Source organism: Amphibalanus amphitrite, unplaced genomic scaffold, assembly GCF_019059575.1.
Source record: "Amphibalanus amphitrite isolate SeventyFive unplaced genomic scaffold, NRLGWU_Aamphi_draft 000641F_arrow, whole genome shotgun sequence".
Classification (NCBI taxonomy): domain Eukaryota; kingdom Metazoa; phylum Arthropoda; class Thecostraca; order Balanomorpha; family Balanidae; genus Amphibalanus; species Amphibalanus amphitrite.
In genome coordinates, this window is record NW_024882135.1 from 42,388 (window position 1) to 113,305 (window position 70,918).

General features: G+C 52.1%; 3 protein-coding genes across 3 annotated transcripts; all 3 read right to left on the minus strand.

Moving 5' to 3' along the window:
• Nucleotides 1–8,322: 8,322 nt before the first annotated feature.
• LOC122363841 lies at nt 8,323–20,586 on the minus strand. The gene is made up of 3 exons (XM_043333581.1): nt 20,453–20,586; nt 19,800–19,980; nt 8,323–8,817 (listed from the first exon to the last, which is right to left on the minus strand). The coding sequence occupies exons 1-3, from the start codon at nt 20,495–20,497 to the stop codon at nt 8,663–8,665; spliced, it is 381 nt and encodes a 126-aa protein (XP_043189516.1). The 5' UTR covers nt 20,498–20,586; the 3' UTR covers nt 8,323–8,662.
• A 615-nt stretch (nt 20,587–21,201) lies between these two features.
• On the minus strand, nt 21,202–28,766 carry LOC122363840. Its single transcript, XM_043333580.1, has 2 exons — nt 28,577–28,766; nt 21,202–21,827 (listed from the first exon to the last, which is right to left on the minus strand). The coding sequence occupies exons 1-2, from the start codon at nt 28,611–28,613 to the stop codon at nt 21,448–21,450; spliced, it is 417 nt and encodes a 138-aa protein (XP_043189515.1). The 5' UTR covers nt 28,614–28,766; the 3' UTR covers nt 21,202–21,447.
• A 503-nt stretch (nt 28,767–29,269) lies between these two features.
• On the minus strand, nt 29,270–47,530 carry LOC122363837 (serine/threonine-protein kinase Sgk1-like). Its single transcript, XM_043333564.1, has 9 exons — nt 47,183–47,530; nt 40,921–40,992; nt 36,958–37,155; nt 35,733–35,887; nt 35,143–35,253; nt 34,609–34,704; nt 32,492–32,583; nt 31,139–31,514; nt 29,270–30,863 (listed from the first exon to the last, which is right to left on the minus strand). The coding sequence occupies exons 1-9, from the start codon at nt 47,400–47,402 to the stop codon at nt 30,261–30,263; spliced, it is 1,923 nt and encodes a 640-aa protein (XP_043189499.1). The 5' UTR covers nt 47,403–47,530; the 3' UTR covers nt 29,270–30,260.
• Between the last annotated feature and the right edge of the window lie 23,388 nt (nt 47,531–70,918).

The following is a 70,918-nucleotide window of genomic DNA, read 5'->3' on the forward strand; positions in this document are numbered from 1 at the left end:
CAATGCGGCGCTGACCGGCAGCGGTCGGCCGTTCCCCGTATTACCACGGAAGGTATCATCATCGCGGGCGGCGAGAGACGAGCGAGGGACTGGCTAGAGAGAGAGAGAGGAGATGGGAAAGACGAATGAATGGACTGGGACGAGAGAGATGTAAGGCTTGGGGCGAGAGAGACGGAACTTCCAGAAGCTTTTTTTCTCTCTCTTTCTTCTCTCTCTCTCTCTCTCTCTCTCTCTCTCTCTCTCTCTCTCTCTCTCTCTCTCTCTCTCTCTCTCTCTCTCTCTCTCTCTCTCTCTCTCTCTTTATTTCTCTCTCTTTCTCTCTCTGTCTCTCTCTCTCTCTCTCTCTCTCTCTCTCTCTCTCTCTCTCTCTCTCTCTCTCTCTCTCTCTCTCTCTCTCTCTCTCTCTCTCTCTCTCTCTCTCTCTCTCTCTCTCTCTCTCTCTCTCACCTCAGAAGGGGCTAGGATGAGAGGAGCCGAGGGACTGCATGGCTAGAGGGTAGGGATAGAGTACAGGCAGAGAGGGACTGGCTGAAGCTAGCTGAGGCGGGAGGAACAAAAAGATGGGCTGGGAGGAAGAGGCGGAGGGGCGAGCATGGACAAGACAAGACAGGATGGGATGAGCTGCCACCTTAGCACCATCATCATCTCTGTCCAGGGCGTACCGGTATTTAATTTGTCAGTGAGGTCTTTGCGTGTGCTTAGTCTGGTGATGCATATTCTGTGTGGCTGCTCGAGCTACCCAGGTCCCCTAATGAGGGACTTCACCTGCACGGCACGGGACGCACTGATAATTGTTTCCAAACGGACGGTGTCCTATGCGAGATGTGGCGTTCATTCAAGGCTCTGTGGTTTTCCTCCTCTCACATGGGACGTTCCGATTACACATAGGGGAGAGCGGGGCAATGGCGGACGGTGGGTAATGCCGGCCACCCATCTCTAGTGAGTACTTTGTCCATCACTAATCAGCTGATGTTGTTTACATTTCAGTTGAGCGCCATTCTAGCACGTGGTGCAAGTTTGTCACGGTAGCTCCATTACTTTCATTTTTATAGCGTTAAATGTGTTTTTCGTATCTGATTTTTAATTTTTGTTGCATCTATTTGCTGACTGTAAAATGTGTTAACGCATTTTCAGAAGTGCTGCTTTGCAATGACCTTCAATTAAGCCTTACTTAGGCGACTGCTGGATGTGAGGCGTTTGCGACGCAATGCCTTTGACTGCTGCCTGCTTTCTTAAAATAAAGCTGACCTCGGGGTTATACCGGACACGTGTCCGGAATGACTCCACGCGGTTTTGTTTGCGACTTCTGTCGTTAAAGCTCAACGTTTCGGGTTGCTGTGTTTACGGCTGTGTTAGTTTGCTTGCTGTTTACGGTTGTGTTAGTTTGCTGCTCTGTTGGCGCCGCGCTGTTGTGTTGCAGCGAGTGCAGTGTTGTGTTGCAGTGCAGTGCACTGTTAACTGCTGAATACAGTTGTCGTTTCTTAATTCTCACTTAAATTTCCATCGAAAGAACGGTTTAAGGATGAATACCAGTGACGATATTTCGACTTTTTGTGCTATTGCACTTAGTGGCCGGCATTACCCCTCGCTTTTTTGCACCTCCATTTTTCACCACATTTTCGCGTAGGCTGTGAATCTGTCATCAGTGATCTGAGATACTAAAACTGGGTGTTATCTGAAAGCCTATTCCTTTGGCTATAACCACAGTCAAAATCACCATAAAATAGCTTCAAATAGCTAAGCTATGGAGCAAAATGCTTATGGTGTCGCCATTGCCCCACTCTCCCCTATACGACGCGAGCACGTAGGTTCACTTACACATATTCAACTGCGCAGAAACTCGATGCAAACAAGCTCCAAGCTTTATTTATTCGGTTGCAAAACGCTGGCTCGCTCGTGTTGGTGCATCCTAGCAAAAGCCTTGCATTCAAAGCTCGTGATAGCCCAGCGGTTACGTCACAGCGAGGACACCAAGCTGACAGATTAGCTGCACAGTTGGCACCTCCGTGCAGCCCCGTGTTTGTCCGCGGTGGCACTCGCTGGTCGATCACGTCATGCTGCAGCCAACTCTAGGAACCGGCTGACCTGAATTGGAAATGCGGATGGTGTCTATGACTGAGCTGCACAGTGTGCAGGTGTATGGTTTCCAATAACGTCACAGGGTTAACCATGCGGTAATCGATTGTAATGGCATTCAACAGCGGATGTGGTGGACAGTTTTAGAAACGTCTTATAGAAAAGATGCTAAGACGGACCTTCAAGTGGTTTTATGATTAAGCTGTATCTTTTTAATTGAAGTTTTAAATTGTTTATACGGTGGAGTGATATGAGAAAGCGCTATTTGGAGGCTAGGGATGCTTAGCATATTACTGAAAAACCTTATCCGTTTGATGTTTGTATCGTACTTTAAAATATATCTGTTATTAATCAGAGGCATTGCTTTCCTTTCATCATTATGCTAATTGCAAGTAAATGGCGAGTAGTATGGTTTCCAATAACGTCACAGGGTTAACCATGCGGTAATCGATTGTAATGGCATTCAACAGCGGATGTGGTGGACAGTTTTAGAAACGTCTTATAGAAAAGATGCTAAGACGGACCTTCAAGTGGTTTTATGATTAAGCTGTATCTTTTTAATTGAAGTTTTAAATTGTTTATACGGTGGAGTGATATGAGAAAGCGCTATTTGGAGGCTAGGGATGCTTAGCATATTACTGAAAAACCTTATCCGTTTGATGTTTGTATCGTACTTTAAAATATATCTGTTATTAATCAGAGGCATTGCTTTCCTTTCATCATTATGCTAATTGCAAGTAAATGGCGAGTACTAATTGCTACTAATTGCTTCCACGCGGCAACGACATCACCCGCCATCGAAAACGTATGTATCATACCAATGCTTGCTCGTGACATAATGCAGAATTTTAATGGAATAGCCGTGCATTTGAATTTGCATTTCTCGACAACAAGCTGAGCTCTCTAATGGAACATTTTGTTCGTTTAGGTCGTTTCGGTCTAAATGGTGTGACCAATCAGGATTCAGGACCATGCGATAGAGGTCCGAAATAAGACTTTCTGCTGAATCAACCATCCGATCGGTGCGCCGCAGTGTCTAACGCTGAACCCAAGGGTGGTTGGGACAGGTCACCATATACTCAAACGGCTCCTAGATGCACCTGTGGAATATGGCTTCGGACATTTGGGTGGCGTTATCGTCAGGCTTGAGTAGGAACTAGGAAGAATGGTCAAGGGCGAGGTTGTGTAAGTTTCTGATAGAGGAAAAGTCAGGAGGTTGCCTTACAGCTAATTTTTGGCATGTGCTTGTCCATGACCTGGAATCTGAGCAGTTTGACTTCCGATAGAGCTCAAAGGTATCTCACGTTTCTATGAAAATAGACATATGAAATTTCCTTATACGATTCACAGCTCAAACTCTAGGGAGCACGATGCTATCTTGATCGGAAGTGCATAGCTATTACGCCCGAGCACGTAATTCAGAGCCTCTGAATCACGTGTTATTCACACTCCAAGAACTCCGTCAGCGCGTGAAGATGAGCCATGGGCGAACCCTGCCTGGCCACGTGGCTCGCTCTCCCGTTGTCCCGTGTCGGATCATCAGCAGAGTCGCCCTAGGGAGGGTCACCGACCTCACAACCGGCGCAACTGTCTGACCGGACGCGGACATGCTGCGTGATGACCGGACGCTGTTCAGAGCGCATTAGCATCGTGTGCAGCGGCGGGGCGGTGCAGGTAGTGCGGGGAGCAGAGCGGGGCGGGGCGGGTAGTGAGCGCACTGCGCAGCAGAGCGGGGCGGGCCGGCGCAGGTGCTCGCCGGGACTTGCCGCCGCCACCGGGACATCCCGCCGCCGCCGCCGCCGCCTCCCGAACCCGACCGGCTCGGCGCTGACCGCTATATAGGCGGCCGATGACGCGGCCAGCCGCAGTCGAACCAGAGAGGCGCGCGCAGGCAGACCAGTTGGGAGTCGACAGACTCAGCTACTGAGGACTCACAGGAGTGGAAGAGCTAGCAGCTGGAGTAGCCTGACTGAACGAACTCGCAGTCAATCGGAGTGCTCTTGGCATATTTTTGCAACCGGCTAAAAACGAGAAAAAAAAAACAGGAATGGCCGAGCTTCAGTAATCAGTTGCCGGGCGCTGAGGCTGCATCGACCGTCTGTGCTGTGACTTGTTTGAGAGACCAGAAGCCGTCATCAGCTCTACGATGGCCCATCAGAGCTCATGCTGCTTCGGCCGTGTCAGCCTGCGAACAGGATCGATCATCATCGGCGTGGCGCTGGTGACCGCCTCCGCGGCCGGCGCGGTCGGCTTCCTCTGCGCGCTGCTGTACCTGCTGCTGGAGACGCCGCAGGAGGCGCCGCTGACCCTGGAAGCGGTCGGTGCTCTGCTGGTGCTCAGTGTGCTCCACCTGGTGTTCTCCTCACTGCTGGTGCACGGTGTGCGCCGCGCTCGCCGCTCTCTGCTGCTCACGTGGCTCATATTCTGTGCCATCCTGGTAATTCTGCAGACCATGGCCATCGTGGTGGCCGCCTCTCTGGCCGGCATGAAGGGCACCACGGGCGCGCACTGCTCCGTGCTGGCCATCGGTGGCACGTGGACCGCCCTGCTCGCCTACTGCTTCATGATCGTGCTGTACCACTCGCTGGAGCTGAATGCGCTGGCCACCAAGCAGCTCAACAGCGGCGCGGCCAAGGCCAAGGCTAAAGTAGCGGCAGCGGGCGCCGGCCGCACCGGCAAGGAGGTGTCAGTGCAGGTGGTGTGATCTCATCGGGGGCGAGAGAATCGAGACTGGAGAGCTTCGCTCTGGATAGAGCGAGGAGCTCGACATGTGGATAGGCGGAGGGTATAGGAGTGTTCTCAGGTTACGCCGATCTCACGGCTGTCTCGCTTCTTTTGGATTCAGTGTCGCGGTCTGACGTTTTGTTATGTTTTATGCTACATGCTATGCTATGTGGAAGAGGCTACTTTGTGTTGTGTGAGGGACTTCTAGGCATTTCACTTTCAATGTCGTTGCATCGACCATGAGTTATGATGTCAATGCTCAAAATTTTGTATGAAATGCAGTGATAATTTCCGCCAGTCATAGTGATAAATGTTTATTGTAGGTAAATATACGCTGTACTCATTCTTCCTCGTTTTGGCACTGGCTTTGCAAGAAGATCAAACAGGCGGGCATGTGCAATATCATTCCCCACGATCATTGCAAATAATACCTACAGCGTTCTTTCTTTGAGCTCAAGAGATGTGAGTTCTTATGCAAAGGTTTTTATCGGCTTTATATAAAAATTCAAGCTTGTGTATTCAGTCAGGGAATATCAAATTAAAGCATGCATTATGAGCCACAAACAGACATCGCAAACTAAAATGCTACACTAGCTACAACTGCAGAAACCCTGCGATGTTCTTACTGTCTTTCCACTGAATACATAATACCTGTAAAACAATGAAATGCATTCACATCAGCAACCATCATCTCAAAGATTGCATATTGTTTGGGTGCACCGCTGTGGTTTCCAGCAAATGACTCATGTTGTTATACATTTTGGCTTTCCCGTGATGATATGCAAATGATTTTGCTTGTCGCCGTAAAGAAGCTCAGAAAGTTGCCTGGTAAGTACGAATACTAATCTGAAGACAAGCTAGGTTCATTTTTTTTACATCATTCGCTTACATCCCGTCGTTTGGCAAAGGTTTCTCCACAGTCTCGTTTTACAAAAGCAATGCTATCTTTCTAAGTACATACAAGCTTGTTATGGATCATCAGCTCGATCTCTTATCAACTGATGCCAAGAGCATTAACCCGCGCCCGGCTGGGGGTCCTGGATTTCCACGCCCTGCTGGGGGGGGGGGGGGGGTGTCTGAACATCCCCCCTTCTAACTCGGCTCCTGGGCCACGTAGTGATACGCGGAAGGCGGCGTTCGAAAGAGCGCCATGACGAAATCACTTCAGTCAATTTTTGGTCAGGTCAAAGGTCAGGTCACCAGAGGTCATTGAAGGCAAAATTTCGCCGATTTCCAGGTGGAATGTCGACAATTTCCAAGAAGCCAACGCATAACTCGGGAACCAATAGAGCTACAGCGCCGCGGAAAAACGCGTTCGATAGCCCTATTAACGCCCTTTCTGGGTAATTCTCTCAGATTTGACTTAACGTCAACGGTTTTGCCTGCAGGGGGCAAAAACTGCAAAAATAGCCGATTTTTTTCGAAAACGTTTTTTTTTTTCTGCAATAACTTTTGACCCAAGCCTTGTACGAGCTTACTTTCACCGGCATCGTGTTCCTCTCGTCAAGACGCATCGAATGAACTATAACCTGACCTTGAAAGGTCAACTTGAAAATTTGACCTCTGGTCAAGGTCATGACCTGATCGGAAAGGGTCATGCTGCATATCAGTCGATCCGTATCGTCAATCTGAACACATCTAAGGCGTTTTCATCGCTCTAGCATGCCTCTATCAAAAGTTATTTGCGAAAAACTGTTAGATACCATCTGTGACCTAAGATGACCTCAGGGCATAAACAGGGGTCACAGACACCATTTTCATGTTCAGTAAGTCTTAACCACTTGTAATTCAGTGTTTGGGAGTGTTTATAATGTCATTTGTCCAAAAGAGGCGCATTTCAATTTTCTCCCATTGACTTATAATGGGGAGGTCGCAAAATTGACCTGACCTTAGGTCATCGATATCAAAATTCTGAGATATACATTTTGTACATGCTATTGCTCTTAGCAATCGCTTAAAGTTTCAAAGCGATCGGTCACTCGGTGTAGCTATGGCAGACATTGAAACTTTTTATGAGGTGAGGTCACTTCAAGTGAGCTGGTGACCTGACCTTGAATGACCTTGGTCTGAAATTTTCACAACATGTGTCGAATTGATGTATGATAAGGTGTACCAAAAACGACGGCGCTCCGCGCCGCCGTTTTTGAGATATTCGCGAAAAACCACAAGGGGGGTGTTCATACACCCCCCCTTCCCCAGCAGGGCGCGGGTTAAAAGCTTAACCCTCGCCCATGTAGTGGGGGGGGGGGGGGTTGGTGCAACCCCCCCCCCCCTGAGGCTTTTCGGAAAAAGTGCAAAAACGGCGGCGCGCAGCGCCGCCAAATTTTGGGTACCTTATGGGGCAAACCTTGCGCATCTTTTGATAAAAAAAAAATTGACCGGGTCATGTCAGGTCACGGAGTTATGACGTCACAAAGGGAACAGCCTCCGGCCGGATTTTCACAAACTGAATGCTAACGCCCGAGGGTTCCTGCCGGTGGTACGGACATCGGTTGATGGATCGTGATGAAACGTCCCATGCATGTTGGGGCAAGTATTGGCTATCATATGGTATAAGAAACTTGACCGGGTCAGGTCAGGTCACGGAGCTATGACGTCACAAGAGGAACAGCGTCCGGTACTATTTTTGAAAGCGCCCGAACCACTATTTTGCTAATTCTTGTCACCTCAATGGGAATATGCAGCAATATTAGCTTCTATAGGGAGCAAATGGACCTCCCAAATCCAAAAATACAATCAGATTTCAAAAATTTAAATTTTGATTTTTCGAATTTCTGCCGCCGACTGTGACCTTGCCGACTTCCGGCGCTCCCAACGCGCCATTTTTAGAGCTAGGGAAACGAAATACATACCAAACGATAGAAAATTGATCAAGGAACACGATAGTGAAGGTTTCAAGTCGATATCTCCCTTTGCCGCAATCGCCGAGGAAAGTTGAAAAAAGTCTATTTTTCCGAAAATTTGACCTTTGACCGGTCAAAAGTAGGTCAAATGTTGACCTAGGACCAAAAAATATACCACCAATCGCGAGATCTCGGCGAGAGCAATCTGTTGGTCTTTTCTGCTAAGCTCTACGACGCTCCGTTTTCAAACGCCAAGGGGGGGGGGTCGCACCAACATCCCCCCCTGCATGGGCGAAGGTGGCAGATCGCCGTTTACGGGCGAGGGTTAAATGCACACAAAGCTCATTCACTGAAGGACACTGGGTGGAGAGCTCATCACGGCTCACAACTATGGCATTTTCCGGTTGTAGGCAATGTCTGGTGTTACGCTGCATTCACTGATGCAGTCTCCACGGTGTTTCGTAGAGGGATGCTGCTGTGTGAGTTTATAGGCAGTCTGCTGTATCGGGTAGAATCGGATGCTGCTGTATGGGATAGTTGGTGGGTAGCAGCCTCCGTCTCCGGATACTGTTCTATGCTGCGTTGCAGTTTCCAGGCGACGGTGAGGCCTTTCTGTGAACAATTGCAGTCTCTGAATGCGTTGTGACGTAGACCACTATATAGAGATTACAGAGGTCCGTGATTGTGATACATAATTTTTATTGAACTGATAGCAATATCTTATTATGACACTCGACCCGTGTTTTCTGTAGTGTAGCACATACACGCATTCATTTGCAATTCTGAACGATGAATAGGATAACGCACAATTCATTTGTGGATCAAAACCAAAATTAGTTAACAGCACTAAACACACAATACGCATATTACGCAATCAATAAATGAGTCAGTTTCTTATTATGCGTAGCGTCACTTTACCTCAATCATACAAATCCTACCGAAACTCCGCTAGACTCCGTGACACTGATCACAATCAACTAAGACTTGTAACAGTTGGAACGTCACGCCACCTGCGCTCATCACGTGCCACCCTTCTCTTCCTCCACGGGATACGCTCCGCCGTGCTGCTTCTCGTCGAGGTAGGTATGTTCGTCGCCCATCTCCGTCTCCCGGCGCTCCAGGAGATAGGTGCCCACGTGGCAGCTGCCCGCTATCCCGACCACCAACAGCACCACTGGTGAAAGAAACGTCAGAGATCTGTATCAGCACCACTGGTGGAGGGAGTAACGTCAGAGATCTGTATCAGCACCACTGGTGAAGGGAGTAACGTCAGAGATCTGTATCAGTACCACTGGTTAAAGAAGCGATACCAGACATTTGTCAGTACCTACCTACTGCACTGGACTGACATGACACATATCATTTGCAAATGATAGCACAGCTTTGTTGACATAAGATATGCAACCAGCATTTCTGCTTCTACATAGAAGGAGCGACGCTATACTGTAGTATGCTCGGTGTGATATTCAAAGCCTCACATAACTGTATATTTAAGCATGTTCTTGCTAAAGATTCCATGGCTCGTGCTCAGATATCAAGGTGCGCAAACATCAACTTTAGAAAGATCCCCTCTTTTATCAGACTAAGAAATTACGGAATGTGTACTGCATATACTAACTTGTAGCAATTCAAAGTCAAAATCTACACACAGTATCCACCGGCTATGGCAGCACCAACGGAGGCATATCATATCCGGCATCTCTGCTCTGCCTATCTGTGCATTCTTTCCTCAGGCGGGGCCGTGAGGAAGGGCGCGGCCATCCCACGCGGCGCGGCATGACTCGGCTCGGGGTTCCAGCAGCGGTCCAGCCCGACCATGAAGGTACTCTCTAAAGTACACGAATAATCCTATAGAGGTGCCATCACCATGGTGACCCACCCAGCTTGGATGAATGGACTCACTAGAATGCACAAATAATCCGAGGTGCTGATGGTGGTCCAGCCCGGATGATGAGACCTTTTAAACGTAGAGTACACTAATGATCAGGAGGTACGGCCTAGAAAACCAACAATGCCGGTCACCTCGGGACTTTACACTTCACACTGGTAAATCTGCAGGACTTCACGGACCGTGATACGACGCAATTCTCGGTGAGTTTGGGGCGTAGTTAGTACATGGGCTCGGCGTAGCTGCGGATGAATTGCATTTCGGAAGTTTGTGCTCATGGGTGTCTGCACGTGCGATGTAAACACAACAGCTGACAGGCCCTTTTCCAATCAAGGCGGCACACGTCATTGAAAAATACACATGCGCAATACCCAGTGGTAATAGCTGAAAGGGCAGAAGAATATGCGTAAAAAAATGCACAGATTCGTATCCACATGCCTAAATCGTCGTCCATGGTAGCAACAGTGAATTGGCTCATTCCATATTTGGCCACTATGTAGTGCGTATCAAGCTGATAGGCGTCTTTAGGATGCTGTTTTACTTAACCCGCGACCTGGTGGGGGGGGGGGGCTATTTTTTGCCCCCCCCCCTCCAGACTTTTCGATATATCTCCAGAACCACTGCGCCGATCGTCACCAAACTTTCAGTACCCTCCCGGACATCATTTTTACACATTGTGACCAAAAAATTTTCCAAAGGCTATGATAGGTTGGCCGGAAATGACGTCAGAGTGACGTCATGTTCTGCCGTTTTCGACCCAAAAAAGGGTTTCGCGGGAAGAGCTGTCAGGCCTATAACTTTGCAAATACAGAAAAATGATACAGACATAAAAGCTGTAGAATGGACAGGGCTACAAAACTGCTATCTCGGATTTTTGAAATTTTTGGATTTTGACCCCAAAAAATCAAAAAATAGATTTTTTGAATATAATAGCCAAAAAATCCAAAAAGTTTTTGGAATTTCGAAAAAAACCGGAATATATGTGATAGTCCTTACCGCCTTCTATCTACATACCAAATTTGAGATCGATACCTCTTTTTTTGGCCAAGTTATAGCGAAAAAAACTGTTCAAAATTGATGACGTCAAATTTTCAAACTCAATTTTCAGCAATTCTAGATCTCGTAGCGCAAAACAAAGACCACCATTAGACTCCCCGTGACGAGCTGCATCGAATCAATACCCATTTTATGCAAAAATATCAACTTTGAAATTTGACCTTTTTTGACCTGACCTTGACCTGACCTTCACCAGAAAGTGACCTAAACCGTACCTGATGGTCTTATAACCAACACCATTGAGTTGGAAATGAAAAACTGGCCATAAAACATGCATCGCATAACCTTAGTAAAGTTGGGTTCATGTGGTGACCCTTGGTGACCTTTGGTGACCTGACCTGTGACCTGACCTGGTATGACCAGTGACCTCTAACAGCAACATATCTACTAGGCAACTGACGCCCTATCGCAGATTCCCGACAAAATGCGTTTTCCTCGGTGTTATAGCGCATTCCCTAGAAGACCCGTGAACGGTGAAACATTTCATCTTTGACCTGACCTGTGACGTCATCGGTGACCCCGAGGTCAATAAAATTTGGTTTCCCTCGACAAATTTGACAGGCCTTTCGAATGCCGTTTGAATTTTTCGGATCCGTCCAGTAGTTTCGGAGATACGAGGGGGGGGGGCAAAAAATAGCCCCCCCCCCCACCAGGTCGCGTTATAAACAGACCCCACCAGGGCGCGGGTTAACATTCAAATAATCTTCTTCTCTTTTTAACACGACACTATAGAAATGGGCAATGATCTCATCTCATGAACTGACATGCTTTCATTGATGCTTCAAGCCGGGTCTCTGTCCGCCTCACGGCTAACCAATATTCAGCGTTTACCATAGAGGTCGAAGCGGAAAGAACCTCCATCTTTGGCACTTCAATCTCACCGGGAAGAGCTCGAAAGTCCGGCTCACGCAACAGTTACAGCCTGCACGAGTCCTGCTTTAGATGCCTCTCTCCGGTAAACCCACACATCGAAACATTCGTGACGTCATTTTATGTTCATGCAGCGTCGATGAAATCAGAGGGCATAACATCAGCATACACCCATTATGAATTCGGGCCACGCTTTCTACCGTATATGAACATCCCTGCAGGTATAATATCAGCGAGAGTCGCCATTACCATTAGCCAGTGCACGTGCTGGGCTTTGGCAGACTGCCAGCCGTGCCACGTGAGCTTTGCTGCTTGTTTCACGCTCGCCCACACATGGCTACATGCATTCAGAGCGCGTCCCTCCCGGCTTCATGTGTCCCTTAACCCGGCCGGGCCCGGGGGGTAATCCCAACCACCGCAGCCCGGGGGGGGGGGCGTTTTTCGCCCCCCCCCCCCTGTCTAACTCCGTAAATAAGGGAGCTACGGAAACACAAGCGATACCAAACGAAAGGTCCTTACGAGACGATTCTAATGCACCTAAAATTTTTGACCTCAGGTCAATTTTCAAGGTCAGAGGTCAAGGTCAAAGGCCAAAACCGGCACATGTGTAGTGATCTCAAAGTAAGCCTTCTAGAGGACGGCAGGCTGCATCAAACCGGCAAAATTGGGTGTCAAACGAAAGAAGAGAATCTGAGGATTCTGAAAATGTGCTCCAAATTAAAGGTCAAGGTCAAAGTCACGCTCAAAATTGACCTCAAACTTGGCACTTTTTCGCGCATCTTGCGTGCTAACTTCCAAGATGTTTTGAAATGTTTTGAGGCTTATCAGTTCCCTATTTGTGGTTCATCTTACGATACAAGGCTGCTCAAAGGTCAAGGTCACAGAAGAGTACTAGAGGCTATTTCACTGATTCAAGTTAGTAATAATAAATAAGACAATTTTGTCATCCGGAAGCTCTAAATGAAGGCTTAGAGGAAAATAGATGCCAGATTCGTGATCAGCGGGTACAAATCCATCATAAACGACCTTTCATGTGTCAAGGTCAACCAGAGGTCATTCGAGGTCACATGAGGTCAACATGAAACTTGACCTTTTCCGAACAAAATATATATCATTCGACGCGGCTTGACAAGGCGAATGCGATGGTACCACTGCCGAAGCTCTAGGACCATTTTTGTCGAAGTTATTTGCGAAAAACTAAAACCACATTTCGGGGTCGTTGACCTGACCTCTGACCTCAGGTCACCAAAACTATTTTTCTATTTTTATCTAGGTCAAACGCTACACAGCCGTGCTCGTAATTTGTCTTTATCTCTAAAACTCTATTTTTAGCAGCTATTTGAAGTTTGCGTCTGTGACGCCGATTTTTGCCGTACAGGGGTCTAGGAAAATGGACCTTGTGACGTCATCAAGGGGGCTAGGTCCAAATTTTTTACTTCAGAAGATGTCAAATTGATGGGAGAAAAGGTACTGAAAGTTTCGCCTTCCTATCCCTAAGCGTTCGGGAGTTATCGCAAATATTCGCCAGGGGGGGGCGAAAAACGCCCCCCCGGGCCCGCGAGGGATAACGGAGCTTCTCCCGGTCCGCCACTTTTCATAATGATGGCAATAGAGCATAGGGGCTGCACCAGCCGCTGAAGAGGGATGCATCGGTCGAAGGGGATCTATCTTTGTAACCGTAACCGACTATCTCCGTTTGTATGACTTGATTCTTACATATTTACGTAGTCTGTTTATATAGCTTTGGCCCTTGGGTTTGTCAGGGCTTCCCTAAAGTTTTTTTTTGTAACACACGCACCGACGGGGGGCGGATATCCGCCCCCCCCCCCTGAGGTTTTTCGCGAATAGCGGGAAAACCGCGGCGCGTGGCACCGCGAAATTTGGTACGACTATTCTCTCATCAATTTTACACATGGTGTGCAAGGTTGAACCTCCAAACTTTTAAGGTCAGGTCACCAGGTCACTTTAAATGACCCAACCTCAAGTCACTTTTTTGCAACTTTGTCACTGTGCCAGAGCTACAGTAGATGTCCGAGGCCTTTGAAAGTCGCAGGATGTTATTAAGTCATTAGTAGCTACAATTTGTATCACTCGGAATTTTGATATCGGTGACCTAAGGTCAGGTCAATTTCTCGACCTCCCCATTATAAGTCAATGGGGGAAAAACCAACTCCTTGTTTTTACCATTAAAACGGGTCGGAATGGCCCCATATACCATACATGACTTCATATACGATCAACTTTCACTAGGTCACAACCTTGAGGTCTGTTTTGCTGTTGGGCAGCTGTAAGGTCATGTGACGTCATCAAAGGTCACCAAAGGTTGTTTCCCAAAAACTCCGTACAGGAACAAGATACAGCCGCGCGGATGGTCTCATTGTGTTCAGCTCGTCAAGACGCATCGAATGATATACATGATGACCTCGAGGTCACGTGACCTGAGGTCAATCTTTGACCTTGACCTTTCGAGGTCAACATATATGTCATTCGATGCGGATTGACGAGAGGATCACGATGATGCCCTTAGTTTGTTCCTATCTTGACTAATTCGAAAGTTATTCGAGAAAAACTCTCCATATCTAGCGCCGCCATTTTTACTTTTTTACCCCTGTGACGTCATCTTTGACCTGACCTGAAAATGACTATAGTAGAAATTGTAGACCTTGTCCGTACGTATCCGATGCCGTTTAGGTACTGCTTGTCGCTATCTTGCTTCGTTCTCGAGATCTCAGGGGGGGGGCGGTCATCCGCCCCCCCCCCTCGTCGGTACTAAGTTGGCGCAGACCCCCGTCGGTGCGCGTGTTAACAGTGGGTGCATCTTCACGCGATGCCTCTGTAACTACCTGTGTGAAACACTTTATTTTACCAAAAACCTTAAACGTCAGTGTGGTATCGCATAAAAATACAATTCTATCGAAAAGTGTTTGTCTATTTCAAACAACCTGCGGTTATTTGTAGTGCTGGTGCACCATCTAGTTCTAAAACACACGTCACATCAGTAGGCATGCTCCCTGCGTACCTATACAAAAACTCTTATCTGTAGAGGCTATAGAGTATGTACATGCCGTGCTATCTGTCCACATATCGGTTGTGACTTTTATCGTATGAGTATACTTACTGATAACTGTGCATTCTGAAGGATTATTCATAAACATTATGAGGTACGCGGTCAAAGCGGATGCAATAGCAGCACAGTTCAATATGTGTGGACTAGTTTGTGTGGTTTGACCCGTTACGAACCAACAATTTTCCTTCCTCTCCTGAACGGACAAATGGAAGGTTTTAACTGAGGAAAACTACCCGGAGATCGGTGAATGCTTGTATAAGTGAAAATAATTCGATTTAAAGTTGACAAATACATTACGGACAAGGATCACGCAAGAATGGGCTCAATCTTCTATGCTTTTCGGCATCCTGAATTGTTAGGTGTCGTCTTGGGTGATCGGACTGTTGATAGTTGCTGGCAATATCCGAAGATGAATTTTTAGCTATATGTGACTACAATGTAGCAAGAATGAATAATAAGCTTTTGCTCATAACTAAAAGACGCCAAAAACAAATCCAAAGTTATGTTTCTTTACTTTCTTTAGTTATTAGCAAAATGCTATTATTCATTCTTAGTATAATTATGATCATGCTAAAAAAACGTTACAAACAATTCACAATTAAACATATGACATCAAAGTTTACAATTATTTTTAGTCTTTACTTCAATGATCAAGACGCTGCAGCAGTGGAAGAAACGAAACGCGCATTAGCCAAAGGAGTTGAATAGCGTGACAGTTCAAAGTATGTTACATAAGCACCTGTTTCGTACAGCCTACGATCTTATAGGAATTATGTAATAAGTGCCGTGCTGGGGCATTCATCTCAGGGTTTCCGAGGTCACGAATGGAGGATTATGGGATCATCAGCATTTACGTGGCTTGTCTTCAAAGCGTACGCAGCCTCTCATGATTGATGCAAGCACAGTTCGTGCCTTGCATATCCTCAGTCTGGTTCGAGACAACAATCATGGACGGTATCTTTGGAACGGTATATTCACACCCATAAATTTTCAGGTAGGGTCAGATTAGAGCGCGGATTAAGCGGTGTCGGTGGTTTAACCCTCGCCGGCCGAGGGGGGGGGGGGGGCGGGTGCCGCCTCCCCCATAGGGTTTTTTCGCGATAGCTCCGAACACGCTGGCGATAGAGAGCTGAAACTTGGCATATCTGACCTTTGATCCAGGCCGCATCTTTTGACACCAACCGCATTTTTGGGTCAGGTCAGGTCACTGACCTATGACGTCATAAGTGAAACTCTGCACGGTCTTCAGATGTCGCAACTTCGCAACGCCCTCACTGCCAGAGGAGATGTCACAGGGAAATGAAACTTGCAGGATCTAGTATCCATTATGAGTCTCACAACTGAGTGTATCTCTCGGATTTTTCCTAAAGGTCATATGAGGTCAGGTCACTTTCGTGACCTCACCATTATAAGTCAATGGGAAAAAATGAAAACTGCTATTCTGGCGCCGGGAACGATCTCCAACTATCTCAAGCACACAGAATCGTGATTTGATGCACTCCTTGCAAGGTTAGTTGCGTCACTTTTGCAATGTTGACCTTCCGTGACGTCATTTAAGTCGTCATCAAGGTCATATTAGTTTTTCGTCAATAACTCCCGATCAAATTGAGCTAGCGAGTCGAGTAAGCCACCAATGGACTCAGGAAGACCTGCCAAATCGAATGATATGCGACATGACCTCTTTCGACCAACTTCGTGACCTGGGGATGCTGACCTGACCTTGACCTGAGGTCAACACCCCAAGTTGACCTGACCCGTTAGGCGGCACGGGCGGACATCGATAGCAGCGACTCTATCGGTCACTAGGGAAAGCTGGGCTGTAGGCGACGATATACCGGCTGAGTTGTCACACGTTGAATAGGTTTATAGCCATCCGTCTTGTGAAAAAGTTGAACTTTTGCCTTTAATATTTCTACAGGCAATTTTAGAAGTGTCTTCACATGGATTACAAAACCGTTTAGGTTATTGTATTCACTTCAAGCCTTCCCTATTGTTCTTGATGATGCGGGAACTATTTCTAATTAGTGTTTCTAGCTTAGTAAAAGAACATACTGTGCAAACGATGAAAAAAGCATAAATGGAAGATTTTAAATGCAATTTTCTCTAACAATTAATGGTAAATTCTCTACATATCAAGGAAAAGGTGCATGCTAATTGATAATTTAAAGTTCTTGGGGCCAGTTGTTTTCTTCTTTTCTTACGTCGCCCCAATGGCCGCGAATACACTTGTGATAACGCCTATCGCCGAACAAAAAGTACATCATTCGACGCGCCTGAGTGAGGCGAACACGATGCTGCCAAAATCGCGGCTCTGCGGCCGTTTTTTTTTTGCGAAGTTATTCACCAAAAACTGAACCGTACCCTGGGGCACTTGACCTGACCTCAGAGGTCACCGGTTGACCTAGGACCTTAAAATCGGGTACTAATCTCTGCGTCTCGTAACGGCGCACACGCTCGTTTTTTCCGCGACGCGCTAGCTCCACCAGGGGCGAAACGGCGAGGGGGGGGGTCGTACCCGCCCCCCCCCTCGGCCGGCGCGTATGTAGAAAACCAATAGGTCCGGCGAGGGTTAAAGCTATATAGGCAAGGCGCCAGTCTTTTTAACCCTCGCCCTGGCAGGGCCTTTTTCATAACACGGCCTGGCAGGGGGGGGGGTCGATGCGACCCCCCCCCCCCTCGCGATTGGCTCCTATGGCACCTAGAAACACCAAATTTGGTAGGTAGGTGGGCCCCATAGAGTTCTCGCCCCTGTGCAAATTTGGTTGTTCTAGGTCAATATTTAGGGGGGTTTTGGGGGGTATAAATGTAAAAATTTCGCTAAAAACAGGTCAAAAGTTTTTCGCTTATAACTTTTGATCTAATTAAGATAGAGCAAAAAGAAAGGCACCAGTGAACTCAGCACGTCAAGGCGCGTCGAATGATATACTTTTTAGCTTGCTTCAGTGTGCTTAAAGTTTTTCTTAATTTTTAAGTAAACTTTAATTAACTAATTAAGTTAAAATTAACCAAATTGCATCATATCGCATATCATTCGATTCGGCTGATCACCAGGAACACAATGACACCATTTTTTAAGCTCTAGCGTCATTATGTGCCAAGTTATTGGAAAAAATGTGATTTGACCTCAGTTGACCTCATTTGACCTGACCCATGGATAAGTACACCAAACAAAGAAGCGCCAAGTGACCTGCTGTTAAGTACTGTGGTTTCAAAGCACAAAAGTGATAGAACGAAGCGGATATCTCCAGTATTTTCCGAATTTAGTATTTTCCCATAGGCTTAACATTACGACGCAATGACCTCTAACTGACCTCAGGTCAGTGACCTCAAAAAAACCCGAACTATATGTTATACAACTCGGTGAACTTAGCACATCCTGAAAGTTTGAAGGAAATCAGTCGAAAACTGTGAGTTGTACAGGTGCAAAAAGAAAGTTGAAATTTGACCATGACCTTGTACCGGTTTTTCTGACCTGGTGACCTGACCCAAGGTCACCCGGACCTGAAATTTTCAGGTCATATGTAAAAAGGTTGCCCCATAGGCTGTGCCAAATTTGGCGGCGCTGCGCGCCGCCGTTTTTACGCTATCTTCGAAAAACCTTAGGGGGGGGGGGTCGCATCGACCCCCCCCCTGCCAGGGCGAGGGTTAATATCCCTACATTTTTGTTTTCCCGTCTTAGTTTCAACTTCCATTTCCACTTATAAAAAATATTTTGCGTATCGGCTTCCATCATTCATCCGGCAGCCCGTTTTTGCACATTGTCATCCTTTACCGCGCAACTAGCATCTTGGACTTCTCAATTATGATCTTCTTTTCATTAACCCGCGCCGGGCCGGTGCTCTGAAATTCCGCGCCGGGCCGCGGGGGGTGTTTGAACACCCCCCCTTCTAACTCGGCTCCTGGGCCACGTAGCGACACGCGGTAAGCGGCAATCGAAAGAACGTCCAAAATAAGGAAGAAAACACTTCGGTCATTTTTTGGGTCAGGTCAAAGGTCAGGTCACCAGAGGTCACCAAAGGTCAAATGTTCACTATTTCAACATTTTGGAAACTGCCAACGACTATCTCGGGAACCGATAGAGCTACAGCGCCGCAGAAAAGCGCATTCGATAGCCCTTTTACAGACCTTTCTGAGTAATGCTCTCAGATTTGACCTCAGGTCAACGGTTTAGCCTCCAGAAGGCAAAAACTCCAAAAATAGCCGTTTTTACGAAAAACGTTTTTTCGGCAATAACTTTTGACTCAAAAGAGCTATGACATTACTTTTGCCAGCATCGTGTTCCTCTCGTCGAGACGCGTCGAATGAACTATAATTTGACCTTGAAAGGTCAACTTGAAAATTTGACCTCAGGTCAAGGTCATGACCTGACCGGAAAAGGTCATGTTGCATATCAGTCGATCCGCAACGTCGAGCCGAACACATCTAAGGCGTTTTCAGCGCTCTAGCACGCCTCTATCAGAAGTTATCATCGAAAAACTGTTAGATTCTGTTCGTGACCTGAGATGACCTCGGGGACATAACGAGGGGTCACAGTTGCCATTTTCTGGTTCAGTGTGTCTATTTTACCTACATCTCGATGTTTGAGAGTGTCTAGAATAGCGTTCGTGCAAAACAGGCGCTTTTCAATTTTCTCCCATTGACTTATAATGGAGAGGCCGCAAAATTGACCTGACCTTAGGTCACCGATATCAAAATTCCGAGATATACATTTTATAGATAGTGTTGCTCTAATCAATCGCTGAAAGTTTCAAGGCAATCGTTCAGTCGGTGTAGCTATGACGAGCATTCTTATTTTTTCTGAGGTGAGGTCACTTGGCGTGACCTGGTGACCTGACCTAAGGTGACCTGGGTCTGAAATTTTCACAACATGTGCGGAAAAGATGCACGAACAGGTGTGCCAAAAACGGCGGCGCTCCGCGCCGCCGTTTTTGAGATATCTGCGAAAAACCGCAAGGGGGGGTGTTCAAACACCCCCCCCCCCGGCCCGGCGCGGGTTAAGTCACCTATTTGCTTCTCTATATTCCTGTATTTAACTCTACAAACCCATGGTTTATATTCCGCTATTAATTTCTTTCCTAGCGCTTCTTCCATCACATCCTCAGATCTCCTCTCTCTCTCTCTCTCTCTCTCTCTCTCTCTCTCTCTCTCTCTCTCTCTCTCTCTCTCTCTCTCTCTCTCTCTCTCTCTCTCTCTCTCTCTCTCTCTCTCTCTCTCTCTCTCTCTCTCTCACTCTCCTCTCCTTTCCTCTCCCCTCTCTTCTCTCTCCTTCTCTCACCTGTCAGCCCCAGTATGACCGGTCCAGCGGTCTGCAGTGCAGTCAGGAGCTCAGGACTGGGCACAGAGCCCGGGTAGTGGTGGCTCAGGATAAATATCGATATACCGGTCACCAGCATTGGCAGGCAGATCCAAGGCAGGGCGCGCATGTATCGGCCACACAGACGCACACTTGTCGGCACCTGAGTGGGGGGGGGGGGGGGGAGACGGGGAATAATGAGAGATTGTCACGGTCAATGGATCGCTTTGTCCTTTTTTTCGTTCAACTTAAAACACCTAAGGCTAAAATAATCTATGGTTATTCGCGGATTGAATGCTGACGTTATGACATATTTTGAAGTGATGACCGACTAGCATGTACCAAACTGACTAAATAATTGCATGAAAAATAATTAAATACAAAATTTGTGGTAAAATCCATCTACCTAAACAATAGACAATCTACAAAGATAATTATCTTTGTATTTGCTTTGTATTTTGTATTATCTTTGTACGTATTTAAATACGTATGTTTGTTTGACATCGATTGAAAGGCAGGCTGTTGTCCAATAAAAACACAGCCATGCGTCACGTGCTAGCTAATCCATAATCAAAAACGATTTGCTTCCCACGCCGTTGTTGACTCGACGTTCACCCCGTTCGGCGTTGACCCACCTTGTTCATTGGAGGTAGCTGGTGGGTTTCCGGGAATGATTCCATGGCTACGTGCAGGCTGTTATCTTCGCCACACTTGATATAACTTTTCTATTTTTCTATACCTATTCGAAACGAATCTCCTGACATGTGTAAAGAGGAGGCAGTATTGGAAATTACTTATGTCCGTAAAATGTCTTGGAATTGGTGAGGCTACGTTCGACGGCCGACGCATCAAAATAACCTCCGGAACTTCTTCACACCATCACATAAGTCGGAAGGGTGAGCAAGAGTGTGAGTAATCAAAGCAAAATAATCCTCACATAGCTTCATTCAACCTCATCACTCTATACATTTAGGGCCAATCGTAAAATAACAAAGAAAAGAACGTGCAATTGTTAGAATATCATTTGCAATGATTTATCTACATACGTACTGGAAAGGCTCAAGAAATTTAGAAACTTTTTCTTTGGATTGCAGTGCAAGAATTCATGATTGCTATGCAATGCAATTTCGTGACGCAAGCAGATGAACGAGGCCTCAAAGATGACCGATCATTTTATTCTCTGGGATCCTGCGTATGTAATTGCAAGCATTTATTCGCAAGACCGGAGAGCCGTTCTCGCAGGCTGCTTTCAAGCAAGATGTTGAAGTTGCAGTTTGTGATCCACTTACTCTGATGTTTTCATGTGAATAGGCCTCTAAAGTAAATACTCCCAAGTAATGAAAACAATTTTTCGTTGTAATGAAAAGTACGAAATAACTCAATATAATGACGTGTCATTTCCGGTTTTGTTTCCGGACTTTATGTATTCAAAATCTCGATGGCTAGAACATCAACAAATTCAAATGCAAAAAATGCGGATTCTGTACCTAACTTCGCCAGACGTAGCTCGGCTGTCTCAAACAGTCAACTACCAGCCCTAAACAACTGTCCTGTGAACGTGCGACTGCCACACGGCTCAGGCAACAGTGACAAGATTAACGAAAAACTGAAAGGTCACACAATGACTCACTTATATAACAATATTTGTTCTAGCCATTCGTTTGTTAATGCCAATAACCATCGAATTGATTTTGCTTAGATTTCTTCTCTTCTGGTCCAAAGTCACTGTCGGTGCAACCCTCAGTTCAGCGCCCTCTGCAGGTGACAGCAGCGGCCTGCCGCCAGATGTCAGCAGGGGCGCTGGCTCCTCTCCCTCCAGGACCTCTCGCCGCCTCCGGAGCCCGATGTTGACGTCGAACTCGTTTCCGAGCAGGATGGGTATGGTTGCCAGCAGGGTGGCGGCGAACGCGAACACCAGCAGCTCGTTCTGCAGGTTTCCGTCAGAGTCCAGCAGGTTCCCGATGTCGGTCATACTCATCCGAGGCTGGACGGTGATCTCGCCGAGAACAGCTGCCGAGAAACGTCAGCAGGGTCAGGCTTGGGGAGAGTGTGTGACACGCGTTAGTTTGCTCTAGAAACAAGTGATTATCAATCTGTGGCTTATAATTTTATCTAGTGGCATAGTACATACCTAAATCATTTGATGCATTTCAATTTACCTATATGCCATACGTGCTGCGCACACTGCACTGAGAAACACTCAAGCCTATCCATGGTTCTCGGAGACCATGCAGGGGTCGTTCTGGTCTTGTATGAGAGCCTTAATTGGGGAGAACTTTGTTTACAGTTGTTGGTCTCCAGTTTGGTAAAGTTCTCAGGTTTTTCCCGTAACGTTCTCGAGTGAGAATGGTGTGCTATCTTGAACGAGAACTTTGCCCGGATAAGGTACTCTTATACTGCGGGATGATCTCCCATGAGAACCTTTACCAGGTCATGAGATCATAAACGAACACAATTCCCGCTCATAATATGATCCTGTATGGTCTCCGAGAACTTTACAACTTAAGAGCGCCGGCTTTCCTGGCACGGCATTCGCGCTCACGACCCATTCCCCCCCCCCCCTACCCTCCCTGTAGAGCGCCAGCTTTTCATGGCACAGCATCCACGTTGTCGATCCTTCCCATTCCCTCCATGCACAAACAAGGTAAAGAACAGGCATGTATATTTATTGTGTCAGATGTAAAAAAAACTCACTCTGGAACAGAACATGCGATGCAGTCATTCGATGCGAACATTTTGTTTCAAAAGCTGCCCAAACCCTTTCGCTTGCCGCCCCAGTCAGTACCGACCGGCGTGCTGAGTTTCAACTGAGTCGTTTAGCAAGAGACCATAATATCTCCCGGTGCACGACAGCTCAGTCCCTTTACTTTACTTTTAACACGGAATGCAGGTAAGTGCAAAAATGCATGTTAAGCGGCGCTCCCCACGGTCCACAGACTGTGCGAACGATGTACAATTCAAACACTGTTAAGTACAGGCACGTACAATAGTTACACAGGCACAGACATTAAAAAGTTAATACAGGTAAAATGTATGGGCTGGCATGTGAACACTACCGACGGGAGTCCATGCGAGACCGAAGTCTAGCCATAGGAGCGGCGGAGGCGACGACAGCCGGTTGGCCGCTCTAGACAGTTTGCGCAGCTGGACGCTGCATCTGGCTGGGGAGGAGCTACTCCAGCATGGCAGCCTGCTGACTGCTGAACCATGAGCGCCATCAGACGCTCCAGCTGCTCGTTGTCTCCCATCACTGCACCGGTACGAGCGATCCGACACGACGGTGTTAACTTATGTGCGTCTCTGAATCGGTGTCGCGCACAGGGTCAATCTCACTCGCGTACTGGCCACGCATATTATCGATTACACCACTATTTCACTATTTCACTGTGGCCGGACCGTCTCGGCGAACACGCCTCACGGCTCACCTCACCTCGCGGCACTCAGCTGTGTTGACACCAGCGCCGCTCGGACATATAGGGCCTTGCGGCAGCCGTCGCAGTGCTTTCGAGAAAGGAAGGACCGGAAGCACTGAGGCATTATAGAGATGCTCCTTAGGGATATCCATTTAAAGTGCTTTGAACTGTTAAAATCGATAAACATCGTGTCATATAGTAAGGCTCTTTTTCATTAAAAATTATTTCTTCTACTGAAAAATACGGGTGGGACTAAATGCTTACTTCGAAATCTAAGCTACGTTGCGGCATTGGCGGTTATGTGCGGCGTGTATGCCGCATGATTAGTAAGCGGCGACCACTAAATTAAAGACTCAAACGCTCCGACCGGTTCTCAATTAATAACACTGCATACCAAAAATGCCAACCGCTCTCGTCATAAGATATTCAGCTTTAAATAACTAGGTTATCTACATCATCATTTTGAACCAAATTAATACTTTCAACTTAACTCACTCATTCCTTCCTTTGTTGTCTCCAAACAGTCTTTCGAATGTCTGGAAATCGTATGCTAAATCCCGTACCTGTATGCGACTGGTGCATATAAAGGCCGATAAAAGAATTTGAATAGGCTCTGGCATGCGATTTCCTGGCTACCCAAAAAAGTCTGTTTCAGTCTTGCTATCAAAACATGACCTCGCCCGCACAGGGGGGGGGAGGGGTTGATGCAACCCCCCTAAGGTTTTTCGCGAATAACTCGAGACCATGTTTGGCCGGAACCGCGATTCAGCGTATGTCGGCTCGCATTAGCAGCGCGTTTGCAGTCTTTTCGTGGTTTCAAGCGTTCAAACATGTGATATGATGTTGCCCCCATGCATTAGGGTGGGTGTCAAGGTCACCTGAAGGTCAGGTCAGGTCATTGACCTTTGGTGACCTCGGTTCACTTTTTCGAGTTTGACATGTTTCTAGGTCAGTTTTTTTTTCGAGCTGAATTCGAATTAAGCAACCACATGAACGTTTACAAAGTAGTTTTGGTGCCTTCGTAACATGTTACGAGGCTGTCAGAGGCGGTTGACACCTACTACAAATACCTGGCAGGACCTCTACTGGTTGACCTGACCTGACCTAACTCGACCTGGCCTAAATGAATGAAGACATCATCTGTGATCAAAACTAGCATGATATTCGTGATCAGCGCCCCGAAAAACCCCATAGCAGCCACACTACGACGTTCTAACAGGTCCCAATTTTCCCGCCTTTTGGGTCATTGACCTGACCTGGAAGGTCAACCGATGACCTAGGACCTTAAAATTGGGTATCATCGGCTTTCTCTCGTCACGGGCAACACGCTCGTTTTTTCCGCGAAGCTCTAACTTGATCAGGAGCGAAACGGCAAGGGGTTATACCTTATACGTTCGCGGCTGAGTATTAACATGGATGATATAACACTGGATTGGTGTCTCGTGGAAATTAACATTGGGATCCGCGACATTGGGATCAGGCCTGCCATCTAGCGAGAGAATTATCGTAAGTTAGGAGCAAGCCGAGTGAACGCCATCTCTCAGCATTATGACACACGTGGGTGTGGTGTGTTAGTTGGCTCGAAGTGCATATTCCCACGAGTTGGAGGTAATTTTACTGGACCTGAGACGACAAAAAATGTCTTAAATGCTTGAAAGCCAAAAACGTCAAGCAGCCTTTAGGTAATAACGAAAATAAAGTGTGTAAGACGGTGTGTATTGAAACGCCCAGTCCCATCGGCTTGTACGAGCTTTTATATGGCCATTTACTCACAATGGTACAGCAGTTTGACAATATGTCATACATATTTGGTAGGCTTATTCCTTCTTCTCCGAATTTCGCCCGATTTTCTTCATCTTAGTTAATGTTACGGCACGTGTCACGTGCCAACTTAGGGGTGTCGGAATTGTTCCACATGAAGTAACTCAGCAATGGCTGGGCCCATTACAGTAAAACTTCGTCAATAGTTAACTTCGTCAAAACTTCGTCAATCCTATGACGAGAGCGATGGACATTTTTGGTATGCAGTGTTATCCATTGAAAACAGGTCAAAGCTATTGAGTTTTTAATTTAGTGGTCGCCGCTTACTAATCATGCGGCATACACGCCGCACACAACCGCCAATGCCGCAACGCAGCTTAGATTTCGAAGTAAGCATTTAGTCTCACCCAAAAATACATGTTTCATTTTTATCAATAATTGCTATTTTCCTAAGCGAAAATGGTATCGCAGCAATTCAAACTGCTCTACTCTTAACACAGCGCCACCTACGCCTTTAGTTTCCTTCTGTGCTGACATCTGTCGTCAAAACACGTCAGCTGCGAGAACTATAAGGAAAAAAGTGAGAAGTTTACCATCCTTTCTGACCGAATGACTGCTGGTTCGAATCTCACCGCAGACCGACTGTTTGCGTTACACGGGTAGCTAGACAACTTCCAGTACTAAACTATCTCGGTCAAGACCAAATCCACTCCTGAAACCGAAGTGGAGACCATGCACAGTTCTCGGGAAAGACCAATTCCTCAAAGCGGCAAAATGGAAACCATCGAAGGTACTCAGGTGAGTACTATCAGTATAAGTTCTAAAATGTGTTTCTCAGTGTGGTGCCTTTCGTTTTGCTTTACCTATCCTAACCTACCTAAAGGTCAGAAACCATTGACAGATTCTACATAGTAGACGAATAGCCCATAACCTCTAGAACCCTTGAAACATTGACCGAGGGTTATAGTTTTTGCGCAAGGGCGAACTTATTTCCGAACGGACCACCAACCATGCCCATGCAGTTTTGGTACTTCCGTCATAGGAACTGTTCGCCAAGGTATCAGCCCCCCCCCCCCCTTCCCCGACCGGTAGCAATATGAGAAAAGATCTGTCGATCTCGAATAGATGGCGAGCTCTAAAGCCGTACAAATGATACGCCATCTCTCGCCAGGATGCGCTAACGAAATTCCAAACCATACGAGGGGGTATCGAAAAGTTCTGATCATCACATAGAAGATATAGACCGATTTTGATGATTTTTTGGTTGGTATTATATTTGGTTCTTAAGAACAATGTTCCCGCAAAGAGAATCCTGAGAAGTGGTTTTATCTTATGTAGGAGAGACTTAGAAGTAAAAAAGATGAGAATTGGGCCCATTGAGGACCGAACCGTCATCCAACTAATGCATTTGAAACGGTATCACACTGAGAAAATACATCAAGAACGTGAAATTAGTTTATAGCTAGGAAAGCCCATCTAATGCACTTACCGAAAATGAAGAAATAATTTTCAACTTGGTTGCATGACCCTTGCAGGGGAGTCAAGAAGTGAGTGACTACCAGTGACTGACAAGGTGGTGACTGTGAAGGAAGTGGAGGACCTCATCCTTACAGATCGTCGTGTGACCTTTCAGATGATTGTGCAACAGAAAGGTCTCAATGCTGGCAGTGCCTGAAAATATTATCGGCGAAGAACGACAGACGATAAAGGAGTCAGCCCGCTTAGAAGTTCGTGTGTCTACTTTGTTCAAGAGAAAAATGCGTCTTGGCCTTTCGAAATGAAAACTAGGCTTTTTTTTAGGAAATTGAAGACATCGTCGATCATTTAATGACTTGTGACGAATGCTGGGTCTATGTGTATGATCCAGAGACAAAAAGATGATCAAGAAGTTTAAGCACGGCACATCTGTCCTTCATAAAAGGCGAAGATGCAGAAGCCGATATGGAAGGTCAATGCTATCAGTGTTCTGGATTTGGCGTAGGATAGTCATTACCGACTGTCTTGATGATGGTCGGATAATGATAAGCAAGCACTACTGCACACTTTTGAAGAAGTTGCCAGATGGCCTCAAGCAGAATCGCCGCAAAAAAGCCCAAGACAGATGTTTTATCCGCACCGACAGCGCCCACGCCCATTCGTCCTGAGCTGCGATTTAAAAATCAACATGATGTGGACATTAAATCCTACCGCATCTAAGAAATTCACCTGACCGGGTATTAACTGACTCTTGATTGTTACAGGAGATGAAGAATCCACAGTATGGCCGGTGATTAAAGGCCAGAAATGACGTCATTGATGAGGTGGAGCAGTGATTTACGGGACAAGGCGAAGGTCCTACAATGACCGCCTGAGGCATCTCAAGAAACGACGCAATAAGTTTGCGGTCGTATGTGGTGACTTGTAAAGGAGTAATGAACATCATGTAAAAAAATCAAATTTCTATCACATCTAATTCATGGTGATGATCAGAACTTTTCGATACCCCCTCGTAGATGGCAGCAGCGTCGAGCGCCTGTAGGTATGCTGTGCCGCCGGGCAGGAAACACCGAATCGGCCGCTCTGCGCAGCACCGCCGGAGTGTATGACCTTTTATAATAAGCCTGATCGAACATGATTGATGCGAGTTGATAAAGTGTTTCAATAGTGAACCGGGTATGACCTTCTACTTTCAGACGTATGCCTAGATATTTTGAAGTTGGCTTTGGAGTCAAATTTTAGTTCCATTGGACGTGTCTCGAGGAGGGTAATACGATGCTGGTAAAGTTGATGCCAAAAAATAAGCGTCAGAGCTATTGCTGTATAAACTTGCCTCAGAAAGTTATTTTTGTTTTGCCATCTAAAGGCAAATGAAAAATAAATGAATCTATCTCTATTATATGAACCGAAAGTCTGAGGACGCAATAAACGAAGAGCTAGTAGAAGATATTTCCTATAGGATTGCTAATAATTGTTTATTCATTGTTCTATCTTTAATATTTTACATAGTAAATGCAAAAATAACTTGAAAGAATGTCAAAGATGTAACAAATTAACCTTCAATGACCTCTGGCGACCTTATCTTTGACCTGGCCTTAGAATGACCGAAGTACGCATTTCTTCATAATTTTGCCCCCATCTGGCACCGTTTATCGTACGACGAGAAGGCACCCATTAGGTCATTACGGAAGGCGTAAAACGTCTCACCACCGTCTCGATATGTTACTATCGGACCACTGCGCGCCCCAGGCGTGGAGGTCGTCTGTCATTCCAGTTGCTATAGACTGCATGAAACGACTTTGAAAAACAGTTAGCAACAATAAAATGAAGCTCCAAGTAATTTCCCTAACTTCAACGCACATTTATCATGATTGGTTAGGCTAGTAATGAAATACGAGATGTTACTGGTTTAGCGTTTTGCAAAGCAGCTTCAATATCCAATTACTGCAAATTCGGATGAGTTTACTGTGGGCTTTAGTCATCAGGGAACTCAAATAGGTACACCGACATACACACGCGCTGACGGGGAATCAATGGGGATATCACGCGACCAGCGGGTTCTGTCCGGTGTGGACCGGATCGGTGCCGAGTTCGCATGCACAGTCTCACCTGGTCCACGGTCCGATGAGGTCACTTGGTTCCCCATCCTCTAACTGCTGATGCAACCACTACAACCGCTGCAAGAATTGCGTACTGCGTGCGGCCGACCTACGCAGCCTCGGCAGCGGACAGAGTTACATCAGCTAACTCCCGACACTCGCGGCATCAACACCTCAAACTCAGCTCTGTACGACCTCTGTGTGCCCTGTGTGTGTGTGTGTCTGTCACCTATCGTGAGCAGGGGTAACGGTGCTACCATGTGGAGATGTAAATTCGCACACCTGAAGCCCACCCACTTCACCACGCGTCACAGTACGCCACCCAGCGTGACGGGTTGCATGGGTTATGGTGTTCTGGAGATGCGCGTTACGCTCTAGTGGGTACACGTACCGCTAGTTGGGAGCTGAAACCGGGCTAGAGGAAGGTGCACCTAACGCCCGCATGATGAGTCTGGTCTGAGAGGTTCAGTGAGTAAAGCGGGCCGCCTGCTCCACTTTTGTGCTCCCCCGTCCGCATCATATTAGTGCAGCCAACACGCCGTCTGTCGTGTGTTTCGCCGTGACGCTAATGGAGTGATTCCTGAATGCAGTGTGTTATATTGCAATTGACTTGTCGCATTCGTGGTATCGGCTCGATTCGTATTTCTTTCGTTCGCAGGCGTAGTCATAACGATGCTATGCTTATCCCATTGACACAAGTGGATACTTTGTGGTATAATATATATTCTTTAAAAATATGTACAATCTAGCTAGGTCATCGGGCCGGGTCCCCGCTGGGCTGTAGTCACAGCCACCAGCCACGGCGCCTCACCGGAAAAATTGCACAAATCATGAGCCGACTGTCTGCGGGACCCGCCGGGTGGCCGCGGGGCCCGTCAGCCGGGCCCGCGCCCCGCACTCCGCCGGGCCCACGGAGCCCTGCCCGGACCCCGCCGGCACCCCGGTGTGGCCCGGTCGAGCCGAACGCACGCCCACACGCACGCACGCACGCATACACCGAACCGCGCGCCGTTTGCACACGCCCGGGACCATACCCATAAATAGCATATCTCTCTGCAAAACACGAACATGGACCAACACACGGAATCGACAAAACGGCTAGAGCATTGGTAATAAATATAGCTGTCCTCTGGCTGCGCCGGCGCTGCCGGTCTGGTCGGAGTCGGTTACAGGACAACACCGGACTCTGACCACTGGGCCGAATACCCGACCTTCCGACTGACTGACTCACTGACTCACTGACTGACTCACTGACTCGCTGACGACTGACTGAATAGACTTTGAGGCACAGTCTCACATAATTCGCTCGCGATTTGTGGCTTTGCGCGCACCCGCGTTAAAAATACATGTCATACGAAAGCTCGCGGTATTGTAATTTACCTAGAGGTCTGATTCCTCGGCCAGTCCACGGGGCGTACTGGCGAGGGCCGCGGCTAGCGCGGCTCGGCAATGATCCCCCAGGGTGCGCGCCATATATCGGTAACTACCAAACAGTTGCTGTGGTAGCACAGGAACGTGAACACTTCGTAAAGATCTCATAAAACTTGTCAACATTCACAACAGAACAGAAGGTTGGTTCGCCCGCGGCGCCGCCGCGACCCTCACCCGTAGCCCGCCAGCGCCAGCCGACTGTAGCGGCGGCTGACGGCACTGTTTGTACTGGATCTGGCCACCAGGGGCGCTGCGGTCGCTCGTCAATGGAGACCGGCCGGCCGGGGCCGCGGCGACTGCAGCGAGCTGAAGGGGGGCAGCGGGGGCAGCGGCGGCAGTGCGGTCTGCACCACCACGCGCCGCTCCACGGCCGCCTGCAGGAACCGGCGCTGCTTCTTGGGCGGCAGCGCGTCAGCCGGCCAGTCGGCGTCAGCCGCATCAAAGTCGAGCCGGCGCTGACAAGACAGGTGTCGTTTCTGGCCACGCGGCGCGGCGATCACCTCGATCACCTCGATGTCTGAGTCGGAGTCCTCTCGGACGGGGCTGGGGGAGCGAGGGTGGGGCGGCAGGAGGGCCGAGGACACCCACTCCTCTTCCACCTCCTCTTCCATCCCCTCCTCTTCGTCCTCAGTCTCCTCCTCTCGGGACTGGCCGGCGCCACAGGCGCTGTCCGGGCTGACGGGGCTGGCCGGCAGCGTCAGCAGACTGGCCACCTCGTCCAGCGGCGTGCCCGGCTCCGTCTCCCACTGGGCGTCATCGTCTTCCACGACGGCACCCTCGGGGACCAGGTGCCGGGTGTCGGCCGGAACGGCCAGCTCCAGGTCCGAGTCGTACCAGCCCAGCTCGCTGCTGCAGTACGGGTAGTTCTGTGGAGCGAGACAAACAGCCGGTCAGGCGGCGCCCAGCGGGATAAAACCGTAAAAGTCAGATAACATGGAGAGAGATCGGTAAAGCCGTCAGTGCCAGGAAGTGGCTTCCGAGTGTGAGGATAACTGCCAAACTGTCGAGCTACGGTAATCGTTCACAGTTAAGCCATGGCAATGTGACAGCAATCTAACCGCGCTTCCTGAAAACAGTCGCCCAACCCGTCGGGCCAACTTTCTACGGACGGTGTTGTCACGAGTCGCCAGCGTCCTCTCACCTTGTATTTGGCCGGGTTGTCGTAGCCTGTGCCAGCGCCCTTGTCTCTCCTCTCCTTTTTCTGCGAGGGCACCCCGGAGAAGGCGGAGGGCAGGCGGCGCGCCGAGTCGTCTGCCGGGAGCTCGCGCACCACGCGCCGGATGTCGAACGGTGGGTCGTCGTGCCGGCCAGAGGCAATGGCCGGCCAGTCGAGAGGCGCAAAGAAGGCGTGGTTGGGCAGCTCAGCAGCCGTGGGTCGGTCGGCCGGCCGGCGCTGCAGCAGCGTCTGTACCATGTTCAGCGCCGAGAGCACCAGCGGCCGCTCGTGCCACAGCAGCACGCCCAGCTTCTCCTCGACGTACGAGTGGGGCAGCTCCACAGGATCGTGCAGGATTGAGCTGAAAAAGAGAGAGACGGGCGGTCAGATCTCAGCCGGGGCGGGGTTCGCGGAAATTCCTGACAGGGTGACAGGCGGTGCCGGGGCGGGCCCAGGCGGGTAGAGCGGTGGAAAATGTGAAGGGCGGGAGCTGTGCGTGTCGATAGAGCTGCACGACCGGTCGCGCGACTTGGCTGGCACTTCCAGCTGCCACGCCGGAATCCTTTCACTTTCGGAGTTGGAAAGAGAGAGGGGGCGGCTCGGAACGAGGCCAGTGGGTCAGGCTTGCGACAGCGCGCGCTCCGACCGACGCGATTCGATTTCAGCTTGCAGGTCAGACGGCCTGCACCAATTGACTGGTCAGCAACAGACAACCGCAACAACTGTTGCAGTTTCTATCGCTTTTCCCGGCTAATGAGTTTCTCCTGGCCGAGTTTAGCTATTTCACGACAGCATGCATGGCGGTATGCTGACGCGCTAGTTGACATTTGCATGCCGCCTCGGGAACAATTTGAAATATGTTCTATCTTGAGCCACTCATGATTTACGGTGTCAAAAATAGGCCTCCAGCTCGACCGCTGTGAATATAACCTTTAGACAGATAGGTACTATGCAAACCGCGCTGTAGTTTGTTCACGCTATGGCCGGCACAGGGCAGCGGAAGTACACAGTACAGCGCTGGTGAGGTCGCTCGACCCGCAGCCGGCGGCGACGGTCGGCTCGATAGCTCGGCCGCCGTGCCAGCATCGATTGTCCGCCGCCGTCGCCGGCGACACAGCGTTCAGCGTAACTCCGACGGAAACTCGCCGACGGAAACCCTCCTAGCCTTAGGTCATGAAGAATCCCCGGGCACCCGGTGGAAACAACGAGTATTTAACGACAGCTGTAAGCTCCCATCTCGCCCACATGGACACCCTCTGAGCCAGCGCCGGAGCGTTTCTACGCAGAAGGCGTTTGAGGCGTCACTAGCGAACAGATGCGTAGATCAGTTGAACTTACTGTTCCAGATCGATGAGCTGACGTCCGCGGAAGGGCAGCTGGCCCACGATCAGCTCGTAGGCGATCACGCCCAGACCCCACATGTCGGCCTCCTGTGAACAGACGGGTCAAGGTCAGGTCACATCGCTGCGCACTACGGCACGTGTCGATTTATTTGGAGCACGCGCGGCGTGGTGGCTGCTCGATGGCGTGGCGGGAGAAGATAATTTAGTGGCCCACATCGAAACGCCCGGTGCAATTTGTTGTGATAATGGTGTATGTGATCGAAATAGCTACACGGCTGTACGATCATGAGCACCTAGTTGGAGCTGATTTTATGCTGGTTCAGCATCTCTACAGAGGTTTCTAGCTGCGGCTCGTTCGATCTATTCGTTTTATCTGCGGACCCGTGTCGGCGCTGTGAAAGTGTCCGCCGAGACGCGTCTTTGTGCCGCCGTGAGGCGGCGCATTTCTCCTGTTCTGGCGATGTCACGTGTGCGTTGTCCCCGTTCGGGGGGGGGGGGGGGCAGCGTTCGTCGGCTGGCGGCGGCCGTCAGGACGGGGTCAGGGCGGCGGCGGGGGCGGGGGCGGCGGGCAGAGGCACGTGGCCGGGACGACACGGCCTGGCAGCACCCATCGATCGGTCCCGCAGCGAGTGCGTGTGGCCGATCGGTGACCCGAGGCCGTCGAACGACCCGGCGACGACGCCGACTGCGTGGGCATACACCTCTCCCCACAGATTGGGGATAACCCGAACGAATGGGTAAGGCTAGACCCAACGGGACATCCCCTTTTGCCTCCCCTGGAGCACCGCTGATGTTTATCATCCCAAGGACCGCCAGATAGCGTTCAGCGCCTCGCTTCCCACCGGTCCGGCGGCGCCGTTTCGAGGCCGCCGCGGCGCCTCTTTGACCGGCTGCCGGGCAGGAGAGCCGGTCGCCGGTCATCAGATAGCCACCAGCTGGCAGCGCGCCCGGCCAGTCCTCGGACACACCAGGCCTCGAGCCGACCAAGCGGAAGGCCTCCCGTCCATACCACGGCTGCGCGCCGTGCCGCCGCCGGCCGGGCCAAGCTCGGCTGCTCGGGAGAGCCGGCCGGCAGCTCGTCGCCATTACCGAGCGGCGGCTTTCACTTTCCAGCGCGGCCGCCCCCGCCGCGGCGCCGGACCGACGCGCCGGGGGTCGGGTGGGAAGGGGGAGGGGTTGGAAGAGCTGTGGCGGGCAGATCGCAGCATATGGTGCAGGAGAGTCGCCGCCGAGCTCCGTGCCGCTCCGTCGCCAGCCCCGAGCGAGCTCCGCCGCAGGTATGGGGCAACCGGCTGCGACACAGTGACCCAATTCCTGGCCGGCGCTGCCGACGGCCACGCAGCCCCCCCCCCCCGCTCCACCCCCGCCGGCGCTGACCTCCGCCGCTGAGTTAGGGCCGACCCTGTGCCGCTCGCTATCAGCGCGACCACACCACAGCCCGAGTGACTGCTCCGTGAGACACGCAGATTTCACCACGCCCTGCGACCGATCAGGACTCCCGGAGTTACGGTCGACCCACGCGAGCCGCCGAGGGACCAACTACGACGCACCGGCTGTGTGCGCCGCCGCGTCGGCACCACGCAGCCAGTCGTGTGATTTGATACAGTCGACCGGGTGCTGCGATATATCTCCGCACAAGCGCTAAATTACTCTCCTCCCTGACCGGTGGCGGGTTACGCGGAATCTGGTCAATCATATGATCGTTATAAATGCCGAGAAGACGCGGCAGCGCAATGCCTAGGTCGAGGTGTGTGCCTGACGCGTGTTTTTCCGTTCGCTCACGTGTGGTAACGTCGCATGTGGTGCGGAGGTTTCTCGCAAACCATCCGCCGCAGCGCAGAGCCGCCTCCCACGACTGTGTTTGACGCCTGCCTTCGACGGAGCGCGAGCCTGTGTTGTGTAACTTGTCTGTGTGTCTGTGTGTTGTGTGTGTCTCCGCGCCCTCCGTGCCCTTGTCAGCTATTCTGTGGTCCGTCTCAGGCATCTGGTGTGCGCTCTGTCAGAGTCCAGACGCTGTCGCGGCCCTGACGGGTCCGCGACCGACCCTGGTCGACGCGCGGAGTGCGGAGTTGTCCCTGTGCCCTCCCGACACACCCCTCCGGGTACACTCACATAGCTGTACTGGGTCGCTGGTCCATGCGCTCCGTTTGAGCGGATCACCTCCGGCGCCATGTAGTCGGGCGTGCCCGTCTTGCCGGTGATGTGAGCCTGAGGACACAGAGAGCGACCGTGAGACGATGAACACGCCAAACTCGTGCACTTCGCACCGGGCCGTGCTGGTGGCGCCGCGGGCCGCAGCACAAACCTGGATGTGCGCGACATTTACCGAGACGAGAACTCAAGGCCAGACGCCAGTCACGACATGCTTGTTGTTGTGCTCGACGCTCGTAGCGAGCCACAAACTAGCGGACTGCTTTAAATGCACAAAGCGCTGCGCTCGACCACTAAATGTGAAGGCTGGTACAAAGTTCATTTCAAAGCTGGCCGAGGAAATAAGTGGCCACCAGCGGCGAAACAAAAAACATCTTGGCAAACAGGCTCTCGGCGTCCCTGACTAAACGCAATCCCACCCGGCGCCAATTGTGTCCATTTTTTGTGCGTCTGAGGCGCTGGGTGACGAAAACACGTCGCTCGCCGTTCACTTACCGACTCTCCGATCTCGAAGTGACGCGACAGGCCGAAATCGGCTAGCCGGATATGGCCGTCACCGGACACGAGGATGTTCTCCAGCTTCAGATCTCTGTACAGGATCCGGTTCTGTAAACCAGCGCAGAGAGGCTTCGTCAGTCGATAATTACACCGGACCGTCGATCGGGAGAGGGGTGGGGTAGAGTGAGAGAGGAGAGAGAGAGAGAGGAACCCAGGGCACCGGGTCACTCTCTGACGTCAAACGGCGCCGCAAGAAAGCTTGGCAGGCCGGTGTTGCAGCAGCCGAGTTTCGACGGCCTTGCATTCCAACCGGTGGACGGCGGCGAGGGCGACTGCTCTATCTCGGCACCTTGGCTCGCTCTCACCCTCTGCCTCTTCCCCTCTCCCTCTCTCCTCGGTACGTTCTAGCAGGTTCTCGGTTACATCAGCCCATGCAGTGGCCCTGTCCCGTCAGCCTAAATCGGGTCCCGTGCTTTTTAAATACCCCGCCTATGCTCTCTGCAATGGCTGGGTATACTGATGAGGGGCAGCGGAGGTTCTCACACCGTGTAGACTGGGTTCTCACCCCATGTATACTGTTTTCTCACCTCGTGCAGACAGCGGAGCGCCACGGTGAGCTCGGCCAAGATGAGTCGCACCCGCTCCACGTACTGGGGGTAGGCCAGCACAAACATTTTGCGCAGGTAGCCGGGCCGTTTGCCGGGTCCGGCCAGTGAGAAGAGGTCCCGTCCGATGGCATACGCTGTAACAGAAGAAAACCCATGTCAGCTGGGGTGTCGGGATGGTGTATAAACACACCAAACGGCGCAGGGTTATCGTCAGATGTCAGCCGGACCCACGTCCTGGTTGATCGACTCTGACCGGCCTCCACCCCTACTTCCCTGTTCCCTCCCCCTCCCCTCGGTCCCCTGGTCTGCAAGTGCCCGCCTGGCATTTAACCGCTCCCCGCCAAGGACGCGCGGCCGGCCGGCGGTCGGCCGGCCACCGATCACGACACCCTCGGCCGACCGGCGACCGTCAACCGTCGGTCAATCGTCCCCGCCGACGACAGAGACCATTGTCCAGCGTCGGCGCGACAAGGTCGGCCCGCACGCGCCCGGCCGGTGCCGGCTGCCGCGGCCGTCACCCGTCACCGGACGGTGCCCGGTGGGTGACGCCGGCCGATTTCCCCGGCTCGGAGAGAGGCACAGCTGCTGGCTGTCGGTCGGGCACGCTCCGGTGCGCCGCGCTCTGCCCTGCCGAGCGGCGCCAGCAGCCGGCCCGCCGGGGACGCCCGCTCGCCGACGCCAGGTACCCAGCCCGCTCGATGGCCGGGTCAAGGCCGGCCGCCGTGTTTTCCAGCTGTTTTTCGTCGGCGCCGATGCTCGGCAGAGTCGGCGCTCTTTGTGACGGCTCCACAAAGACGGAGTTCCAGGACGGCGCGCTCACCGAATAACGGCAGCGCATTCCCAGCACTGCTCCCCCTCCCTCCCTCCCTTCCCCGAGATCCCCTGTCGTAAGAAACGAATCGCTTAGTGCGCTGTTAATCCGCGCTCAGCGCGATGAATGCTGGTGAGCGCCGCGCTTTGGGATCTAACCAATTCAGCCGGCCCGTTTTGTCGAGCGACTCGCCAGCTGGCGCGGTGTGCCTGCTGCCGGGAACTCATGCCAGTCATACACACCAGACAAACGCTGCACTGAGCCACCGAGGAAAAACAAATAAACCGAGGGCGCGGCGCTCGGCGGCGCGGGCTACTCGTCAGTGGCAGGCACCAGCTGGGGAGTCCTGGGAGTACACCGAGTCGCAATACGAGTCACGAGTCATATACTCACGGAGGGCGAGGAAGGCGCGAGGCGGAGAGGCCGTGAAGAAGGCATAGGCCAGGTCGGTGGTGTACGGCAGACCGCGCAGTCGGGGCAGGATGTCGCGCTCGACCAGCGCGGCGCGACTCAGACTGCTGATCTTGAGCGCGTAGCGGGCACCCTGGTCACGGCCCCGCCGCTTTTCCACCAGCACCACGCTGCCGTAGCCTGAAAACGAGGGAGCCATCGGTTACATAAGTGTATCGGGGCGGGACGGAAAATCCAATCATAGGTAACAATTGACTAAAAATGTGCACAAAAAAACTTTGAGTTGGTGGAAATAATTGGTAGTTAAATACATTGGCATTAGAAGTGTTAACTTTTGTTTCAAAACATCACGAGTTGTAAAAAAAATAACTAGCGATTTATCTGCCATCGAGCATGAGTGGATAAAGCCTCTCTGAGCCTAATCCGCTGCCCGGACCACAAACAGTTTCCCCACAAACTATGCCATAAATCCCGTCTCGACTAGTTTCTCGCCGGCGGCGTCAAACGCTCCCAGTCGCCGGACCGCTATCCTTCGGCGCCGCAACTGGGCGCAGCTCGCCGCGCTGCCCATTGTTCCGGTGAAGGCCGGCCGGCAGCGCGGCGCGGCAGTCGCCGTGACAGCCGCCCGACCGGAGGCGGCCTTCAGTGTCCCGATAGCGGCACGCACCGCCCGAGCGACGGACCAAGCGGCGGAGCGGCGGCCCTGACCGAGCTGCGTACCGCCGCACCGCCGCGGAAGGGGTCACGACGGACCCGAGTGGGACTGGAGGTCACCTGAGCACTTCCTCGGGTTCCTCGAAACGGGATTTCGAGACTAGACCGGTCAGTTTCGTCCTCACAACTGAGGACACCTTATTGTCAGAACTGTCTCCTTGTTGGATGAAATTTGTGTATTTTATGCGACACACCCCATCGGTTTCGACGATCTACACAGAAGCAGGAGCTCAGCGCGTCGCAACACGCACGGCACGGCGTCCGTCGACGAAAGCGGAGCGCTGAGCGCGGCGAAAGCGCCTCGCTGGAAAGTCGGCCGCTCGCGCGCGGCGCGCCGATATGTGTTTCTGTGTCAGCGGTTGCGCCATCTAGCGACTGGCGGCGCGGCGACCCTGGTGGGAACTTGACCCACTTGGGTCGGCCGCCACCGGCCCGAGTGGGCGGCGCAGTAAAAGGCGGCGGCGGCTCCGCGCGCGTTTCCATCCGTGTGATGTAACCGCGCGCCGCCGAAGGCTGGTGCTGGGTGCCGCCCCGCCCGTCAGTTTACCCGTCCTGCAGGCCCCGGTCCGGCACCGACCACAGGAGCGCAGCTGAGTCGCGCGGGAACCCACTTTCTCGGCTCAGCGCCGTCCGCAATCCCGTCACAGAGAATGTTCCATTTTTACTGAAGCCGTCCTGTCGTGGGAACGTCCCGGCAATGCCCGTACTACATTGAATTCACTGTACGGTGGGGAGACCCAGGCGCGCACGGGCTGTCCTCTCGGCCTCTCGCCTGTCCCCGCGGAGCCCCCTGCTGCGCAGTGGCCGCTGTACCGCCGCCGACAGCTCTGAGCGAGGCGTCAGCACGTGCCGAGGCCCGGGCGGCAGATCGCCGCACCGGTTAGCGGGCCGGGCGGCCAGGAACGGCGCAGTGGAGACGAACAACGGTTTGGCTGAGCGAGGCCAGGTGTGGGACATGCAGGAGGGTCGGGACAGTGGAGAGCGGACACCCTGAGTTCGAGCGGCTGCCGGAGAAACCGGCGGTCAGAACCCAGAGGTCTGACAGACCGGTCAGACAGCTGTCCCACACCGGCCGACCCAGGCTCGCCCGACAGGTGTCTGCTGCAGGTGTCGCCATGCCCCACATGCCGCATTGCATAGCCGACCTGCACGGCGGCGCGCCGAGTCTGAGCCCGCTCCGACCCGTCTCAGTAATCCGATTCCTCTCTCTCTCCCGGCATGTCGCCGAGTGCCGCCCGGCCGACCTCCGGCGAATTCCCTTCACCCACACACGCGCCGTCGCCGTGCGGACAGAGACCGGTCACCGACGCCAATCGACCCGAGCGGTGGCGGCCTTGGTGGCCGGCTGCGAGACGCGTGTCCCCGCCCCGCCGCGCTGACGTCACTGTGACGCACACGCACAGCAGCGCGTGGCGCCGCGCCCGGCCGCCGTAGAGGTCAAGCACTGCGCCGACGGCGGCGGCGCTGTTGCCGTGCGAGACGCAGGGTAAATCCCGGAGGACTGGTGATCGCCGATTGCTGATCACCCGAGCACCGCCCCGGGGCAGGCGGTCACGGTCTCCGGGTGCCCCCGGCCGGGGAGTGGTCGATGTGATGCTACAGGACGCCGGACGGGGCGCCGGTGAACCGCTGTCGCCGCCGGCAGCGATACCGTTACACCGGAAAAGCCGCGCACGCCGCACGCCGGGCGTTCTGCACAACGCGCCTTGCACAATGGCCCGCCGTCCAGCGTGCCTTGCGGGATGGAAAGATTTTCCTCTGAAGCTGCGGCTCGATCGAACGGTTTCCGATACAGGAATATTCCACAAGGCCGCGCTGTTTGGTGGCGGGTGATGCCTGTGGTTAGACGTCAGTCGTCATCAATAAAACCCGACCCTGCAGTGTATCTAAAATTCCGACAGTCGCGAATAAGCATCTGTGCCGATTAACAAAGACGACTGCTGAATAGCGCCCTCTCGGTGGGAAAGCCTGTCAGGTCGACTGGCTATCGAATGCCACTGCCGTCTCATCGCAGGACGTATTTTCCACTCTCTCTACTGAGTGTGGCGGCCGGTCGGTCGGTCCCAACTCAGAGGAAAACAGAGCGCGACAGGAGGGGACCGAGCCGCGCTGCCTGTGTCGATCGGCGGTCCGTCAGCCGGCGGCCGGCGCTGCACGGCTTCCCGCTGCAGTAGGACGCCCCAGTGCGCCGTGAACCCGATACACTGGGGGCAGAAGGGCCGCTCGGAATGCCGGAAACGGCGGGGTCGCCGACTGGCCAGGTGGCCGGTGTAGCGGGGCGGTCAGTGCACCCGCTCAGTGCCGCCCAGCCTCCGCGCGGCACCGGCGCCGTTTCCGGAGGGCGGCGGTGCGCCCGTCGCGCCACTGAGCTCGTTGTCTCTCACGGCGGAGAGCGGCGCGCCGCGACTCGGGGCGGAAACGCACTGCGTCCGGGCGGCCCTGGCGGGCACCGATCGGGCATTTCCGGCCGCCGCGCGCGCCGTGACGGCCGCCCGGCCGGGGCGGGGGCGGGGGCGGCTGGGAGAGCACCGTCTGCACACCGCCGCCAGCGGGGCGGGGCAGGTAGATAGCGTGTCGTGGTGCGGGCCGGACCTTGACGCTGCGGCGGGCAGGCCGGCGCGCCCCGACCCGAGGCAGGATAGCTCACCATCCAGACCGGATCTGCAGGAGGCGCTCCGGTCTACAAACGTCACTCCGGAACGGGAGGCCCCTCGACCGGCCGCGCTGACTGCCCAATACAGCAAGGGGTTCCCCGCCTATCGGCGCCGCGCCGGGCGAAAGGAAGCCGCTCGAGTCATCGGTTCAAGCCCTGTGCGGTTATCGGGGAGCCCCGAGGTCACTGAGCCACAGAGTGACCCTCCCGAGGCTCCCGACACCATTTCCAATCCTACTTGTCCACATTACTAGCGCCTGTACCCGCGTCAGACGGCCGCAGTAAGCTGTCTTTGAGCTGTCTTTGGGCTGTCTGTGAGCTGTCTGTGAGCTGTCTGTGAGCTATCTGTGAGCGTCGGTCGGTGAGCGGCCGGTAAGCGGTCGCGGCCGTCGACCCCGCTCGCTCGGTCTGCCACTGGTCCAGCTGATAACCGGCCTGTCCTCGACCGACGCCAGCCGGCCGCGCCGCCGCTGTGGCCGAGTCGCAGAACGCTAACACGCCTGCAGAGTGGCCCGGCCAGCGAACTTCGTAGAACGAGGCCGCGCGTCCGATTCACGCTACAGTGCTACAGTACTCACCTCCGGAGCCGAGCTTCTTGATAAAGCTGAAGCAGTCGAGAGATGTGCAGTCACCGGCCTGATGACGCAGTTCTGAAACAAAACAACAACACGTCAGTGGTGCGTCATAATGCGTCATAACGCGTCAAGGTGCAAACAGATGACGTAACACTGACCTCGAGTGTCCCGCACCCTCCCCAAACCTCCGCGGGTAATCCATGGCCATCGCGGCGGTACCTCGGCTGCAGAGTGGGACTGGGGTGGACCGACAGCGGCCGACCACACAAAGACGACCCGCGGCCACCGACCGGCCTGTTTGGCTCGACGTATCGGCGGCGACCGGCCGCTGGCGCCGCAGTCAGGGGCACGGGCGTCGGACAAAGGCGGACAGGCGCGCGCCACGGGCCGGACGAACGGCCTTGTCGGCCGTTGGCAGCGGCGCGGCGCTAGAGTTCTGCACGGCTGCAATTTTCCACAGCCTAGCCGCCCCGCAGCCGTGGCTCCACAGCCACAGCCGCCCACAGCCGTGGCAAACTGTGGGCAGCCAGCCGTCAGCCGGCCGTTGATACTTTCAATGAAATGCAACCAAATAGTATATACTAAGTTGTTTTTAGTTGAAACATATAGCCAAAGGCACATTGCAATGGGCTATAGATTCTCAAGCTCATGAAGCATCATAGGTTAAGTGGTTGTGTATCTGGCTTTAGGCCGAAGGCCTGAAGCCTGATGCGCAATGCATGCCTACACAAGCCCTTGCAAGTTGTTAAGAAAGATGGGTAGGTAGGTACCTACATCAACAGAAAACATAAACAACAAACCAGAATAGAAGCACTAGCAGTGTAGACATCTAATGCCAAATCCTGAAGCATGGTTGTGGGACAGAACAACAGACCCTGATGCTTTTCATTATCAATGTTAGGTATGGAAAATGAAACTGAAGTTGATGGACTGTCAAACAGTGATTGTCTAAGTCAAAACTCTTGCTTCTTTCTTACCTTGCATATTTTCTGGGGTGTGATATGCCAGGCTTGAAGCAGCCTTCCGAGCAAGTCTCAAACTGATTTGATATGCAAGGCATCAAAACACTAGTGAGCATCCAAGAAAGAAAAACATTCATCTAGTTTGATTTTTCCAAATAATGATCTTCGCTCAAATCCCCAAGGACGTGCGAGCCACAATTACCTGTTTCAATCAAAAATTTTACTTGAGTTTTTAATGACGTCAATAGAAAGGAAGTGGCAATAAATTGTTTTGTTTCACTATAAACAGCCATAAAAATTATAATTTTTTAAATAATAACGCTATGCAGTTAAAAACTTGCTCTAAAACAAAGATCAAGTATCAAATTTTTACATTTCTAGAAGAAGACGTCATTTTGTTAGTAAAGTCAACAGCTCGCGTAAGAAATATTGTGTTCAGGGTTTTCACCGTCATGTGAATTACGTGTTCAGGGTTTTCACCATCATGTGAATTAACCGTAAGTAAGGTTCATGCTCACTTATAATCTAATTCCATTGGCTTCATTGATCGGCATTTTCTGTTAGCGGTCACTCACACACCAGTTAGAACATAAAGCGCCAGTTTTATATTTTGTAATTGGACTTGCCGAAAATCCAGAAATTCATCTAAGAGGTATTTTAGATAATATTTTATGAAGCCTTTACCTGCCTTTACCTAGGCATGATTTCTTTTTCTATTACCTGAAAGAATTATTGAACGCTCGTCTTCAATAGCTGTAAGGTGCTCTCCTAATGACCAGGTGAGATTGATTTGAGAGGGATGTGACAATGCAACATGTTGCATTTTCTGAAACTGTCAAGCTCTTGATAATGAAGGAACAATTGGTACCTATTATTAGTATTCTGTACCAGAGTGCAAACTCCCCTACAGCAAATGGTAAAACCATTACAGGTTCTCAAAGGCTTCACCACTTTCAATGTTGCTGGGCATCCTTTGCATGATTTTTACAGGCTATACTGCTTATCAGAATGTAAGATTAAGGATTTAAAATTTTATATTTGAGTACTTAAGATTGAGCTTGAAATCTCACAGCCGTGGCCACAGCCGTAGCCGTGTTCTTGGAGATATTTGCAGCCGCCCCGGCCCACAGCCGTGGGGCTGCAGCCAGCCGCGGCTGCAGCCGGCCGGTGCAGACCTCTACGCGGCGCCGACCGCACGGGGATCAGCGCGCTGGGGACAAACAGCTTGCAGGGACGGCGCCGGCCGGCGCGGCGCACTCGACCGGCTCAGTGAATTGAGGCGCACAGACCGGCCCCGGCGCCGACCGTATCAGTTTTTGTGGGCGAGGACACAAGATGAGCTACCGCATCTACGACCGGCTCGGTTTTGTTTGTGTAGCGCGGCTTTTTCGCGGTGCGTCTGATAAAGAGCGGCTTTGTTTTCCTCCGCTGTGTTTACGCCTGTGAGCCAGATTGCCCACAGATACTGTCCGTAATCCGCGGCCAACTGACGATCGCGGATCACTAAACGGTGCCGAAACACACGCCAGCTGATTGCACAAACGCCATTGGGAGATACCATCTCGCGGCCCAGAAGCCGACTAGGGCTATTGCACGTTAGGTATATGTTTGACAGTCTGGTCTCCAATGTATGCTAATTCACTCTGCAGGCTTATCCAAAGCCACGGCGTAACAAGCGCCTGTCGCGTTGGATATCTCCTCACAAACCTAAACAAGGTTTCCCAAACCCTCTGTCGAAACTGCCTTATCGGTTTGCACAAGACCATGAACAATACGATGGCAAATGAGCGACTGTGTGTTTCGGCCGTCCGGCCAGGGTCTCGGCGATTATCGTGCGATCGCCGTTTGCAGAGTCAACGGTACAGCAGCGGGGAGCGGACCGACGCTCCGGTCGTTGGTCTCGAGCCTCTGCACACCGCACATTAGCTCACTGTGAGAACACCGAAACGGTGACCTATCACGAGACAGTCTCCACACTTGAGCGCAATGACCCGACCGAAACCTATCCCTCCCAGATGCCGGACATGAAGTAACATTTCCGCGTCGCCCACTGGTGACCTGCGCTCGAAATACGCTCCGTCTCGCACTCTGTCGCCGAGAATAGCCCGGGGCACGCCAGTTATAGCCGTGCTCTCGGTACGGCCGGTGCCGTGCTGGAAATAGCTCGGCCGCCGCTTGTCGCGCTCCCCGTGACGTCACTCGAGGTCAGACGTCATCGTCGGAGGTGGCCGGAACAGAGCGGGGTGACGTCACCACGGCGGAATACGGTGGCGTGGCTCGGTGCGCCGGTGTGGGTGGAGGTGGGTGGGAGGGACTGTGACGTACGGGGTGGATGTTGGAGGCGTGCTCTGTGCTGGGCGGAGAGGAAAGGGCAGTGTGCAGGTGGGAGGACCGAGTCTGTCCGTCGGAGCGCGCTCGGCGGCAGGTGGTGGATGCAGGTGCCGTCGGCCGGCGCCGCCGCCGACACCGCGCACCTGCGGGCCGTACCAGACCGTACTGCGGGCAGGTGGGCCCTCTCTGCCGAGCCACCGCTTTGTCCCAGACCCGGCAGCACCCTCAGCGGCGCTCCATACCCGGTAAACAGCGTACCGAGACTCATCTGCCGCCTGCACACAGCAGCCAGCGGCGCGTGGAGCGAGCGTCCGCTCTCTGCCACACGCGCGCCGCCGTCATATAGGTCACAATGGACTCAGCGGCGGCGCGTTTCACAAGGCCCGCCGCTCGCGCTGTGGTGAAACGCCGGCTTCTCCGCGGTCCGGTGCGCCGCCGAGCCGAGGCCGGAGTCGAGCGGCCTCTGCGCCAGTCCAAATAACGGTGTGCGACGGCAGCCCCGCGGCGCCGGCGGCCGTCCTGCAAACGGTGTACGCTGGGCTCTGTACACAGGTTGAGCGGGCGCTTTTTGTCCGCACGGCCCCGCCAGCTGACGGAAGCTTATTGATTGTTCGCGGGATGTGTTACAGGATTCAGGAAGCCCGCGGTGACATGCTGGTTGAGGTAGAGTCAGTTGCAGCGGGAGGCCGTATTATTGTGAGCTGCCACCGGTCGACCTCCCTTTCCATCCACGCGCGGCCTCCGATGCGGCTCAGTTCCGCTCGGCAGCACCAAAACAGAGCAGCGCGCCCAGTACTGCGCGTGGCCTTCCTCGGAGCGCAGACCTCCACCCGGAAGGGTTCGCTTCCGCACGCGCGGCGGCGGCGGCGGCGCGGCCTCCCGACCGAACCAACACTTTCATGGCCGGCGAGCGAGCGAGCGGCGGCGCCGGCCGTGACCCAGTTCAAACATCGGTCGGTCGGGGACGGCCCACCCCCGCCGCCGCCGCCGCCGCCGCCGCCCGCACCTTTCCCGTGCGTGTGCACGGCGCGCCGTTTTTCCGGACCGTCAGCGCTCGTCGGCGGCGGCGGATCATAGCGGTGCTCGCTGGTTTGGTTCCGCCTCCGGCCGCCGGGCGGCGCTCAGGTCAATATCGTCGCGGCGCACAAGCTGCCTGGAATGATGACGCTATCAACGACGCCCTTTCACAAGAATCAGGCGGCTGGCTGTCCGCCGAAAGCCGGACCGTTGATCCTGCATCGTTAGGTTCTAGAATCGGACGGAACTCCCGGCGCTGGGGCTGGCCCACCGTCGAAACGTCAGCGCCCGTGCCGAGCCGGGAAAATCAGCGGTACTTTCCCAACAAGGGAGTTTACCGGTACTAGTACTAGTACTACCGGTACTGACCAGAGAGGAGCCCGGCGCTGTCGCTAAGCGACTCAAACCGGACCGACTGGCGCCCCCATTGATTGACACCAGCCTACCGTTCACAGACCCGCGAGCCCAGAGACCGGCAATACCTCACACCCACCACAGACCGGACAGAGTGGACATTAGTCACGGACTCAGTCGCGCTCACGGCAGCCGTGAAGCCCGAGAGAAATCCCTCGGCGGGTCGGCCGAGCCGGCCGTGCAATCGATGCTCGCCCGATCGATGGGACTCATCTCTGGCAGCGGGGCCAGCCACGGGTCTCAGGTGGGGAGAATGGTCCTCAGTAGACCAGTGGACCACAGACCACGGACCAGCGGCGGCGGGTCGAGCCACCGGGACCGGCCCATCTGGTCCGCCGGCGGCCGGTGTCGCCACAGAAACTAACGGTGACTGGCAGAACGCGCGGCGTCGGACACGATTCCGGCCTCTCCGGCCTCTCCCGGTGGCACGCAGTGGCGGCGTGAGACGGTATCGGCGACGGGGAGAGCGGGCGACCTCCCTGGCGAGCTTGGGACCCCCGGGGGGACGGCTACTCGGAGAGAGAGGGGAGGGCGCGGCGCGGGGGTGGAGTGGGCAGCGCACGTCTCGCCGGAGGTCAGAGGGCTCCTGCCGCCGCCGTCTGGTCTCCGCGACCAGACGGCGGGCTCGGGACTGTCTGGCGGCAGGCTCGACTCTCAGACAGCAGCTGCGTGGGCCGTCGGTGCTGTCTGCCCGGCTGACAGCCGGCAGCTGCCGGGCAACAGACTGCACAGTTGCCGTGGGGACGGAGCGCCCTGTCAGGTGCCCCCTCCCGGCCTCTCTCAGCTCACAGTAGGCCGCCGAGCCGATATACCGCTTATCGCATCAGCTGTAACCTTGCACTCGCTTACAAATCCCCGTGGTAGCCATCAGCGCTCGAACATATGGCCTCCTCACCCACAGTAGCTTACATGGCGGCGTTTGTACATAACCGTATCTCAGTCCTGGCCACTGTTTTGTGAACGTGCTGCGCGGCGCTCTCCCGGCGAGCCCGCCGAGCGACGTGACACGCTCCGGCGCTTGGAGAGAGCCCACAGAAACGAAAGCAGCCGCGTGCCAGAAAGAATGAAAGGAAGTGCGCGGCGCCACGGCGCTGGCTGGCCGCTCGCTGCTGACCTAGATTGAGCTGGCGGCGGACCGGCCGGCAGGCCGACCGACCGGTGCTGGCTGCTCTGGTGACCAGCTTGTGCAGGCCAGGCCCCCACCGGTCCTGCCAGACCAGCCAGCTTGACCTGCTGCCGCGTCTGTGTATGTAGGACAGCCGGCCGCACACGGAGCCAAGTCAAACGGTTGGCTGGCATGTCCGGGCTCCGAGCCGGCGCGGGAGGAGGCTCGTCGGCCGCCTCCGCCGCGCCCCCGCCCCGCCGTCTGACACTACCGCCGCCCCCGCAACCCACCCACCTCGCGCGAACATATGGGGCACCCGGGGACAGACCCACCAACATATGGCACAGGTGTAACAACACTGTATGAAGTTTATGTACCGCAGACAACACCAAACAAGGCTCGGCGATGGATAATAAAAATAATGCAGGGTACTCACCGGTCTGGGCTCCACACTGGCAGGTCTGTCCGGACTCGACGGACGCATCCGAGCGGGGACTGCTCGGGCACGACTCGAAGCCGCTCTCCTTGTCAGTGGGCTTCTCTCGCAGCGCTGGCTTGCCGCGGGGAGTGTGTCGGCGACCCACGGCACGGCGCACAGATGTAGTCAGCGAGTCCTGGCCGGCTGGCCGAGAGATGGGGCACTGGATGCGCGACATGGCTCGGCGGACACTAGTCACTGTCCTCTCCGGGTGAGCACTGTCAGCGCGCAGACAGTTCGTCTGTCCTGGCCCGCACACCGCCACGGCACGACCGTCCTGTTCCCCGCCTCGACGCCTACTAACCGATCAGCTGTTCGGCCGACGGAGAACCACCTGACGGCGCGGGGCTCGGGATGCCGGCCGGCCCGCGGACGACCGCCGGCGGACACGCGAGCCGCGCAGCCACGCGCCGCTCCGCAGCGCCGTGCAACGCCGCTCGAGGTCAGCGCGGGGTATCCGGACCGGCCCTGCACTGGGGGTCACCGCCCACCGGCGGCTGCAACAGCAGCCAAATGGGCGGCACGCACTCACGCAGCGGGCTCAAGGCGCGTGGCGCTTGGGCAAGGTTTGTGCGGAGGTGTAACCGGTGAGGGCGCTACGTTGGGTGTTGCGGGGGCAGTAAACACAGATGAAATCGGCCCCAACCAGAGCAGGGTTGCCAGCTGCAGCTGCCTGTGTTGGCAGCCGCAGCACGCGCCTCATGTTGCAGGTTTTGCAGAGTGGTACAACGTTCAAAGTGTTGCCAGTGTGGTGTCAACAAAGTCGATTGTCGGGATCAATAGGCGGTCGGTCAGGGCAGGGCAGTGCAGCCGGCAAGGCGGGGGGCGACCATCGACACCATGATACACTCACCGCGGCGCGATTGTTGAAGGCCGGGACCAGACGATAAAGGAATCGGACGGGGGTGAACCGCTGATTTCACCGCTGCAAATCGTGACCAAATATGGAGTTGGTGCGAGCGATAGTATGCATCGGTAGCCGTATATCCATTACTCAGTCTCCGGCAAGATTCCCACGTAAAAATATGTAATATGTACTCTGTTAACATTGCACCAAGCGACGATTATATATCCATCGTATTGAATGTCAAGTTATTCAAATCTGCATTGAAACATCTTCCAATGAGCCGTTTTCCCTGTAGGTACTAATTTTCCCCGTAGCACTGCTGTTACGAGACGGTCGTGCGGTACAGCCTATCTTCAGGCGCTTACCCCTGGCGCCATCTATTGACGGGAGTGTAAGTAAGCTTCGTTGTCGCTATCCCTTTTGTGTAACGAAAACAGGGCATGAGGTAATATAACCACTTTGAATACATCATAAAATTAAATTTCTTATGCTCTACACCTTTTTTCCTTCAGTTTGAAAAAGTTGAAGCGCAATTTGAAAAAGATGCGGTTCAATTTGAAAAAGTTGTACTTCAATTTGAAATAAGGTAACTTCAATTTGAAAAAGATGAAATTATTTTTGAAATAGTTAAAATACAAATAGAAAAAGATATAATTCATTTTGAAACGTATCGGGCTCGGATGAGAACACACTGCATATAGTGTGCTCGTACCCATGAGTATTATTGATGAAAATTCTTGGATTGGAGCAAATACTAAAAATACATACTTTGCGCTTCAAAAGCGCTTATTTCTCCGATTTTCTGCCGTGAAAATGGATTGAAACAAGCCTTTGTTTGCCAGACATGAAGAGTAACGCTAAAACGCTGCCATTGTCCTATATTTGCGCCACCTGTCGAGTCGCCCATTTGCAATATGCATTGTGTAATGGGTGAAGCCACCAGTCCTGTATAGACAATTAGACATGCTCAGCAAATGGTTTCCGTGATTTGTGACGTGTGATTTTTGTCGCCGAGTAGTTGCGTCCAGATGTATGGACACTACACCTTTAGGCGGACCCATTCTGGACACCTCATAGAAGTGTCCATAGAACTGGTGATGCTGTCATCATAAGTAAATTACAAAAATCGTCTTGCTTGATTTATGGATGCGGAAATCGTCTGTAATAACTTTTGAGGTGACTTAGTTATTCAAAATCTGCTTTTGAGAGAGATCTTTAGATGGTGGCGCAAATGGGGCAAGGTCTGGCGATTTTAGGGCAGAGGTGCCCTAATTGCGCCTTTTGCAAGGGTTTACCTACTACTGAAAACCCTTCTACCGCCGCGCCCTGTAGAATTCGCGGCTGATTTAAGAAGTGTGGTAAGGGCATTTTTATAGCAAATTTATCAAATTACGAATTAGAAGACGTTAACCAGCTCTCCACCCATCCCTTTACAAGTAATAGTTCATTAAGCTAAGCATGGCGCAATTTGGGCACCGTCCCCTACTAAGTTACTCAACATGGTTTCTTTTCAAATTGAACTTTATCTATTTCAAGTTGAATTTCATCTTTTTCAACTTGAATTTATTTCATTTCAAAATGAATTTTATCTTTTTCAAATTGAAGTTCACCTTTTTCAAATTGAATTACATCTTTTTCAAATTGAGCTACAACTTTTTCAAACTGAAGGAAAAAGGTGTAGATCCTATCGCAAAACATTCCAAGAGGCAATTCTCAACGAAAATGAGTTGTGCATGCTCATCACTGTGCCTGCTCAATCTATGAGGCTTTTTTTGGTAGTCAGCTGTCAGTTGTAATCAGAATGGTGAAGGCGCGAAATACACTTTCATTGGAAGAGTTTTATTAATATTGTTGTCCTTTTCTTTATACCATTACACAATTGCTTGGGTGTTTTCTTTTACGCCTTTTTCTGCAAACAAATCTGATTGAAAATGCATGAAAGGTATAGGTATTGCAACTATATACAATATACATTTACCTACAGCATACAAATACTTTCAAAAGGAACAATGAAGGAAAGTGAAATAAATTGTGTATACCACATGAACCTGGAAAACCAGAAGATATTTGCATACGCTGCCGCCTGAAGCCTTTCAGCATTTGACCGCGACGTGCATTTCTCCCCTGTCCGTCTCCGCGTTCCTGGCGATGTGTGTGTGTGTGTGCTGACCGCTGGCCACTCCGCTGGAGCCACATCCTGGACACATTCGACCACCAGGACTAGGAAGATGTTCCCGACAGGCGAGCGGATTGCCGAGCTGCCATTTTCCGCGTGCGGCACGGCGCGCGGCGCGCGGCGAGCCCGGACAGGGGACCTTGGAGTGAGCGGCGCGGGCCCAGCCCCGTGCTGGCAGACGCCGTGTGACTAACACTAGCCACATCCAGGAGCTGACGAGGGTCACACCGGCGCGGCTGCCAGCGCTCGGCCCTCTGAGTCACGCTGTTCGCCAAACCCGGCCTCCGGAAAACGACCGTGGCTGCCCGCGCCGTCCGAATTTAGTTCATAGCTCGTCGGCGGTGTCGTGATTTTCCTTCTCGACGGCACGTCGGTGTCTGTGCCCGGCCGAGGACGGAAGGCGGTTTGAGAAGTTTTGTGGTCAGCGGGAGGAGGGCTAGAGTGTCTGCAGAGAGATAAGGTTTCGTCCTTGCTCTGAGCATTGTGCGATGGTAGAACTGCGTGACAACAGTGGTTGATTGTTATAAGGAGTGTGCAGAACGAACGGAATAAAAAGTCATCAGTCTTGTTTTATTCCACGTGCGCACTCAGGGGCGGATCCAGGAAAACTCCAAGGGGAGGGTCATGAATCGAAGTGGTGCCCCTACCTATACCCAAAATTAAAAACTCAACGGATTTCGTCCACTTCATTTTGGTGGTGCCCCCATTTTCAGGTTTTTTTATTTTTATTTTTTATTTTTAGTGAGTATCTTAACTCTTAGCCACAACCACATTTACCAATTGTAAGCAAGTATATATGAATGTGCTATGTGTATATATGTTATGGACGCTGAGTAGTGAGTAATTACCAGGAACGTTATCAGGTAAGCGAATCGTTGTCAGTCCGACGAACTTGACCCTGGCGTCTAAAGGGTCTGTCCTTGACACTTCAGGCTTGTCAGGGGCACCAAAGTCCTTCCAGGGACACCACAAACCTGGCAGGGGCACCTACGGCCTTGTAGGGGCGCCACAGGCCCGCCAGGGGCACCACAGGCCTGCCAGGAAGCAGGGGCACCACAGGTCTAGCAAGTATACACGACAGGCCTGTCAGGGGCACAACGGGCCTGTTGGGCCCATGAGCACCCCTAGGGGCAGGGGCACCACAGTCCTTCCAGGGGCACCGCAGGCCTGTGAGGGGCACCAGCGGCCTAGCAGGGGCACCAGTCAACACAGGCCTGCCAGGGGCACCACAGACCTGCCAGGGGCACCAGAGGCCTGCCAGGAGCACCACCGACCTCGGTAACTTGGGCCTGTCAGGGGCACCACGGGCCTGTCGAGAGGCACTTCAGGCTTTTCAGGGACACCATAGTCCTCTTCGGGCGCAGGGGTAGCAGGGGCCTAGCAAGGGCACCAGAGGCCTGCCAGGGGCACCACAGGCCTAGCAAGGGCACCACGGGCCTGTCATGGGCACCTCAGGCCTGTCAGGGCCCAGGGACACCACAGTCCTTCCAGGGGCACCACAAGCCTGTCAGGGGCACCAGAGGCTTAGCAAGGGCACCACAGGCCTGCCAGGGGCACTACAGGCCTAGCAAGGGCACCACTGGTCTATCAGGGGCACCACGAGCCTGTCATAGCCAGGCATCTCAGGCTTGTCAAGGCCCAGGGGCACCACAGGTCTGTGAGGGGCACCAGCGACCTAGCAGGGGCACCAGTCAACACAAGTCTGCCAGGGGCGCCACAGACCTTCCAGGGGCACCAGAGGTCTGCCAGGGGCACCACCGGCCTCGCAGGGGCACCTTGGGCCTGTCAGGAGCACCACAGGCCTGCCAGGGGCACCACAGGCCTAGCAAGGCACCACTGGCCTGTCAGGGGCACCACGACCCTGTCATGACCGGGCTACTCAGGCTTGTCAGGGCCCAGGGGCACCACAGTCCTTCCAGGGGCATTAGTATTACAAGCCTGTCAGGGGCACCAGAGGCCTAGCAAGGGCACCACAGACCTGCCATGGACACCACAGGCCTGCCAGGGGCACCACCGGCCTTGCAGGGGCGCCTCAGGCCTGTCAGGGGCACCACGTGCCTGCCGGGGACACTTCAGGCTTGTCAGGGGCGTTACAGTCCTGTCAGGGCCCAGGGGCACCAGGCCCGTGGTGTCCCTGCTAGGCCTGTGGTGCCCCTGGCGGTCCTGTGGTGCCCCTGTCAGGACTGTGATACCCTTGATAGGCCGGTGGTGCCCCTGGCAGGTCTTTGGGCCCCCGGGCCTCAAGGGGGGGGGGCCATGACCCATGTGACCCCCCCCCTTGGATCCGCCCCTGTGCGCACTTAAAAACTTCCCGGATGAACAACGATTCATCATCAACATTAGAACGCAATTCTAGGGACGCAAACAAATAGGTGCATGCGTACTTGAACTTTGATTTGACGATCGTACCGTACTGTGCGGCGCAAATGTCTCATTACTGGGATCATCCAACCTGGTTCTTACGCAGTGAACACTGAACGTCGGACAAAATCAGACGCAGTCGAGCGCCATGGAAGGCCCTGTTCGTTTCCGAGCGCAGCGACAAGCAACGGCTGTAACTTCCAGCCTACTGTGCCGCCTATTGCCTAATATGGATCGGTTGGGGATGTTTTGGACCCAGTGATGTATCATTGTATTGCACAACAGTCGGATCGTATGAAATAAAGCGTGACAGAATGTATCATAAATAGCTTTTTATTGTGTTTAGAGAATTGGCAGGCCATTGTTGTCAATACAAATGCTCCCAACATTACGCAGTCTACTAAAAGGCGTCATTTGATATTTGATTTGCTGCTCATTTGGATACAATTGGTTGTGTATTTTTCTTCAAAGGCTGCAACATCAAGCGGGAACGGTTCAGAAATCTCTGCGAAGCAGGTCGATGTCTCTGAATTGTTTTGATCCTGCCTACAGAATTCCCGTCATACTCTGCCGGTCGGGGACCTGCAAATGGCGGGGATTTTCGTCATTCGGCCGTCATCCACTCGGGTGTCCTCCGGGAATGTCCATCCGGTCACGTCACCGCCGAGGCCGACTCTCAGAATCCGTGCGCGTTGGCAAACACAAACACAGCCGCCGGAGCCCGGACCGGACCGGAGCAGACGGCCGGCTGAGGCGTACACTGTAAAAAAAAACTTACAAGCCCCTCGTAGAGGAATTCTCAGCGCAAAAATAACATTGCAGGAGCGTGTAAATTTGGCTAATTTTAGGCTAGTTGCCGAGTAACAAGCTTGTTCGACAAGGCTGTGCCTCGTATGCATACGACCATCGTGCTCCACCTAGTTTGACAACACGCACGTAAATAGCGTGGGTAGTGCGTCTACTAGGTGTCATAATAGCCCCTGCCTGGTAAGGTAACTAGCCACTGCCTACTAATCCATACCCAGTAATTGTACTAGCCCCCAAGGCTAGTAGTAGTACTAGCTCAAGGCCAGTAGTGGCACTAGTTAACTAGTACCACTACTGGCCTTCGGGGTCGGGGGCACTGGTCGACGGAATTCCGTGGACGGAATTCCGTCAACCCAGTGCCCCCGACTCTCGACCGCCACCCGCAAGTAAACAGACTGAGTAGCGCTGCAGCACATTTATTCGGGCACGAGAACGAGAACGAGAACAATAACAACGCCAGGACAATAACTATAACTTTAACAGCAGCAACAACAACAACAACAACAACAACAACTAACTGAATAATTTGCAATCAGGTTTCTTAAATAACCACAATCAAACATTTGTGATTTTTCATTAGCTCTGCAACGGCGGCAGTCGCGGGGTGAAGGTAGGCCAGGACATTGTACATGGCCCCATTCTTTACCAGAGAAGTCTGTAATGGGTGAAAAAAACAATATTAACATTATTATTATCATAAGGCATACCAATCTGGAAAATGATTAAATTAAAGTTGAATAAAGTGATATATTCCTGCCACAAGCTAGCGTAAGTCCCAAACATATAGCTATTCTGACTTGGATAGACGATACTGGCGCACTTCTGCCAACGACGGGCAACATTATGCGATACTATACATCTTCTAAGAAGCTCAACAACATAATAACTTTTGTTTACAAATGGACAACCTTTTTGTTGAGCACACAGTAAATGATACAAGATGCCTCACCTTCAATCAAGCCAAAGAGCAGTTGGGCAGACGCACACAGTAATGGCGACGCAACACAAAATGGACGCCGGCTCCCGGATGCGGTGGGGGGGGGGGGGACTCCTTCTGAAAGCAGCCACAGACTCCTAGGTTGTAACATGCGACGAGGATAGCTATGAGGCACATCCTCATAGCCATCCGAAGCCGCTTACCACGCAAGCTTACCAGCACGTTTACCAGCTGCAGGCGTTCGTGACAACAAGCGGGGTTGCACGCAAGGTTATCCGTTTAGTAGGTGCCAGCCGGGGCCTCGTCAGCTGAGCTAATAGCAAAATGACCTAATTGAGGGACACGCCAAAAACTGGCCGAGAACAAGCCAACGGCGGGTAACACTGTGAGGCTGTGCGTAGTTCATTAACATTGCGCAAAATTAGGTTCCTGAACATGCTCTCGCTCGTAGGCATTTGTTCCACAAAGGGCATTGTTAACGTGCATGGCTCTGACTACTAATGTCCATATATGTTGTAACGAGGTGCAAGGGAGGCACTCGTAAAAAATGCCTAATTTCAAAATTAGCTAGTGAATTTTTTTACAGTGTATGTTGTGCGACGCTGACCTCTTGCTGCCGTTAGTTAGGGCGGGGGTGGGGGACGGGGGGGGCGTCATCGTCCTGCGCATCCGTTCGCCGGCTGGTACCGGACCGCGCTCACGCTGCAGGTCACCTGTTCGACCGGCGCGCCCCGCGTCGGCGCGTGCCGTCATGACGTCACGCTCGTCGACCGGTGACGTCACGCCGAGCGGCACACGCGCCGGCGCTGGGCGTTGCGTCACTGGAGCGGGCCGGTTGCGTCACCTGGTGCGGCGCGTCAACAGGCCGGCCGAATCTGGTCCGGGGCCGGATACCGGCGTCACGGCCGCAGATCGGCGAGCCTTCCCGATCATTGCCGCCGCCTGTGGAGCCTGCCGGTGCACTCGCACTGCAGTGTTGCACAGCGGGCCAGATGACCCAGGAGCTCAGAGAGCTGTGTATGTACATTGTACACAGACCGGCCGGAGCGGCCGGGCCGGCCCGACGCGACAGGCACTGCCGACGCAGGCCAGATGATCACCGCGATAGGCCGCACAAAACGTGACAGTGACGGTGACAGCCAGCTCACCGTGACGGGAGTGTCACGAACTGCGTCACACCCCGCTGGGCCGTAACAGGGTGTGACCCACCCTCAGAAGGTGTCTGCTGACCTGACCTGGTTTGGACACCCCGCTGAGGCCGGCCGCGCCACGGCGGAATCTGACCTGGCCTTGGCCGCCTGCGATGGCCACAGCGCCGTGAGGTCTGCTGAGGTTGGCACATCGATGGGCGTATTAGTCATATATCATTAGACACGATCAACAGATAATCAAAGGATTCGTCAGACGTGTAGGTACCGGGCGTCTGTCCCGAATCGCGGTCTTATCGTGCGGTTTCAACACGTCAGTGCCTGTGGTGGTTCATGCAGATCTGTACTTCACCGCCGGTGGCTTGCACCATGTGTTGTGAGCCGGACATCAGTTCACATTTCTGTGCACAGAAGCGGTCAGATAACGAGGCGGGCCGCCGCGATGTTAGCATGCCAGCAGGGATGACGCTCCTAGCTACCAACATTCCACAAGCACACAATGGCACGCAACCTGCGACAACGCTCATGCCTGCGGCACAAAGCCACCAAATTCCTCCGGGATCATCCGTTTCATTATCTGAAACCTTTTGTCACACCATACCTTCGCTAGGATGCTATACTGTAAAGCCAGCAACAGCTGAAGCTTTCTTCATTTTCGAAAACGGTTCTCCGAAGTGCAGGCGCGATTGTAGGTCAGTTACAAACACTGAGTTCTTATGAAGTCGGATTGCACAGATAAGCTTCTCGAGAGTCGGATATCTCTCTGTGGGCCCTAACAAGCAACCCATGCAGCTAGAGTGTAAGACCGCTGCGCTTTGTGAGGTATAGGAACAACTTTTTCTGGCGTACGTCATGATGAAACTGATCGATATGACCGGTGGTAAATAAGGTCAGTGCATTTAACTGCCTGCTGATATATAGGCTAGCCAAGCAGAACGTCCGACTGGTCTATTAACGGAATTTTATTTCTCTGAAATAAACACTGAAAAGTTAGCTGGGCTGGGCAATTTTAGAACTTTGAAAACAGGAATACCTAAAACACTGGTAGCTGTGTTAATTCAGCAACACGACCGCTCGATGCTAAACTTGCATAGTGTGTTGTGTTTTGTGTGCGCAGATAAAATGATTTCTTCAAGTTGGCCTTTTGTCGGGCAGACGTTCCTCCAGGGCGATTTCCTCAATATCCACCAGTTCAGCCAGTAAGTAGTTATCCGATACATTAGGCGCTATGATTTATCCAGCTCTACATAACGACGCGCTGGATGAGTTATGAGCCTTGCAGAAGCTTCATGGATGCATTGATTCGGACACACACCACAGCGCCATTTCAACCTATAGCTGTCTAGCGGTCGGTGCGATGACGTCGGAGCTATTGATGATTGCGATGAGGTGCGCTTCTTGCAGCAAGACTCGTCACCTGCTCTTTATCTCATCATTTGATCGCTGTTTGTTTTCGTCCGAGGAATGACGTCATAGAACATCGCTGCCCAAAATTGCAGTGATATTCTGGTGTATTCGTATATTAGCGCAAAACTATCAGCGCCTACAACTAATTTGACGAGCGTGCTGGGGTATAAAATTTGACGGCAGTGAATGATATGCGGTTGGCCATTACGGGCACCATTTGCTGAAATTTGATAACGTAAGAATCGGGATTATTACGAGCGAGCGAGCGCAGCGAGCGAAGTGAGTCTTTTCAATATAACGGGAAAATCTCAGTATGAGCGGCCCGGCCCGGCCCGGCCCGGCCTGTAACGCTTTTGAGAGGCTTATATCTCAGCAACCGCTGGACCGATTGGCCTGCGGTCTTTTTGTTGGTTAGCCCCATCCCTTCTACCCCGTAATTGACTACTTTTGATACATCTCAGTGACCGTCGTGGCACGTGCCACGTGAAAAGTCAAGGGTGCTCAAGCTGTTTTGCAAAAGTAGTGATTTTGAGAGGCTCATATCTCAGCAGCCGCTTGGGCGATTGACTTGCGGTAATTTTTATAGGGTAGCAGCATCCCTTCTACCCAAAATAGGATACTCTCGATGCATGTGGGTCACCCCCCAGTGCACGTGCAAAATACAACAATAAGAGGTGCCAAATTTGTTCCCATTTCAGTAACTCGGTAATTACTGGGGCGATTTCGCTAAAACTTGGCATACAGGTAGGTACCCACCAGGCAATGCATTCCCATGTGTTGCGGTTAGGGTGCTACTGCACGTGCGCACGTGCAGGGGGCGTTTCCAGATCTCGAGAACGGCTGGGCCGATTGCGCTCAAATTTGGTACACGGTTGGGGACCAGTTTGTAGGGTGCCGTGTAAAAGTCATTTTGGACCCCGTTTGCACGTGCGCACGTGCAGAATGCCGCTTCCAGATCTCAGGAACGGCTGGGCCGATTGCGTTCAAATTTGGCACACCGCTAGCGACCAGTTAGAAGGGTGCTTTGCGCAAGCCCGTTGGAAGCACCCTCTCGCCCTTCCGCACGTGCAGGGCTCACTATCTCGCTCGCTCGTTCTTCGCCCAAAAGGCGTTTTACTGGTATTAACCCGCGACCTGGTGGGGGGGGGGCTATTTTTTGCCCCCCCTCCAGACTTTTCGATATATCTCCAGAACCACTGCGCCGATCGTAAACAAACTTTCAGTACCCTCCCGGACATCAATTCTACTCATTGTGACCAAAAATTTTTCCAAAGGCTATGATAGGTTGGCCGGAAATGACGTCAGAGTGACGTCATGTTCTGCCTTTTTCGACCCAAAAAAGGGTTTCGCGGGAAGAGCTGTCAGGCCTATAGCTTTGCAAATACAGAAAAATGATACAGACATAAAAGCTGTAGAATGGACAGGGCTACAAAACTGCTATCTCGGATTTTTGAAATTTTTGGATTTTGACCCCCAAAAATCAAAAAATAGATTTTTTGAATATAATAGCCAAAAAATCCAAAAAGTTTTTTGAATTTGGAAAAACCGGAATAAATGTGATAGTCCCTACCGCCTTCTATCTACGTACCAAATTTGAGATCGATATCTCTTTTTTTGGCCAAGTTATAGCGAAAAAACTGTTCAAAATTGATGACGTCAAATTTTCAAACTCAATTTTCAGCAATTCTAGACCACGTAGCGCAAAACAAAGACCACCATTAGACTCCCCGTGACGAGCTGCATCGAATCAATACCCATTTTATGCAAAAATATCAACTTTGAAATTTGACCTTTTTTGACCTAACCTTGACCTGACCTCCACCAGAAAGTGACCTAAACCGTACCTGATGGTCTTATAACCAACACCATTGAGTTGGAAATGAAAAACTGGCCATAAAACATGCATCGCACAACCTTAGTAAAGTTGGGTTCATGTGGTGACCCTTGGTGACCTTTGGTGACCTGACCTGTGACCTGACCTGGTATGACCAGTGACCTCTAACAGCAACATATCTACTAGGCAACTGACGCCCTATCGCTGATTCTCGACAAAATGCGTTTTCCTCGGTGTTATAGCGCATTCCCTAGATGACCCGTGAACGGTGAAACATTTCATCTTTGACCTGACCTGTGACGTCATCGGTGACCCCGAGGTCAATAAAATTTGGTTTCCTTCGACAAATTTGACAGGCCTTTCGAACGCCGTTTGAATTTTGCGGATCCGTCCAGTAGTTTCGGAGATACGAGGGGGGGCAAAAAATAGCCCCCCCCCCCACACCAGGTCGCGTTATAAACAGACCCCACCAGGGCGCGGGTTAAGTTTATGCATAGATAACAGTAGAACTGTTATCTATGGTTTATGAAATGAAGTATGTATGCCCCTCTACATACACTTAACCTTGAGTACCCACAGATACCTAAAAGACAGGAACAACAAACAAGAACGGTCGGTAATGGGGGCCCGGTCAACGAACAGTATCAACTATTCAGAAAGGCAATCCAATCATGAAACAGGCTCTTATTTGTAATCAAACTAATTTCTGGGAAGTTACTTTCACCTTGTTTTTTTGCTGAACGAACAAATCATCGAACATTGATCCCTCACTGAAGCAAGTTAGGACTCTTGGCAACTGTGCCACGACTAGAGATGTCAATCGGATACCAACTTTTTGGTATACCGATACCAAACCGATACCAACTTGGCATTTGGTATTTCAATCGTAATGTGTTTGGTATTTTGTTGGTATCATGAACTCTCACTAATGTATAAAAGGCTAAAAAATCGTTACAAAGTTGGTATTTCCCTAATTTTCCCGAGTTGGTTTGGCTTCGGTATTTCCCCACGGTTTCGGTTGGTATTTGGTTTGGTATCGGTATTTCGATTTTCTGTAATTGACACCACTAGCCACGACCCTCACGGTGGATCCTTCAAATCCAGCCTCCTGTTTCTAGCAGATACAAGCAACACGTCAAGTTACCGGGCGACAGGACTATTTTCACAGACCGTGGGCGAGGTTATTAGCAGCGTGAAAAGCACCGTTAACCCGCGCCCCGCTGGGGGGGGGGGGGGCAGAATCTGCCCCCTCCCGTTTTTCGCCAATAACTTCTAAACGCGTTACGCCAGCAACGTCAAACGTTCATTACCTTATCATACATCAAGTTCACACGTTCCCTGAAAATTTGAGCGAAATCCGTCGGAAATGTTTTGAGAAAATGACGTCATGTTCGTCATCTTCGCCTCAAAAACGGCAAAATTTCAAACGCCGATAACATCTTCATTTTTAAAGGAATCAAGACGTAACAAAACAGGTTATACGTGATTCTACTGTGTATATCAAATGGCTATCTCAGTTTTTTTTTTCTAAAAATTTGGATTTTGGCTCAAATATTTAGGAAAATAATTAAAAAATCCACAATTTTGAGTGTATCGAAAAAAACGAAATATATGTCAGAGAAGTGGTCTATGTGCACCTACATACCAATTTTCAGAAGAATCAGTTCAAAAATGTGGGAGTTATTCCAAATTTTATGACGTCACGACACACAAAATTATTGAAAAATGATTTTTCTGGAAGGTCTAGACCTCATACGGAAACGAAAATAGCACCATTCGATTCGCCGTGAAAAACTACATCAGATAGACACCTTTTTAGGCCTTAACAACCAACTTCAAAATTTGACCTCACTTGACCTGACCTTGACCTGACCTCGACCTGAAATTCATCCAGAGGTGGTCTATATCACTTATTGAGTATGCCTATTGCATTCTATGAATGAAATGACCCATAAAACATGTGTCGCACATGCCCTTTTCTATATTTTGTTTTTGGTGACCTGACCTGACCTGACCTGACCTTGACCTTGACCTTTGAATGATATTGTATGCAACGAATATTGTCTTGGTAGCCTAAGAACATGCGTTTTGGGCAATCAGTCTCAGTCCATTCTTCGGCAACTACGGTGCAAGGCCGATAATGTAGACACTTGCATTTTGTACCCTTGACCTGACCTTGACCTGACCTCTGGCTCTGACCTACTTAAAAGGACCCTCCCACCTTCAAAAAAGTTTATGAATTGGCATGAAAGTGATGTCGCTCTGTTCAGAAAGAGCGAACACGAATATCTACCAAATTTCACCGAAAAATATTCACCGGTTTTCAAGATATCAGACTTCTACTTTTGTTTACTTTTTGGGATCTCCGCTGTTCCTAGCGACTTTATTTGGAAGCAATAGTTTGGCAGCTGAAAGTGCGGCACTTGTTGCGCGCAAAGCAGCATATACCACCGCGTGCTACAAAACGTTTTAGTCAAACATTTAAAAATCGTTAGATATCTGCACTGACGTCACACATTCAGAGGGGTATTCCAATGCATTAGCCCCTCTGAATCAAAATGCTGCAATTTTGAAATTCAATATTTCTGATTTAAGGCATTTCTCTATGTTGTGAGTGCCGAAACCGGTAATTGTGAGCCAGGGACCCCATTTTGTCTATCTCAACTCAAATCTAATGTTAAGGTGGGAGGGTCCCTTTAAGCAAAAAAAAAAGTTAAGACCTGCCTTGTTGAGAGCTTTTGATTGCCGTTCTCCCCGTCTTTCTACGACCATCGGTTCGGAAGTTAGACAGGGGGGGAGCAGAATCTGCCCCCTCCCCGCCCCCAGCAGGGCGCGTATGGCTGAATAGCCCAGCGGGGCGCGGGTTAATTATCGACAGCTTGCGGGCCCGAGAGAAAATCTGCTTTGACTTTGGTGTAGAAGGAAAGTCCCCATCGAGCTATAGGATGGTTGGAGTACTTACATTTTATTGACGCTCGAGTGCAAGTGCCAGAAGATACTATGTAGATAGGCAATGCATACATACAAACATATAAGCGATACACATTACTGTATGCACTTAACCCGCGCCCCAGTGGCGGTCTCGGCCAACTTCGCCCTAGTGAGGGGGGCATATGTTACCACCCACCTCTAACTCAAAAACTAAGAGGGCTAGAAAGACGCGGTAAAAAGCAGTCGATAGCTCTCAATACGTACGTTTGAAAGTATTTCGGTCATTTTTCACCTTAGAGCAATATTGGGGTCACCAGAGGTCATCAAAGGTCAAAATTTGCCAATTGTCATTATATTTTTTCAGAAAACATGCCGCTATCTCAGGAACTATGGTAGCTAGAAAAACGCATGGAAAAGCAATCGATAGCTTTTGAACTCTTCTTTTGAAAAGGTCATTATCAATATTGTCCTCAGGTCAACGGTTTAGCCTCCAGAGGGCAAAAACTAAAAAAATAGCTGTTTTTACGAAAAGTGTTTTTCGACAATAACTTTCGACTACAAAAAGCCACGACATTTCTATTGCCAGAATCGTGCTCCCCTCACCGAGACGCGTCGTATGAACTATAATTTGACCTTGAAAGGTCAACTTAAAAATTTGACCTCAGGTCAAGGTCATGACCTGACCGGAAAAGGTCATGTTGCATATCAGTCGATGCGTCTCAACAAGACAAACCCAATGAGACCATCCCCAGCGTTCTATCTCTTTCCAATCGCGAGTTATTGGCAAAAAACTGTTTTTAGCCTCAAATGACCTCGGATGACCTTTCTAGAGGCTATCAGCAAAAATGACACCTTGGTCATCACGAGTGGACTAAATCATTGTGATTCTGAAATATTTGGACTGTTCCTATGCGTACACACGGATCTAGAGGCATTTTCATTTTTCTCCATTGACTTGTAATGGAAAGGTCATGCCACTGACCTGACCTTAGGTCACGGATATAAAAAATCCGAGATATACAAATTGTAGGCGCCCATAACAGCATGCAATCCACCGAGTTTAAAACCTTTCTGACAAACACTGCAGGCTGGACATGATTGCAAACTTTTTTTAAGGCTTGGTCAGTTAACTTGACCTGGTGACCTGACCTGACATGACCTGGGGTCAAAAATTTCACACATTGTCCAAAATTGATGTACCAAAAGCTACCTCAAGCGGCGCGGCGCTACGCGCCGCGGTTTTTTATTCACACGCGAAAAACGCGACAGGGTGGTAACATATGCCCCCCCCCACTGGGGCGAAGGTTAAGTTTCCGACGCGCACTATCCCGACCGTCAAATTCTCCACGGTCATTTATATAACGTCTCGTACACACCACAAACAGGACTAACACGATATGCGGCCTTCAAATAGGAATCACCTCACTGAAAGTAAACCAACAACACAAACAAAGACACGCTCAAAGGCAGCACAAAAACATACAACGCAGTTACATGGCCTAATCAGTGCAAACTGCAAACAACATGACGTCCCGCGTCGCACAGAACATCACAGGTAACCTGGTTTCGTTTCCCTACCGCGGTTACAGCTTTATTCGGCGGTCCTCAGTGGGCCGGCATTATTGACACCGCAGGGCCCATGAGCGCGGCGCTATCAGCAGTCGGCTGGCTCTGAGTGGGACAGTTTTTACAGGTGTCTGCCCGGCCGGCCGCGACAAAGGCCCCCGCCGAGCTGCGCCGTGCCGCGCCGCGCCGTCCACAGTCGATGAGCGGCGGCCGGCGGTTTTTCCGCACTGTGTGCGGATGGGGCACGAGTCCATCTGGCTCGCTGGCGCATCGGGCCTCTCTGTGGCCGAACTGCTAAAAACGCGTCCAAAAACCGGCCCAGATCGAGGACGGCGGCACAAGAAGCGGCCCCGGGGGTGGGGCGATCGACCTGGCGAGGTCACTGGGGCGCTCGGCTGCCAGCACGCCACTCGCAAGGGGGTCGCTCGATGCCCGGTCGACCCCCTCCCTCCCCGGCTCCCCGGGCCGTGACCCAGTGGTCTTAGCCGGCGGACAGAAACGGGAAGGGGGAGGGGGAACGTGCGTCATCGAGTTATCCATCACCCCGCCGATAGCGCTCGGACGCGAACGGCACCGGAGGCCTCCGTCCGGCCGGACAAAAATGCCCGGCCCGAGCCCCGGCAGCCAAGGCGCTGCCACCCGCTGTCACCCGGCGTCTGATGCGCGCCACCTGGGGCTCAACTAGAGCTCGGGTCTGACCGAGTCAGCACGGAGCGGTGAGTTTTCCCGTGCCGGCCCGGCCCGGATGTCCGGGAGCGTATACCGGGCCGGCGCGGGGCCGGCACGCCGCGCAGCGGCCCGGCCCGGTTCGGCCCGGCCCGGCCCGCCACAGCGCCTCCCGGACCCACCAGGAAATGGGCCAACACTCGGAAAGCAGTCACGGCATATTTAGCACGGCACAATATCCAGCGAAGGGAACGGCGCTACGATACTCTGAAACAATGGGCCGCTTTTCGAATATTGTCTTGGGTAAGAAGTCTGATGTTTTCTAGCGCCCATAGCAATAATTGTGACATTTCTTGTTTATATAAGTGGTGATACCTAGGTGGCCATTGGTAACAGGTACCCACCGAGTCTTTTTAATTAAACTCATTCAGTTCGGCACAAAGGCTTGACGGGTGTGACTGGTGATTTCCCTATAAGGTGTTTGCCAGTCTGTCTGCAGCGTCACACGATTATCTTCACCGCTATGTATGAGGCTGCTTATGACGTAAGTGCTCAAATCATGGAGGGCTAAGCACTGAACATTCGCTGGCACCGGTTGCACCTGTGCCTGAGTCAAACAAAAACATGACATCCACGCCGCCACTTTTTCGTCGGTGGTTCCATTGCCCACTGACACACAATGCACAGATCTCCTAACAACAGAGTCTGGGTGACCTAATGGTCCCTGGAACCGAGCTATAGGGTGTTTGCCCCGAACGCTGCCAGAGCCCAGTAAAACCCTTCATTGGCAGTTTGGCACGTAAATCCCGACAAAGCTCCACGGCCGGCTCCATGCTGGAAACTTTGCCAGTCACTCACCGGTCCGGCTGAATCGTGGGCGTCGCTGTAGGACAGCAATGCCAGAGCTGTTCTCTGTTCAGTGCTATCAGTGTTGACAAATGATCTGAGAGTACACTGTACAGAGAACTCTGTAAGTGTAGTCTCTGGAAGTCTCCAGTTAAGTCTTTGAAGAGATGTGTTATAGCACCTCTTGTTCTCGTGCTGTTTGCCAGTAATTCAAAGTGTTTGGCTGCTATCACGGGCGTAGGAACGTCCTGAAAAGTGGGTGGGCCACCCTGTTGAGGGGCCTCCTTTTCCAGGGGGCCTCCTATTTTCAGGGGCCTCCAACTTTTTCATCGTACTGCTTTCAAGTATGACCTCCAAATCTAGCTTCTGAGATCGGGCAGATGTACCCAGGGGCCAGGGGCGTAACCGCTTAAGCAAACAGCGCGGAAAGTCCGCACTATTTTTAAAAGTCATTCCCCTCTCCGATTTTTTTCTTAGAATCTATTTGTCGTAAACGGCGCATGACCCCTGAAAACCCTTATACAAATTTCTTCCTGGTTTCCCAGGCGCCCCTAGCTCCATAGGCGCCCCTCTTTGGCATATAAGCACCCTATAGTCATCATCAGAGACATCCCTATATGACCAACAGGCGCCCCTTGTTGCATAAAATGTGCCCTTGTCTTAGGCGCCACTCTTTTATTGACATTGGAGGCGCCTCTCTTTGCCATGCCGGCGCCCCTGTTTCGTATGAATGCACCCCTATGGCATTGATAGGCGCCCCTCTATTGCATGTGGACGCCTATATACTTAGGCCTCGGAGGCGCCCCTCTATTGCATGTAGGTGCCCTTACTGCCTCAGAGCCGCTCCCCTTTGGCATGCAAACGCCCGTCTTTCGTATACCGCTATGGCATTGATAGTCGCCCCTCAATTGCATGTCGACACCCCAGTAGGCATCATATGTACCGTCTTTTGCAATCAGACACCCCTATGAGCATCACAGGCGGCCGTATGGGCATCGCAGGCGCCATGGGCGTCGAAAACGGAGGGACAGGGATACGCGCCCCCCGGTTGAGGAATCCGAGGGGCAAATCCCCCAAAATAAACACCCGAGGATGCTTAAAAATGACTATTTGCAGAATAGTCAACTCCAACCGTCTCCGGATTCAACCCCGCAGTTGTGCAGACTTACACTACATTTCCAACTTCAAGGAAACAAGCTGCACGGTTGATGCAGGACCACAAAACTTAGAGGCTGCTTGACTCGGTGACCCAACCTTAGGTGTTCTCATAGGCGTAGGAACAGGGGGGGGCCAGGTGGGCAAGTGCCCACCCACTTTTCGAGGTGGGGGGGGGGCCAACCATGTGTTTTGGCCCACACACTTTTTACTCGAGGCCCCTCGTCTCGATTTGAGAGGACGTCGTCATCTTCCAGAATAAACAAACTCGGTAAAAATAAGTCCCACGAATCCCCACGCACGGACTCCAAGGGGCCGTGATGGATCCAAGGAGGCCCTCTGTTCATACTTGTCAGTCGAAGCCCCTGAGACTGATGGCCTGAGAGGCCCTAGTGGATCTGAGGAGGCCCCAATATCCACACTGGTCTGGGGAGGCCCCTGACACTGGCGGTCTGGGAGGCCCCTCTATCCACACTAGTCAGAGGTCTGAGACTGGTGGTCTGGGAGGCCCCTCCATCCACACTAGTCAGAATAGGCCCCTGACACTGGCGGTCTAGCCGAGGCCCCTACCCTCACTAGTCAGAGGAGGCCCCCTATCCTCAATAGTCAGAAGAGGCCCCTGAGACTGATGGTCTGGGAGGCCTATCCATCTACACTGTAGTCAGAGGAGGCCCCTGAGACTGATGACCTGAGAGGCCCTTATAATCACACCAGGCAGAAGAGGCCCATGAGACTGATGGACTGAGAGGCCCTTCTATTCATACTGGCCACAGGAGACCCCCAAAACTTTCGGTCTGGGAGGTCCCTCAATCCGGCACCAGTCAGAAGAGTCCCCTGAGACTGATGGCCTGGGAAGCCCTTATATTCACACTAGGCAGAGGAGGCCCCTGAGACTGATGGTATGAGAGGCTCTCATATTCACACCAGTCAGAAGAGGCCCCCGAGGCTGATGGCTGTGAGGCCCTTCTGTTCATATAACTGGCCACTGGAGGCCCCCTGAAACCGGTGGTCTGTGAGGGCCCTCTATCCAAACTAGTCAGAAGAGGCCCCTGAGACCGATGGTCTGAGAGGCTCTTATATTCATACTGGCCACAAGAGGCCCCTGAGACTGATAGTCAGAGAGGTCCACTCCTAATGAATCTGAGGGGCCCTCTATCCACATTTAGACTTTTCTAGGGAGGCCCCCGAGACTGATGGTCTGAGAGGCCCTTTTATTTATACTGTCCACTGGAGCCCCCTGAGATTAATGGTCTGAGAGGCTCTTCTATTTATACTAACCAGAAGAGGCCCCTAGGATTGATGGTCTAACAGGCCCTTCTATTTGTACTAGCCATAGGAGGCCCATGAGACTGATGGTCTGAGAGGCCCTTCTATTCAAACTAGGCAGATGAGGCCCCTGAGAATGATAGTCCGAAGAGCCATGCGGCGGCAACTGGCCGTGGCCATATTTCGGCTCGGTAGGGCCCCACAGAGCTCATGAGAGCACCTCAAGGGCTCCTAAGTAGACACGCTTATCTCCATAAGGGTGCCACGCCGGCTTCTGAAGGCTCCTTGTAGGCATCTAAGGGCCCTTTCCGGCCTCTAACGGCTCCACCCGCCTGTGATGGCTCCACACCAGTGTTAATGAGCGCCACACAGCGGCGCCTTTGAGCGTCATACATACTAGTGTCTCTTAGGGCCCTATATCGGTGGCTCTGGGGGCCCCACACCGGCGCCTCTGTGGGCCACCACACCTGTACATCTCAAGGCTCTATAGGTACATCTGAAGGACCCACACCGACACCTCTGAGGGCCCCACACCAGTATCTCGGAGCTCTGAAGGCCCCACACCGGTGACTCTGAGGACTCACCGGCTCCTGAGAGCACCATGTTGATGTCTAACGGCTCCTCAATGCCACTGAAGGCACCACACAAGCTCTCACTGAGCTCTAATGTCCATGTACCGGCCTCTGAGGGATTTAAGCCAGCGCATTCATAGCTCCACACCAGCAATTGTAAGGGCTTCAAACTGAAGTATCTGAGGGTTCCACACCGGTGTCTCTAAGGGCCACATACCGGCATCTCTGAGGGCCCCATACCGGCGTCTCCGAGGGTCCACATCTGGCGGGCACCCATCAGCGACTGAAGGTCCCACACTGTCGACTCCGACAGCCCCATCTGCGTCTGGGAGCACCATGCCGTCTCTAAGAACCACAGCGGCTCCTCCGTCGAAAGATGGGCGTCTGCATGCCAAAGGGGAGCGGTTCTGAGACAGTAGGGCACCTACGTGCAATAGAGGGGCGCCTATGAAGCCCATAGGGGCGCCCCAATGCGAAAGAGGGGTGCCTCTGAGGCCTACATACCTATATGGGCGTCCGCATGCAATAGAGGTCTGCAAATAATTGATCAATGCCATGGGGGTGCATTCAGAAGAAACAGGGGCGCCGGCATGGCAAAGAGAGGCGCCTTCAAGTGTCCATAAAAGAGAGACGCCTATGATAAGCGCACATTGTATGCGACAACGGGGCGACTGTGGGACATATAGGGATGTCTCTGATGACTATACATAGGGCGCTTATATGTCAAAGAGGGCGCCTATGAAGCTATTGGGGGCACCTGGGAAACGAGGAAGACATTTGTGTAAGGGTTTTCAGGCGTCATGCGCCGTTTGCGGCAAATAGATTCTAAAAAATCGGAGGGGGAATAAGTTTTACAAATGGTGCGGACTTTCCGCACTGTTCGCTTAAGCGGTTACGCCCCTGGGTACATCTGCTCGATCTCAGAAGCTAGATTTCGAGGTCATACTTGAAAGCAGCCGGCAGGACGAGCCAAAAGTTGGAGGCCCTTGAAAATAGGAGGCCCCCTGGAAAAGGAGGCCCCTTGACAGGGTGGCCCACCCACTTTTCATGACGTTCCTACGCCCGTGGGTGTTCTGACCTCTTACATGCTACAAGGCTGTATTTTGGGACTGTATTTTGACAAATGTTTTTGCCATTTTTCGCGACGCTTCGCGCCGCCGATTCCTACAGCAGTCAAAAAGAGAGATTGTGGCTGTAATATCTCCCCTCCTCTTACACGGGCATGAATGCATTATGTATCAGATTCAGATTGGTGGCATGCGTCAACAATTGGTACACCCTAAAAGAAGAGCAGCGGCTTTGCCCCTAATTGTGTCTAATTGAATCGGACTTCAGATGTGTACTGCAAAAAACCGGCTTGTACGACTTTAAACACAGATAGTGCATTGGGCTAAGAGTGCGGCGACAATACCTACTTTTGGGTTTTAAGTCTGCCGATATGTCCCCCCCCCCAGTCAAAAATCCATGGCGACGACCCTGGCAGGCGTCCTTCTCTTGCACACAGGCGGGCGCCCCTTTTCCTATGAATTCATATCAATTATCAACTCTCTTTCGCATGTAGGCGCCCTTATCACCTAAGCGCCGGCGTTGGACTCTTATATATATGCAGAGGGTGGCATGAGACTTATCAGAGCTAAAACGATAGAGCTTGCCAGGCGCCTTCAGAAGCCCTGTGTGGTTCTTAGAGACCGCATGATGCTCTGAGACGCAGGTGGGGCCCTCGGAGTCGACAGTGTCAGTGTGGGATCTTCAGAGTCGCCGATGGGTGCCCGACAGATGTGGACCCTCAGGGACGCCGGTATGGGACATAAGAGCTCAGTGAGAGCTTGTGTGGTGCTTTCAGTGGTCTTTGGAGCCGTTAAACATCAACATGGTGCTCTCAGGCGCCGGTGAGTCCTCAGAGTCACCGGTGTAGGGCCTTCAGAGCTCAGAGATACTGGTGTGGGGCCCTCAGAGGTGTCGGTGTGGGTCCTTCTGATGCACCTATAGAGCCTTGAGATGCATAGGTGTGTGGCCCATTGAGGCGCCGGTGAAGGGCCCCCAGAGCCACCGATGTAGGACCTTAAGAGACACTGGTATGACCCTCAAAGGCGCCGGTGTGTGGCGCTCATAAACACTGGTGTGGAGCCATCACGGGCGGGTTGGGCCGTTAGAGGCCGGAAAGGGCCCTTAGATGCCTACAAAGAGCCTTCAGAAGCCGGCGTGGCACCCTTATGGAGATAAGCGTGTCTACTTAGGAGCCCTTGAGGTGCTCCCATGAGCTCTGTGGGGCCCTAACAAGCCGAAATATGGCCCGAGTTTTTTTTTTTTTTTCAACGGCCAGTTGCCGCCACATGGCTCTTCGGGCTATTATTCTCAGGCGCCTCCTCTGCCTAGTTTGAATAGAAGGGCCTCTCAGATCATCAGTCTCGGAGGCCTGTTCTGGCCACCATCAGTCTCAGGGGCCTCCTTTGGCAAGTATTGATAGAAGGGCCTCTCAGACCATTAATCTCAGGGGGCTTTTGAGGCCAGTATAAATAAAAGGGCCTCTCAGACCATCAGTCTCAGGGGCCTCCTTAGAATAGTGTGGATAGAGGGGCCTCATCAGATTCACTATATGGCCCCTATGACCACCAGCATCAGGGGCCTCCTGTGGCCAGTATGAATATAAGAGCCTCTCTGACCATCAATCTCAGGGGCCTCTTCTGACTAGTGTGGATAGAGGGCCCTCCCAGACCACTGGTTTCAGGGGCCTCCTGTGGCCAGTATGAACAGAAGGGCCTCACAGCCCATCAGTCTCAGGGGCCTCTTCTGCCTAGTGTGAATATGAGGGCCTCTCAGACCATCAGTCTCAGGGGCCTCCTCTGCCTAGTGTGAATATAAGGGCTTCACAGGCCATCAGTCTCAGGTGACTCTTCTGACTAGTGTGGATAGAGGGACCTCCCAGACCACAAGCCTCAGGGGCCTCCTGTGGTCAGTATGAATAGAAGGGCCTCTCAGTTTATCAGTCTCATGGGCTTCCTCTGCCTGGTGTGATTATAAGGGCCTCTCAGACCATCAGTCTCAGGGGCCTCCTCTGACTACAGTGTAGATGGAGGGGCCTCCCGGACCATCAGTCTCAGGGGCCTCTTCTGACTATTGAGGATGGAGGGGCCTCCTCTGACTAGTGAAGGTAGGGACTAGGGGGCCTCCCAGA

Excerpts from the sequence above, each read along its gene's own strand:
- LOC122363841 (XM_043333581.1), bottom strand. The coding sequence starts at position 20,497 with ATGGAATCATTCCCGGAAACCCACCAGCTACCTCCAATGAACAAG. Across the intron at positions 19,981-20,452 it reads AGCTACCTCCAATGAACAAG|GTGCCGACAAGTGTGCGTCT; the intron begins GTGGGTCAACGC and ends CCCCCCACTCAG. Across the intron at positions 8,818-19,799 it reads GGTCATACTGGGGCTGACAG|TGGTGCTGTTGGTGGTCGGG; the intron begins GTGAGAGAAGGA and ends TTCTTTCACCAG.
- LOC122363840 (XM_043333580.1), bottom strand. The coding sequence starts at position 28,613 with ATGGGGAACCAAGTGACCTCATCGGACCGTGGACCAG. Across the intron at positions 21,828-28,576 it reads CTCATCGGACCGTGGACCAG|CTGTTCTCGGCGAGATCACC; the intron begins GTGAGACTGTGC and ends GTTTCTCGGCAG.
- LOC122363837 (XM_043333564.1), bottom strand. The coding sequence starts at position 47,402 with ATGTCGCGCATCCAGTGCCCCATCTCTCGGCCAGCCGGCCAGGACTCG. Across the intron at positions 40,993-47,182 it reads CCAGTGTGGAGCCCAGACCG|AACTGCGTCATCAGGCCGGT; the intron begins GTGAGTACCCTG and ends GTTTTGTTTCAG. Across the intron at positions 37,156-40,920 it reads CAAGAAGCTCGGCTCCGGAG|GCTACGGCAGCGTGGTGCTG; the intron begins GTGAGTACTGTA and ends CCTCGTTTTCAG.